The sequence below is a fragment of the Notolepis coatsorum genome, assembly GCF_963971535.1.
Source record: "Notolepis coatsorum genome assembly, chromosome: 18".
Taxonomy (NCBI): Eukaryota; Metazoa; Chordata; class Actinopteri; order Aulopiformes; family Paralepididae; genus Notolepis; species Notolepis coatsorum.
The window spans coordinates 93,418,625-93,480,837 of record NC_140182.1 but is presented as its reverse complement, the minus strand read 5'-3'; the positions used below and the strand labels follow the sequence as shown (position 1 = coordinate 93,480,837).

At 45.5% G+C, this 62,213-nt stretch overlaps 1 protein-coding gene and 1 pseudogene across 3 annotated transcripts in view; both read left to right on the top strand.

Annotated features, from left to right (window-relative positions):
• Positions 1-6,107: 6,107 nt before the first annotated feature.
• Positions 6,108-55,077, top strand: nt5dc3 (5'-nucleotidase domain containing 3). 2 transcript variants are annotated; one of them, XM_084335387.1, is made up of 14 exons: positions 6,108-6,462; positions 9,339-9,523; positions 10,308-10,382; positions 10,489-10,544; positions 19,979-20,069; positions 20,199-20,336; positions 28,298-28,358; positions 28,574-28,676; positions 39,203-39,304; positions 47,242-47,323; positions 47,449-47,535; positions 50,278-50,418; positions 53,297-53,361; positions 53,465-55,077. In XM_084335387.1, exons 1-14 carry the CDS (start codon positions 6,168-6,170, stop codon positions 53,724-53,726), a joined length of 1,743 nt encoding a protein of 580 aa, XP_084191513.1. In that variant the 5' UTR covers positions 6,108-6,167; the 3' UTR covers positions 53,727-55,077. The 2 variants fall into 2 exon arrangements, with proteins under 2 accessions (XP_084191513.1, XP_084191514.1); XM_084335388.1 differs by lacking the exons at positions 6,108-6,462; positions 10,489-10,544 and having other exon boundaries at positions 9,451-9,523.
• A 5,993-nt stretch (positions 55,078-61,070) lies between these two features.
• LOC311245449 (opsin-VA-like) overlaps positions 61,071-62,213 on the top strand; it is a 1,147-nt pseudogene continuing 4 nt past the window's right edge. The window contains exons 1-3 of the transcript in view: positions 61,071-61,159; positions 61,493-61,579; positions 62,055-62,213. The exon at positions 62,055-62,213 is cut by the window's right edge and continues 4 nt beyond it. The product of the transcript in view is annotated as an opsin-VA-like (transcript). The remainder of the gene's footprint in view (positions 61,160-61,492; positions 61,580-62,054) is intronic.

Sequence of the window (62,213 nt, the reverse complement as noted above, 5' to 3'; positions counted from 1 at the left end):
ACACTTATGGCCACAAAGGAAAGGTCACTTTAAAAATAGTATAGCAACAGTAACAGTGTATTGCACTACCAAAGGACCTAGCATGTCCTCCATGCTCTGTAAATAACTATGTACAAATACCGAGATGTCCCACTATGTTACCTGTTTATTGCACAATGTTGTTTTATTGGATTCTATTATATGTTGTACTGTATTGCACATCGTTGCGGGCAAGACCACCCGCATTTCATTGTATACTTGTATGCCGTGACAAATAAAACTCTTGACTTGACTTGACCTTTGAGGGCAACCATAATGCTGATGTGGCCCTCTGTGAAAATGAGTTTGACACCCCTGAGTGTAGGTAGTTTGAGTTTGATTGATTGATTGATTGATTGAAAAGTTTATTAACAGATTGCAGAATGGGTACAGTACAGTACAGCTCAATACATACAATTGTTAAGGGGATGCAGACCAGAGAAAGACTTTCGTCTTGTTTACATCAGGGTCCCCCATTTTCAATTCATCTTAACTGTCATGTAAATAACATCTTACAAGACCAGTACCACCCAGCACACCATCTTTTTCAACTGCTGCCCTCTGGTCGAAGGTATAGATCCATCCAGTCCGGAACTAGCAGACTGACCAACAGCCTCTATCCACGGGCTGTCAGGCTGCTCAACGATCAACATCAACTTAACCCTAACCCCCCCACACCCCCCATCCCCAACCCCTGGTGACATAACTCCCACTTCCACATTACAACAATAACTGTGAACCGGACTTGCATTGCTGCACTATACACTATTTCATCCATTGCAAGTCAACGCCCCCCCCCCCCCCCCCCCCCCCCCCTCCTTCCATTAATTCACTGGACTATCACTGAAATATTTATTTTTATTTGCACTAGCACTAAATGCACTTGGGACAATGATGGTATGTTATTATTATTGAGGACATTGGGACATTGGAGGGGGGGGGGGGGGGTTGGGTAGGGGGGGGGTGGGCGACACTGTACACTGTACATTGGAATACTGACAAAGCCATACTTGGTCATTTACTGTACAACTGGGTTAGGACATTTGTAGGGGCCAGTTTCGAATTGCAGTCTCCTGTAGGTGTTCTTTGAGAGTTTTTTTTTGAAAGTGGGTAGTGATTCACATTCCTTTACAGCTTTGAGTAGGGCGTTCCACATTGATGTGGCATAATTGCTAAACGTGTTTAGTCCCTTGTTTGAGCCAAATCTGGGTTTAACATGATTTGTGGAGCTCCCTCTGGTGTTGTGATCGTGGTATTCACTGACCTTTGGGAAGTATTTTGACATGTACATGGGTACCTTGGTCGTGTAGTGTATCTTGTAGACCAGGCCCATTGCAAGTTGCTGTACTCTGTTGTCTACTAAAGCCATCCTAGGTTGTCAAAGTGGGCAGGGGTGAGGTGGGTTCTATAAGTCAGGTCAAGCAGTAGTCTGACTAGTTTGTTTTGAGATGTTTGTAATTAGGTTTTTAGTGCCTTTGAGGTGCTTTGGTAGTAGGTACCATGAGGTGCAAGCATAGTTGTAGTACCCTTGAATGAGTGCTCCTGCCAGAGTCTTCAGGGTATTCTTGTTTACCAGAGAGGAGATCCGGTACAAGAATCGAGTTCGTTGGTTGACTTTTTTTTATTACATTGGATGCCATTTTGTCACAGGAAATATTAGCCTCTAGGATGGAACCCAGGTAGGAAATTTCATCTTTCCTTGTGACAATATTGTCACCCACTGTAACTGAGAACTGAGAGTCTGATGAATGGTGAATAGATATGTACTAATGTTCTTTGTCCACAAGGTGGTGGTGTGGATTACTACTCGTAAAATAGTGACTAGTACAAGAAGTAGGAAGTATTACTATAAAACGATAGAACGTTCTATGGGGATACCTGGCCAACTATTCATGCAGGCTATGAATTGAAAATGGGGGACCCTGATGTAAACAAGACAAACGTCTTTCTCTGGTCTGCATCCCCTTAACAATTGTATGTATTGTTGAGCCGTATCTGTATTGTACCCATTCTGCAATCTGTTAAATAAAGTTTTCATTCATTCATTCATTAATTCATTCATTCATTCATTCATTCTTCATGCTTGGTTCGGTATGAGCCCCCTGATAATGTGCTTCATACAGTAAAAAAGTAAAAAAGAATAATAGTACACAGATTAAATAAAAAGCAGAACAAAAAAGATGTACTTGTTATTTCTCTTGTGTTTGATTCTGTCGCTTGCAGCCTATATGGTGATCATATACCATATGGCCTCATGACATCTCCTTCATGGGCTACAAACCTAACGCAACTCCCAGAACTGTCACTCTCCTCCCTCGAATATCATGCAGTATCTGTCTCTAATCCTTTCAATCTCACCATTGTTACACTCTATCGCCCTCCAGGTCCCCTCGATCACTTCACAGATGAGCTGGACATGCTTCTAAGCTCCTTACCGGAAGATGGTACCCCGCTCCTTCTATTGGGCGACTTCAACCTGCCTGACTCATCTCAGTCGGTCCCAGTGGTCTCCCTCCTACAACAATTTGACCTGACTCCCACTGCCATGCCTCCCACCCACAAAGCAGGCAACTCCTTGGATCTCATATTTTCCCGTAACTCCAGCATCATTAACACCACGGTAACTCCCCTACATGTATCTGACCATTCCTTCATATCCTTCTCACTAACTCTCATGCTTAACCGAAAAGTCTTCACCCCAACTCAAACCGTCTCACTCAGACGCAACCTGCCCTCCCTATCCCCCTCCACCCTCTCCTCTGACATAATATCCGCTCTACCTTTGAGTGACACCTTCTCTGCTCTCCCCACAGAGATGGCAACCTCCACCCTCCTCTCAGCCCTTGCAACCTCCTTCGACAAGCTCTGTCCCCTCGTTGAGAAACCTGCCCGCCGTTCCCCACCCAGTCCATGGCTGACGGATGCAGTGAGAGAACAAAGACAGGTCCTGAGAGCGGCTGAGAGGAAGTATAGAAAGTCACGCCTCACTGCTGACATCGACACATATCACAACCTCTTGTTAACATTCTCCAAAACCATTACTAATGCCAAAGCTTCTTTCTTTCACCATAGGATCGAGGCCTCTGCCAAGAATCTTCGCAAACTGCATGCTACCATGTCCTCCCTCCTCACTCCCCCCCCCCACCTCCTCCTCCCTCATCTTTTTCTGCCGAAGACTTTGCGATCTTCTTTGAGGAAAAAGTGGAGAACATCCGCAGCTCCTTCTCCCAACCCCCACCCATTCCAAACGCTGAATCGAGAACCTCATCCTTCACTCTGTCATCTTTCTCTCCCATTACAGAAGCCGAGACCCTGACACTGGTAACGTTGAACCGTCCGACTACATGCCAGCTGGACCAGCTACCCTCCCCACTCCTCCAGACCATAGCACCGGACATCCTCCCATTCCTAACTGCAACCATCAACTCCTCACTCAACTCGGGGGTGGTCCCCACCTCCCTAAAACAAGCCAGAGTCACGCCCCTCATAAAAAAACCAACCCTGAACCCCACCGTCATAGCCAACTATCGCCCTGTCTCTCTTCTCTCCTTCCTTTCTAAAACACTTGAACGTGCTGTATCCAACCAACTTACTGCTTATCTCTTACAGAATGACCTCCTAGACCCCAATCAGTCTGGCTTCCGGACTGGCCACTCCACAGAAACGGCCCTCATTGCGGTCACAGAGGCACTTCACTTAGCAAAAGCGAAAGGCCTCTCCTCTGTCCTGATTCTCCTAGATCTATCTGCAGCCTTCGACACAGTCAACCATCAGATCCTCCTCGCGGCCCTCGCAGGAATGGGAGTGGCTGGATCTGCGCTGACATGGCTGACATCATACCTCAATGACCGCTCCTACCAAGTGTCATGGAGAGGGACTCTGTCGGCCACCCGCCCCCTCCGGACGGGTGTCCCCCAGGGCTCGGTCCTAGGACCCCTTCTCTTCTCCCTCTACACTAAATCACTGGGTAACATTATCACATCTCATGGCTTCTCATATCATTGTTATGCCGATGATACTCAACTCTTCCTCTCCTTCCCTCCCTCAGATATCCACGTCTCTGAGCGGATCTCGGCCTGTCTGTCCGACATCTCCGCCTGGATGACGACCAACCACCTCAAACTGAACCTAAGCAAAACAGAATTGCTCCACCTGCCGGCCAAATCCTCCCCCCTGACCGACCTCTCCATCACAGTCGAGAATGCAGCTGTGACCGCGTCGCCGACCGCCAAGAACCTTGGTGTTGTCCTCGACGACCAGTTGAACTTCTCTGCTCACATCGCAGCGACAACCAGAACCTGCAGATTCCTCCTGAGCAACGTCAGAAGGATACGCCCCTTCCTGACAAAAGAAGCCACCCAACTCCTCGTCCAATCAACAGTCATCTCCCGCCTCGACTACTGCAACGCACTGCTAGCTGGCCTCCCGGCCACTGCCACCAAGCCTCTTCAACTCATTCAAAATGCAGCGGCCCGCCTGATCTCAAACCTACCGAAGTCAGCCCATGTCACCCCACTTCTTAGGGACCTGCACTGGCTCCCCATTGCTGCACGTATCCGCTTCAAGGCCCTCGACCTAGCATACCGTGCGGCAAAGGGAACCGCTCCCGCCTACCTCCGGTCAATGGTCTCTAACTACACACCCTCAAGACCCCTACGCTCTGCGTCTTCTGGCCGCCTCAGATCTACTCCTATCCAAGCTCCCGGAGGGTCATCAAAGAGAAGCCGCCTATTCTCAGTCCTTGCCCCACAATGGTGGAATGAACTACCCATCCCAGTTAGGACAGCCGAATCCCGTCCAATCTTTCGCCGTCGACTAAAGACTCACTTCTTCAACCATTATCTGAAATGATAAAAAAAAAAAAAAAAAAAAAATCTAACCCCGACTAACCTTAATGTCATGCACTTGTCCTAATAAACTAACCTACACTGTAACACGCAACACTTTGATGAACATTGTTACTCAGCTGATAGAGTTATACCCTTCTTGCTGTCTTGTCGCACAGAACTTGTAAGTCGCTTTGGATAAAAGCGTCAGCTAAATGACTAAATGTAAATGTAAATGTATATACCACACCTAGTTATGTCATGTTAATTCTTACAAAATAATACAGCACAGCACGGTTATTATCACTGGATCAGTTCAGCGTCCGAACAGCACGAGACGCATCAGCCTCTGATTGGCTGATTGGTTGTGTTGTACAGCGTCAAACAGGGAAGTGACGTCACGCAGCTAGGGTGTGTGATTTCTTTCCGTATCCTATGTTTGCGAAGACGCTCTCTGATTGGCTAGCCGCGTACAGCGAAGACCCTCTCTGATTGGTTTAGCGCCGAAGGGTCTCTTCGGCATATTCAACAACAATTGATATGTTGTTCCCTAACCCTAACCTTAACCCTAACCTTAACCCAGTTTTGCTTGTACAGTGTCCCACCCCACCAACCCAACCACCTCCAATGTACAGTTCCCCCCCACCCACCTACCCTCCAATGTACAGTTTCTACGTCAAATGTATATACTCTCTTTTCTGGACTCTTTTGGTATCACAAACAGTACTGTATTTGCAAATCTGATATATCATAAATGTATAGATGTAGCAGTACTGTCTATCTGTATGTCGTGTATGTCATATATTATGTTATGATGAATTGAAAATGGGGGACCCTGATGTAAACAAGAAGAAAGTCTTTCTCTGGTCTGCATGCATCCCCTTAACAATTGTATGTATTGAGCTGTACTGTACTGTACCCATTCTGCAATCTGTTAATAAAGTTTTCAACCAATCAATCAATCAATCAATCAATCAATCAATCAATCAATCAATCAATCAATCAATCAATCAATCAATCAATCAATCAATCAAAACTCTAAGCATAACCCACTTCGAAAGAGGGCCAAAGCATAACCACTTTGAAGCAGAGAATATATATGTACAAGGCGGAAGAGACCCTTCGGCGCTAAACCAATCAGAGAGGATCTTCGCTGTACGCGGCTAGCCAATCAGAGAGCGTCTTCGCAAACATATGCTACGGGGAAAAAATCACGCCGGGGGTACCTCAGTTTCCACACAAGATCCAGAGAAGAGACCCGCATGCAATCCTTCAGCAGCCCACCGCGACCTACACGAGGGTTACAACCCGAAGAAGAGAGACATGACGTCCTTGTCATTGTCCCTTTCGACTCTTTTAAAGAATAAGCATGGTCTGCAGAATCTGTTTGTTTTCTGCAATGCTCTACATACGCAGGGCTCCGTCAGACGATCGATCGAGGCTCAGTTATGGAAACAGAATTGTTGTGCCATGTCCAGGAAAGTGTTGTTGGCACAACAACAAGCCCCTGGTGCCAGAAACGCCACTGCAACCATGTGCACCAGCTCCTCAAGTGGTCAAGATATGACTAATAACTGGCTGTGGTCGGTTTACAACGAGACGAAACAACAAACAGAAGGTATGAATATCAGTAACAGTCAGGTTTGGATGTAATTTCATTGGGTTGCCATTGCATTAACCAGTGGCGGACTCAGACTGTTTGAAGGTGAGCAAAAAGCTATGCTGCGTCATGTGTGGTGAAATAGTCTTCATCATTGATTAAGATTAACATTAGAATAACATAGACAATCCAGATTAATAGTATAACCATACCTCTATGATAAAAACACACGGGGAACAATACACATTTCAAATGTTTATTTCACCACTTTTCTTGTCATGGTGTTTGAAAAGTAGATTTATCATGGTGTTTGAAAAGTAGATTTATCATGGTGTTTGAAAAGTAGATTTATCATGGTGTTTGAAAAGTAGATTTATCATGGTGTTTGAAAAGTAGATTTATCATGGTGTTTGAAAAGTAGATTTATCATGGTGTTTGAAAAGTAGATTTATCATGGTGTTTGAAAAGTAAATTATCATGGTGTTCGAAAAGTAAATTATGGTGTTTGAAACTTAGATTTATCATGGTGTTTGAAAAGTAGATTATCATGGTGTTTGAAGGCCGCCCTAAACCATTGCTGCAGTGGTACATTTCTTGCTAAAGATATCAGTGAGGAATATAAATATTTGGGAAACAACATTTTAATATGGTCTGGATTGAAAAAGAGTGAACCTATTCTTTAAAAGCTATTTACAACATATATTTTACAGGATATAAAACAGTTTAACAGTTAAAGTTCATTCGAGTGCCGTTGAGCTTCTTCCTTTCTCTCTCCTAACTCTCCTTCTCTCCTCCCCTTCTCTCCTCCTGTCCTCTCCTTCTCTCCTCCTGTCCTCTCCTTCTCTCCTCCTGTCCTCTCCTTCTCTCCTCCTGTACTCCCCTTCTCTCCTCCTGTCCTCTCCTTCTCTCCTCCTGTACTCCCCTTCTCTCCTCATGTCCTCTCCTTCTCTCCTCCTGTCCTCTCCTTCTCTCCTCCTGTACTCCCCTTCTCTCCTCCTGTCCTCTCCTTCTCTCCTCCTGTCCTCTCCTTCTCTCCTCATGTCCTCTCCCCTCCTTCTCTCATCCTGTCCTCTCCTCCTCTCCTCTATCTCTCCCTCTCTCTCCCTCCCCCCTCTCTATCTTCCCCATTCTCTCCATTAAACTTAATATATTGTACCTGGATACTGGCTGGATCAGTGGGATATTTTTATGGCAACAGGAGTGGAGAGCATTCAAGTTATTTGTTGTTGTGTCGTTTGAATAATTTCTCTCCCTATCATCATTTTCATCCTCGCTTTCTTTAGCATCTCCATGACTGTCTTCATCATCATTTCTCCATAGCATCATCTGCATTCTCTCTTTCTTCAACTTCTTCATCATTTCTCTCCATAGAATCATCTGCATTTTCTCTTTCCTCCACTTCTTCATCATTTCTCTCCATCATAGAATCATCTGCATTTTCTCTTTCCTCCACTTCTTCACCATCTCTCTTCCTGATATCATCATTTCCCTCTTGAATATCTCCATCTTCATTGTCTGTATTGTCTTTATCTAAGGTGGAACAAATAATATTTGTTTTATAATAGTAATATAATTGTACTGTACTGTATATAATATTCATACTGTAGCCTACAATGTTATAATTGTATTATAAAACAATATGTCATATAGCACTACCACCACTAGCCCTCTTGCCTTGATTGGAATAAAAATAGTCTATGGTTGGTCAATTTAAATGTTAAGACACATTTTTCTGTCCAAAATAAGCATTATTGACCATGTTACCACCAGATTCTCAGTTATAATCCAAACTATGGCTCTGTGAGACAAGCTTGTACACGTAGCTAGTAGTGAGGACTTACAAATACATACCTGTATCCTTATCTCCTCCCTTACTATTGTTGCTTTGGACCAATTATTTCAAAGAGAAGCTGCTTTTTAATATTCTTCCGATTTCTTTCTCTCTTTGGCATTCTGTAATCATAGAATATAGGCCAATTCTAAACCCACTTTTAAGTTTACTACCACTCTTAAGTTAGCTTTAAAAAGCAATTCACACTGAACTTTAAAGTGCTATGGGTATATTTTGTGCAAATTATCCTAACATAATTGTTACACTTTATTTCTAAATTAAGAACACAGTTTAGCATAGAATCAGCTAAGCAAGGAAGGTACCCATTTAGTTAGCTAGCTACAGTAGTAATACAGCTAGCCTACAGTAGCCTAGGCTAAAACATACTGCCATCAATAAAAGCACTTGCAGTGTACATTAGTATTTAGTAATGCATAATTGGTAAAACAAACTCAATCTTTGCAACTTCAAAGAAAGCTTGCTGTATAACCTACCTCACACACAGCAGTAAGATGCAGGGTTACAGCTCAGACTGCATTAAGCCCTCTGGCATCTGAACATTCAAGAGGGGATGTGTCTAAAACTGGATGGAATATTGTAGTGACGGGGCTGCTCAGTTGTGCCTCAAGTTATGGGTTAAAGGACATACAATTTTTTTGTATCCTAGAAAATAATTTAAACAAGAAGATACTCAAACTGGATAGAAACAAGATTCTGTACCCCCGCGTGTAAATATATTTGAATATGAAGCAATATAGCAGTATAGTCTGATGTAGGCTAATACCATAAAACAACATTATTCTCTCTACCAGAGAGAGCGCTTCCATTTCATTATCTGACAATACAATGACATCACTAAGTGTTGCTACATGAATCAGCAACCCCTCTGCAGGAGTCTCCTATTATCACATAACATTTGTGTTATAAGCCGCCATGTATTTCTTTTATTGTAACAGATTGTATTCTCAACTAGCTTATAATAAGAATAACCAATACAACATTGTGATCTAGCAAAGTAACCACAAGTAATCTTTCTCTCTCCTCTCCTCTCCTCTCCTCTCAGACTTGATCCCAGAAATATGCAAGGACTCTGTCAACCCTGACACCATCTTCGCCAACAATGAGACAAGCCTCCAGGATATTGAGATCTATGGTTTTGACTATGACTACACCCTGGCCTTCTACTCCAGCCACCTCCACACCCTCATCTTCAACAAGGCGCGAGACATCCTCGTCTCAGAGCACAGGGTGTGTGTGTGTGTGTGTGTGTGTTGGCTCTGTCTGTCTGTCTGTCTGTCTGTCTGTCTGTGTCTGTCTGTCTGTCTGTCTGTCTGTCTGTCTCTGTCTGTCTGTCTGTCTGTCTGCCTGTCTGTCTGTCTGCCTGTGTGTGTGTGTGTTATTTCAACTCTATTTTGTTAATGTTTAAGATCCAGATATCACACAATATGACCAGTCTATTCACAGTGGCACTGTGCTGTTCTGGTAATTATTGTAATTGGACAAAGCACAGAACAGGATAGTGTCCAACCAAACAGATTCTGTGCTTGCCATTACATAATGTTAGTAGTATAAATTAATTACATGCACATCAAACACTGTTACTTAAAGGGGCACTTCACCAAAAAAAACATGCTGATTTATTTTGCACATAATCTCACACATATCTAAAAACCCTAACTAGTTTTGCATGCATTCATTTATTTGGACAGTTATTGGGAGTAAGTTTGAATATGGCCACCAGAGATGTCATCGGGAACATTGAATCCTTGTGTTGTGTTAATAACAGCTCCATGAAATGACAGCAACACCCTGTGTCTTATACGGTAGGGACTAACCCTACCTTATCATTTCATTGAGCTGTAATTAACACAACACATGAATAAAGTGTCCCCAATGACATCACCGGTGACCATGTGTGCAAAACGGTTGCACTGAGTTGTTGGATGTGTGTGACCGTGACGTATGGAGTTGTATAGTACGTCTTCTTCCCTGTAATCCTAACATTTATTCACCTGACTTCTTCTTGGCTTAGTACCCAGAGGACCTGCTAGAGTACGAGTATATCCCCAATTTTGCGATCAGAGGACTACACTACGATGTTCAGAAGGTGAGAATGGCTTCACATAATTGTTTTATTTTATTTTTAAAATCAAACAAGTAATGCCTTGCTGGTTGTTTTCCTCAGCGTGAATCATGAATGTCATTTGTCCTAGGCGTTGTTGATGAAGATAGATGCTTTTCACTACATCCAGTTGGGAACCGTGTACAGGTATCTATGCACGTTGCTACTCCATACACCTCAGGCACCCTGAGTTATTTCTCGCTAATTGTTACGACCCCTGTGTGTCTAAGGGTAAAGGGCTGTAACATAACATTTGGTTGACAGAAAAGATGGACCACGTTTGTAAACAACAATGATATTTATTGGTAAATGCAAAGGAAGCACATGTAGCTCAGGGGTGAGCCCAGGCCAAAACAACAAACAAACACCACTATACTCCAAATAAACACAATCTAATCTATGGTAAAAGAGATTACATTACCTAAACTACTCTTACCTAACCAAAACAGGAGAAAACAATGTCCAAAGGAAATGGCAGCTCACCCCATCTGTGCTTCCTGAGAAAGAGAGAAAAACACATTAATTATACAGAAACAAAAGCAGAATATATACAAAAACAAACTATAACTTAACAATGCTCTCTCTGTGGCCATACACACACAAGGAAATTACTACCACGCCAAAAGGCCAATAAACAAGATGCAATACTGTCAAAGTTACAGGTTTACCAAAATCACAACATGCCTAGCCTCATGCCAGAGAGAGAGAGACTGAAGGGAGAAAACCATGTTTTAACAGGTGTGGGGTGATCCATGATTGGGGGGTGTGGATTGAGTGTTGGAGTCTGGAAAGCCAACCACCAATCACTGCTGTGTTGCAATAATGGAAGGATTGGCCTGGCAGGGACCAATGGGGAAGGGAACAATGGCTGGAGGGAGGAAACAAAATGGAGAACACACACACATGGAGACACACACTGGGGAATATATACATTGGGATGTAACACCCCCATACATAAGACAAAAAACATGCCTACATAAACTACCAACTAAACATGTTTTTTTTTCTTCTTTAACAACGAGATAACATCCCCGAGATAACATGCACTCCAAAACAAAGAGCTATGAAAAAAACTAGCAGCAACATAAAACGAGTCCACAGCAACATAGACCGAGTAGACAGAAAAAATAGATCAAGTCGACAGCAATATACAGTAGAACGAGTCGACAGCAACAGAGATTTCAACTACGAGACAGAGCATCCGCCAACACATTATCAGACCCCTTCTTATGCTTTATGCTGAGGTTATAATTTTGCACTATGAGCGCCCAACGCATGAGGCGCTGATTGTGGTTGTACATCCGCGACAGAAAAACCAATGGGTTGTGGTCGGTGTATACTACCACTGGTAATACGCTCGAACCGACATACACCTCAAAATGTTGCAACGCATACAACATTGCCAAAGTCTCCTTTTCAATAGTGGAATAGTTTAGTTGATGTTTGTTAAATTTCCGGGAGAAATAACAAACCGGGTGACTGACACCATCGTGATCTTCCTGTAATAACACCCCTCCAGCTCCCACCCCGCTGGCATCCACCTCCAGCTGGAACGGCAGGGAGAAATCTGGAGCAGAGAGAACAGGGGAACTGCATAAGAGAGCTTTAACACTATCAAATGCATTTTGACAATCAGCTGTCCAAATGAATGGTTTGGACGGGCTACACAGGCTAGTGAGAGAAGTGACGACAGAAGAAAAGTTCCGGCAAAAACCACGGTAATACCCAGCCATCCCAAGGAATCTACGCAATTCCCGCCTAGTAGTAGGCACTGGAAAAGTTGTGATTGCAGATATTTTTGCATCCACCGGACGCACTTGGCCTTGTCCTACCTGCTTACCAAGATAGGTAACCGTAGCCTTGCCGAACTCACACTTGGCAAGGTTAAGGGTCAGGGAGGCTCCAGCTAAGCGGTCAAAGACAGTTTGCAAGGTTGTCATGTGGTCACGCCAGTTGGTCGAATAGACAACCAGGTCATCGAGATAGGCATTACAATTTGGAACACCAGCCAGGACTAGGGTCACCAGTCGCTGGAAAGTGGCCGGGGCATTACGCATTCCAAAAGGCATTACAGTATATTGCAAAAAATTGTCAGGAGTAACAAACGCAGAGATTTCCGAGGCACGGGGGGTCAAAGGGACCTGCCAGTAACCCTTTAACAAATCTAGTTTGCTAACATAGGTGGCAGATCCAAGGTTGTCAATACAATCTTCCATGCGGGGCAGTGGGAAGGAATCAGGCACGGTGACAGCATTTACCTTTCGGAAATCAGTACAAAATCTAGGAGTTCCATCCGATTTGGGAGCTAACAAGCAAGGTGAACTCCAGGGACTGCAACTTGGCTTGGCTAAACCATGTTTTAACAAATAGTCAACCTCCTGTTGCATCATGGCCCTCTTGGTGATGTTAACACGGTATGCATGTTGCTTGATAGGCACAGCATTGTTAACTTTAATATCATGGGCCAATACAGAAGTACAGGAGGGAACATCACCAAACAGAGCCATGTAGGCCTGAATCAAATTTGTGATGTCCTCTCGCTGCTCCTCAGGTAAGTGTGCTAAGTGAGTGGGCAGGTTCAATAACATCTCAGTGTTGGACAATCTAGCACCCTGATGGGCTGCATTGCGCAACTCCAAGCCATCTACGTCCTCACCACTAACGTCAGGAGAGTCCGGAACTATTGGAGTTGAGGCAACAGCAGAGACGGCCAGTCCGGCTGTCTGGTCTGAGGTCTTCACCTGCACACTATCTCTGGAAAAATATGGTTTAAGCATATTGATGTGGCAAACACGAGAGTGACGTTTACGATCAGGGGTGCGAACCACATAGTCTGTATCACTTATCTTCTTGTCTATTGCATACGGTCCGGAAAAACGAGCGGAAAGAGCAGAACCAAGGATAGGTAACAGGACTAGAACCTTATCACCTGGCTGGAAAGATCGAGAAACAGCTTTCTCGTCATAGTGCCGTTTCATAGTTCTCTGGGAAGAAGAGAGCGCTTCTTTTGTGAGAGAGCACGCCTGATGCAGTCGCTCTTGAAACTGGCTAACAAAATTTAGCACATTAGTGGGTGTGCTGGCACCCTTTGACATGAACCGTTCTTTAAGAACTTTCAGAGGCCCTCTAACAGTGTGCCCAAAAACGAGCTCAGCAGGACTGAAACCAAGAGACTCCTGTATGGTCTCTCGCGCAGCAAATAGAACAAGGGGGACACCCTCATCCCAATCTTTCTCTGTGTCTAAGCAATATTTACGCAGCATGGACTTTAAGGTCTGATGCCAACGTTCTAGAGCCCCCTGAGTTTCAGGGTGGTAGGCACTGGACACTATATGTCGGATACCCAGGGACTGTAACACTTGCTCAAATAACCTAGACAGGAAGTTGGTGCCTTGGTCCGTTTGTACTACCTTAGGCAGTCCAAACGTGGAGAAGAACTTCGTCAAAGCCTTAATTATTACAGGCGCCGTAATTCTGCGAAGAGGGATAGCCTCAGGGAAACGGGTGGCGGTACACATTATTGTCAACAAAAACTGATTGCCGGCTTTGGTCCTTGGCAACGGACCAACACAGTCAACTATGACATGTTCAAATGGTTCACCGACCGCTGGTATAGGACAGAGGGGAGCAGGTGGAATTACCTGGTTTGGCTTTCCGGTGATCTGACAAGTACTACAGGTACGACAGTACTGTGCTACATCGGACTTCAAACCGGGCCAAAAGAAATGTTGAAGTATTCTGTTGTATGTTTTAGTGACTCCCAAGTGTCCAGACCAAGGGTGGTCATGGGCCAAGAACAGTACATGCTGACGATAAACTGCAGGGACAACAATCTGATAAACAGTGCTCCAGTCTGGTACCTGATCTGGTAGCCCTATCTCCGATTGTGCATGCTCTGCCAGTCTAGTACCATGGGACCTCCATGTACGCATCAAAACTCCTTCCTCCACAAAATAAGAATGCAACTCTCTCCTCTGTTCTATTTCAAGAGAAGAGAAACATTTTGCAAGAGAAGGGTCAGCCTTCTGGGCAGTAATTAGCATTTCACGAGTAACGGGTAACTTCAAAGCGTCGGAACTAGTTACAGTTGTCTGTGGGGGTACCTTACTATGAGTCGGTGGTTTGTCAGCGGTATCAGAAGTTGGAGCCAGCAACTCCTCCCTGACAAAAGCTGAAGCAAAAACAGAGTCAGACAAATAAATTTCATCACCTCTCTTTTTCAATTGAGCACGAGTGACAACACTTGCAGAAAAAACTTCAGGGAAGTTCTGTGACAAGTCATCAGGCAGAGAATCTGTGTCTGGGTGATCCAACACTTCCAGCACAGCGTTCACCTGTCCTCCAGCTAAATCATTTCCCATGATAAAGGAAATGCCTTTAACTGGCAAGGAAGGTCTCACCCCTATTTTAAAGAAACCAGTGACCAAATCAGATTGTACATGAAGACAGTGTAACGGGGCTGGCACGAAACCCATCTCAATACCTTGAACTAGGACACTAGAACCACAGGAAGATTTCTCAGACAGAGGTAGTACATCAGAGAGGATAAAGGATTGTGAGGCTCCAGTATCTCGTAAGATCTGAACTGTACACTGATCTTTTGGATCCCCTGTCAAGGAAACTAAACCCTTGGAAGTAAATGGCCTGAAACAAGGATCGAGAACATCCTGATCATTGTGCATCTGTTGATCGGAATCAGGTGCCATTTTAATCAGACCAACCCCTTTGGGTTGCCTAAAGTTCTGAGAGGACGGTTGCTGCTTACGTTTCAATGTTAAACAGTCAGAAATAACATGACCAGATTTATGACAGTAGTAACATGTCCGCTCCTCTTTTGAGCGTGGAGGTGACATTCTTGGTCGGGGGTGTGTGAATTCTGAATGGTTGGGGACAGAAGGTCTCTGAGAGAAATCATGGGGGGGAAACGAGTCACGCCTATCAACAAACACAGTTTTATGGGTTAGCGCAAACTCATCAGCTAATACAGCAGCTTGCTGCAGAGTGGACACTTTCTGCTCACTCAGGTAAATTACAATACGCTCTGGCAAACGATTCTTAAACTCTTCTAATAGAATGAGTTCTCTGAGAGAGTTAAGATCTGAGGCCTTGCTTGCTGCACACCATTTATCAAAGAGAGTTCCCTTCTCTCTAGCAAACTCTACAAAGGTCTGGTTGACAGCTCTCTTGTGACTGCGAAACCTCTGCCTATAAGCTTCGGGCACAAGCTCATATGCACGAAGGATGGCAGCCTTCACAGTATCATACAATAGACTATCTTCTAGGGAAAGTGTTGAACAAACCTCTTGGGCTTTACCAGTCAATTTGCATTGAAGCAACAAAGGCCAGACCTCTCTTGGCCAGCGCAATGAAGCAGCAATACGCTCAAACACATTAAAATAAGTATCAACTTCTGTCTCTCGGAACGGAGGCACCAAAGCAATGTGTTTACTTATATCAAAAGTGTGTGATGAATAAGCTGTGGAGGAGGACATACCCGGGCCTTGTAGAGGAGTCGGTGTAGCAGAGTTGGATCCACTCTTTAGGACTTCCAGCTCCAACCTCCGCAGTCTGAGCTCTTTTTCCACTTCATGCTCAAGCTCCAACCTACGAATGTTAACAGCCCTTTCATTTTCTGCCTCAAGCTCCATTCTACGAAGCCGATACTCCGCCTCACGTGCTTGTGCCTTCTCCTGAGCCTCCATCTGGAGACGGGCTATTCTAACCTTGACCTGGGCCCCTTCTCGAGACCCAGTTGACACAGGAGAGGTCAAGTGAAAATGTGGCAATGTGACGTTCACACCTGCCTTTTCAGCACCCTGGGCTTGCTCCTCAGAAGGCGGGGCTTCTGTAGGTTCACCAGGAGGACTTGCATGTTCATCAGAGACCGCAGGTAAAACAAGCGTCCCCTGCTCCAACAGCTTATCTACCACAAGACACCTGATATCCTGTTTAAGATGCTTTTGTTGAACCGAGAGTTGAAAATGTGTGGCAATCTCCACTAAGTCTGCTTTGCGGCAGCTATCTAGCGCTTCCCAAGTAGGATTGCTCAAGAATTTCCCCAGATCAAAAGTACTAACTGCCATTATTTTTTTCTTACACAAATGCCATTTTTACACAAAGTAATTAATAACTATACAAGTGTAAACAAACACAGTTCACCAAATCCATCAACCAACAATTGAACACGGGTTACAAGATCCAGGCAGAGCCCCCATTTATGTTACGACCCCTGTGTGTCTAAGGGTAAAGGGCTGTAACATAACATTTGGTTGACAGAAAAGATGGACCACGTTTGTAAACAACAATGATATTTATTGGTAAATGCAAAGGAAGCACATGTAGCTCAGGGGTGAGCCCAGGCCAAAACAACAAACAAACACCACTATACTCCAAATAAACACAATCTAATCTATGGTAAAAGAGATTACATTACCTAAACTACTCTTACCTAACCAAAACAGGAGAAAACAATGTCCAAAGGAAATGGCAGCTCACCCCATCTGTGCTTCCTGAGAAAGAGAGAAAAACACATTAATTATACAGAAACAAAAGCAGAATATATACAAAAACAAACTATAACTTAACAATGCTCTCTCTGTGGCCATACACACAAAAGGAAATTACTACCACGCCAAAAGGCCAATAAACAAGATGCAATACTGTCAAAGTTACAGGTTTACCAAAATCACAACATGCCTAGCCTCATGCCAGAGAGAGAGAAAGACTGAAGGGAGAAAACCATGTTTTAACAGGTGTGGGGTGATCCATGATTGGGGGGTGTGGATTGAGTGTTGGAGTCTGGAAAGCCAACCACCAATCACTGCTGTGTTGCAATAATGGAAGGATTGGCCTGGCAGGGACCAATGGGGAAGGGAACAATGGCTGGAGGGAGGAAACAAAATGGAGAACACACACACATGGAGACACACACTGGGGAATATATACATTGGGATGTAACACTAATAAACAATAACAACGGATGCACTGACACACTGGTGTGGGATATCATGCCGATATCAGGCAGATATCAGGCTAAAACAGACAGTGTTGTGGGATACCAGCCTGATACCGGCTAAAAGAGACACTGGTGTGGGATATCATGCCGATATCAGGCAGATATCAGGCTAAAACAGACAGTGTTGTGGGATACCAGGCTGATACCAGGCTAAAAGAGACACTGGTGTGGGATATCATGCCGATATCAGGCAGATATCAGGCTAAAACAGACAGTGTTGTGGGATACCAGGCTGATACCAGGCTAAAAGAGACACTGGTGTGGGATATCATGCCGATATCAGGCAGATATCAGGCTAAAACAGACAGTGTTGTGGGATACCAGGTAGGGCTGAACGATTAATAGATTTTAAATCGAAATCGCGATTTGCAATTAGCAAATAGCTAAATTATTATAATTTTTTTTTAACATTTAAAATAAATTTAACCAGGAAGTCCCATTGAGATACAATATCTCCTTTGCAAGTTGTTGTTATTGTTGTAGGAACGGTTTGGGAGAGGGAGGTAAGGGGTTTTAGATTGTGTGTTTTGTGAAGTTTAGACTTCAGAGAGGGAGAGTAAAGTACAGAAAAAAAGGTACCGTTGGGTACCGGTATCGATTCCCAGGTAAAAAGGAACATTTTCAGGCTCGGTGTCCCGAACAGACCCACCGCATAGGCCAGATGCAAGCCGCATTTTACAATAAACATTCTCACTGATTCCTGCAACTGTTTCTCAACCCAGTAACATCCCCAACCCCCTGTCTGTCATGGTGCCCCTCTCACTGCTATATTGCTTGTTTAGCCCCTTTCGTGACTGTGATGCACGTCAACAGGGGTGCCAACAATCCGCGTTTTGAGCAGTGTTGACCAGTTTATACAAATTATTTAAAATGTTTATTAGCAACGTCAAGCTTTCAAACCATTGCGTTTCTCTGTCCGAAACCCTCGTGCAACGGTGAGTACCCTTTGAAATTTCTTGTATTGATACGATTCCATTATCGATTCTGCTTATCGATACGATTCTTTATCGATTCCCTTATCGATTCCTGCTACATTTATAATTTAAATAAATGTAATTGATAATGCAACAGAACTAAGCTGGTTAGAATAACAACATGCAACTTGACATTTCTGATGGTCATTTATCATTTATTGTTGAGCCCCCATGTCAGAAAAATACAAAAACTGTAAAAAATGTATTAACTATACACTTAAATAAAATAATGTATTGGAGAACTAATTTAATCTATTGAACTGTAGTTGCATTCAACAGGTCGTTATTGCTAAAGAGAATTTGTTAGCAATAACCTACCTGTATAAATAAAGGCCAGCTCAGTGTTCTCTCTCTGTCTCTCTCTGCAATGAGCATGGCTATTTAGCTAGCTAGCGGCTAACATTACTTTACCATGTAAATGAATGACTAGGATGCAAAGCACTTTCAGTTTTCACTGCACACACAAAACCGTCGCAATATCGAGCCCTTTAGGTTTTCCTAGTCAAGGAATCAAATAGTCTGCTATGGCTGCATGCGTGGCGTTAACGTTATTGTTTTTAAATGCGCAACTGTCGGAAAAACATGGCATCGATAAGAGGAATCGATAGTCACAGAGGCATGCGATTCCAGGAATTGGACAATTAGGAACCGGTTCCCAATCGATTCCGATTCTCGATTCCCATCCCTACTCGGTACCACGCCGTCCTAGCAGTTCGCTGAGCAGAAGTGCGCGCACGAATGTGCACACGCGCGCACACAAAAATGCGTTCACAACTTTCACTCTACTGTCGCGCCGTGCGCCAAGTACCCGGCACTTATCACCTAGTCTTTGCATAGCATAACAAAGAAAGAGAAGTGCAAGACCAAAATACAAGCCCTGTGGGGGGTTTGCTTGAGCTGGTCTGTGCACACGCGAGGGAACATGTATGCGCGTGCACGTGGCGTCCAGGCAGTTCTGATATTACGACTGCACCCCTGGGAATAAGGGACTGGATTCACTCGTCCTAACCTTGTTGGCGTGCATCACAGTCACGAAAGGGGCTATTGCTTGTTGTATGTATATTTATATTGTAATAACATATATATATATTGTATGTCTGAAATGTTTAATCCTGAATTCCTTTTCAGCCCCCCCCCCCCTCCCTTCAAGAGGTGGTGTCTCTTGCCAGGCCATCATTGTAAATAAGAATTTGTTCTTAATTGATTTGCCTGGTTAAATAAAGGTAAATTCTTTTTATAACTGGTGTGAGATATCAGGCTGATATCAGGCTAAAACAGACACTGGTGTGAGATATATATTGGGCGGATATCAGGCTAAAACAGACACTGGTGTGAGATATCAAAAAGATACAATGAATGGAAGCGGACATGACCGGTTAGCCTAGGCATTGTCCAACTAACACCACTCCCGAAGGCTAACCGGTCATGTCCGCTTCCATTCATTGTGCTAAGCTAGGCTAACATGCAGCCAGATACTGTAGCTTTCTACTGAACGCACAGAGAGGAAACTGGTATCTATCTTCTTGTCTCTCTCTGGAGAAGACGATAAGCTAATTTCCCCAAATTGGCGTGTTCTTTTAAATCTCTTGCAGGGGTCTTCACCCAGTGCCTGACGAGGAAGTAATTGCCATGTATGATGGCTCCCACGTCCCCCTGGAGCACATGAGTGACTTCTATGGCAAGGTGCAGATCACCGGCACACTCATCTCTAACCTATGACAATACACACACATTGGCGATGGAACCACAGTGTACTGCATGTTCTAACATGATGTCGATCCTCTGAATGCGCTCCGTTCGTTTGTCCCGCAGAGTTCCCACGGACACACCATGAAACAGTTCATGGACATCTTCTCCTTGCCTGAAATGACTCTCCTGTCCTGCGTCAATGATTTCTTCATGAAGAATAACATAGACTATGAGCCAGCGCACCTCTACAAAGATGTGAAGGTAAAATTATCCAAAAGAAATAATTCTCCCTTTCCTGAGTCATTGCTGTGGGGGGGGGGGGGGAACTAGTGGTCTGAAAGGGCCTTGAAATAAAGCCCGAGCCCTGCCCGAGCCCGTGAACTTCAGGCCCTGCCCGAAAATAAGCCTGACTGTAAATAATATTTTAAGCCCTAGCCTGCGTGAAAACCAGAAAAAAAAGTATTATTATTATTATTAAAATATATATTTTTTTGTATTTATTTTTAATATTCTAAACACTTTATATATTAACTTAATAAATAAACAAAAACGAAAATGTCCAATAGGTCTGCCTAAATAACGCATATCACGCTGAAAACTAAGAAGCATTTATGCCTCCCTCCCAGTGCTCGCTTATAGAGCAGCCTCGTAAAACGTATTGAAGGCTATAGAATCTTCTTTGACACACACACACACGACACACAATAGCCTACTCAGTCACTATACAAACAAACAGAAATCAGATTTCGAGCAGAGCAACATAATGAAAAGCACAACAAAACAGGTAGCGACCCAGCAAATAATAAACATCACTCACCACGACGTCAGCAACGCGTTGAACAACTTTAACAAAACTTCGCCAACCGGCTACCGCTACATACATCCAAGTACAAATAAAACGTTCGCCAACTGGCTATATTCCAACACAACCAATCGAGTTGTCCCCGGCCTGAGTTCTCCCTGCGCGCTGCGGTAATTACATCCAAATGTTTCTCTGATGACAGCTTGGCGCAAAAGAGAAAACGAATCTTAAAACGAAGGTTATCCTATAACCCTAGTTATATGAGAGAGAGAAAAAAATAAAAAAAATAAACGCAATAAAAAAAATAAAAAAAAATAAAAAACGGCGGTGCCTGGGCAAGGTTGCAGTGCACTAGGGGGAACCTCATGTTCACCTGCTGGTTAGTCAAGGTGGTGCATGGGATTCAGGCACTGGTTCCCCCGATGAAGGCCAATACATGGGTATCATGTTCTTATCATTTTCCTTGCCATTCTAGAGCAATTCTAGACCATTCTAGAATTCTATATCTACACCAGCCTGCCTTCTCTCCACCCTCCTGTCCAATGGACCTCCACAACCTCCACAGCCTCGGAACAGAACGTTCTCCGGCGCAGCCTCCCAGGCTCTGGAACTCACAAACCCAAGACATTAGTCGAAAGTCATGGAGAAAATAGTCTACGAACAGGTCGAAAAGTACCTGGCGGAAAAAAACCTAATCTACGAATTCCAATCTGGCTTCAGAACGTCCCACTCCACTGACACATGCCTCCTCTATTTGAACGACCACATCAAACAAGAGGTGGACGCTGGCAAATACTGCGGCATGGTCATGCTGGACCTACAAAAGGCCTTCGACACTGTCAATCACTCCATTCTAATGGACAAGCTAAAAGCAATTGGTTTTGATAGCCTATCAGTGAGCTGGATGCAATCCTACCTGGAGGGGAGAGAACAGATGGTAGAGGTAAACGGTACTCTATCCCCCCCCCTCACAGTGAGCTGTGGTGTTCCACAAGGAAGCATACTAGGACCGCTACTCTTCCTAATTTATGCAAATGACATGTCGTCAGCCTGTGACTGCAACTTGTTCCTGTTTGCGGACGACTCAGCCCTGCTGGTCTCTGACAAGAACAAATTGCAGGTTGAAAAAACCCTCAGCACGGAACTAGGCAAAATCTGCATATGGCTCGCTGATAACAAACTATCATTACACATGGGCAAAACAGAGTCCATTCTCTTCGGTTCAAATAACAAACTCAGCAAGACCGACGGCTTCTCAGTTACAGTGGGTGACAATATTGTCACAAGGAAAGACGAAATTACCTACCTGGGTTCCATCCTAGAGGCAAATCTTTCCTGTGACAAAATGGCATCCAATGTAATAAAAAAAGTCAACCAACGAACTAGATTCTTGTACCGGATCTCCTCTCTGGTAAACAAGAATACCCTGAAGACTCTGGCAGGAGCACTCATTCAAGGGTACTATGACTATGCGTGCACCTCATGGTACCAAAGCACCTCAAAGGCGCTTAAAACAAAATTACAAACATCACAAAACAAACTGGTCAGACTACTACTTGACCTGAACCCCAGAACCCACCTCACCCCTGCCCACTTTGCCAACCTAGGATGGCTTAGAGTAGACGACAGAGTACAGCAACTTGCAATGGGCCTGGTCTACAAGATACACTATACGACCGGGGTGCCCATGTACATGTCAAAATACTTCCCAAAGGTCAGTGAATACCACAACCACTACACCAGAGGAAGCTCAACAAATCATGTTAAACCCAGATTCGGCTCAAACAAGGGACTAAACACGTTTCGCAATTATGCCACAACAATGTGGAACGCCCTACCCAAAGCTGTAAAGGAATGTGAATCCCTGCCCACATTCAAAACCGCCCTTAAAGAGCACCTACGGGAGGCTGCAATTCGAAACTGGCCACCGTAAATGCCCAAAACCCCCACCACCTCCTAATAGACAGTCTCCTCCCCACCGCATTTATATATTCCCTCCCCGCCGTATGTATATTTCCCTCCCTCCCACCCACCCACCCCCTCCTAATGTACAGTCCCCTCCCCATCATATGTATATACTCTGTCAGGATCTAGGGGTAACAGTACTGTATATTTGAATACCGCCTATGTCACAAATGTATCAGTACTAAATACCTATATGTCCCTATGCCATAAATGTCATGTATGTTGTGTATGTCATAAATGTCTATATGAATTGAAAATGGGGGACCCTGATGGAAACAAGACAAACGTCTTTCTCAGGTCTGCATCCCCTTAACAATTGTATGTATTGAGCCGTACTGTATTGTACCCATTCTGCAATCTGTTAAATAAAGTTTTCATTCATTCATTCATTTAGGGACTCGGAGTCTGTCTCCATTTTTCAATCCCGTCTCAAGAACCATCTCTTCACCGTTGCCTTCTCCTAGACCCCCCCCATCTCTATCCTTGTGTATCCATTTACATTTACATTTAGTCGTTTAGCTGACACTTTTATCCAAAGCGACTTACAAATTGTGTACAACAAGTCAGCAGGAGGGGTAAGTGGTGTTGTTCGTCTAGCAGTGCCGAACTTAAGTGCTTCACTCTTAACTCAATGGCTGCCAACAACGAGTATACTCGTTATAGGCCGCCAATCGTTGGACGCCAACAACAAGTATACTCGTTATTGAATCGTTATTACTTTTATTCGCTATTTCCATTCATAAATCATCCAGGTAGGCTGTGGTACTGTGTGGCAATGTGTCTGAGACAGCAACGGTCCAATACCGCCGCCCGTTGGCAGGGACCGAAACTAAAGCCCGCCGCCCGCCAGGGGCGCTCAGTTTTTACCTTTGGCGCTTGACACTTAGAGGGCTGCCCGCCGTGTGGCGTGTAATCGATCAAGTTCATAACGATACTCTTATTTTGAAAATCTGTGCGGGTCTCATTTCCGCCCCAAGCGCATCTCCAGTCATAATATCGATGGCTCCGGCAGTTAGCAACATTAAGCTCGTATGATACTCTTATTTTGAAAGAAACCGTGGCAACGAGTCATATCCGCCCAGCCCTGCAGCGGGATACTATTGGCTAAGGGCTTCTGCTCGCAGTGCTCGTGTCAACACAGGCAGTCTGCTCTAGTCTAGAAGAGCGGACCTCCATGAGCTACCGTTACTGTTTAAACAATGACCCAGTCAACTATTCACTTTTAGTTTAATACATGACGAGGCATTGTCTAACGGTATATAGCTGGCTAGCTACTGATAGCTGCTGATATCAACAAATGCTCCAGCAATAGTCGACTCGAGTGCATAATACCTCCGTTCCCTCGTTAGCTAGCTCACGTTAGCTAGCTCACGTTAGCTAGCTCACGTTAGATCTATCTGTCCCAGTAAACTAAATTGTCTTAACGTTATCTACCGGGCTAGCAGTAGCTACAGATAGCTCCTGATATCAATGTCTTATAACATTGATTGAATGCGTATTCTAGCTGAGGGCATGTTGAATGTGATTTGACAAAAGAACTGTAACGTTATACCAATAGGGTCCAGCTGCATCGCCGGAGAATCCTTGCATGCTGAATGTAGGGTCTAGCTCAGACCTGGGCATTGTACGGCCCGCGGGCCGGATACGGCCCGCGGGATGATTCTGACCGGCCCGCGAAAGATTACATGATAATAAAAAAAATAAAAAAAAAATAAAAAACATATATTTTTTTAATATATAATATATAATATAATAATATAATAATATATTAACTTTTTTTTTTCATGTCAACGTTCACACGCACAATATACGCTTACCTAGGATTTGACTTGATTCAACAACAAAGCAGTCGGGGCAAGCCAAAAACGGTCAAAAGTGTGGTTATTTGAAGTTTGGATTTCTTTTTTCACAACTGAGGTAGGTAGATTACATTTTTGGAGACTAAAGTACAGAAAAAGGGTACCGTTGGGTACCGGTATCGATTCACAGGTACCGGTACCGTATCGGTTCAAATGTGAACGGTACCCATCCCTACTGAACACACAACTGCAGGGCAAGGGCATTTTTGCTCATGAAATGCATAGCCATGTGAAAACCTTCATAACAAAGTTGCAATTAATTTCAAGGCAACTAGGCAGCAACAATCTCAAACACATGAAAATCCTGAAAGAAGTCAAACCATCAGCTGATCACCGGCACAGGTACTCATCCATGTTGGGAGCACTGCATGATGAATTTTCAAGGCGTTTTCAAGATTTCAAAAAGGTTGAGGATGAAATGCAGCTGGTTTCCTCTCCCTTTACCTGCAGTGTTGATAGTGCACCCACTGATGTTCAGCTTGAACTCATTGACCTGCAGTCTGATTCACTACTGAAAGAGCACTTTAAGTCAGCATCACTGCTAGAGTTCTACTCTGCTCTCAAGGAGGAGAACTTTCCAAACATGAGAAGACATGCTCAGAAGATGTTGGTTCTCTTTGGATCCACCTATATGTGAACAGACATTCTCAGTCATGACGTTTACCAAGTCCAGGTACAGATCCTCTCTCACTGATGAACATCTGGCAGCTGTGCTTCGCATCTCCACCTCAGACATGCAACCTGACTTTGATGGACTTGTTAAAGCTCAACAGAGACTGGATTTATCACACTGAATGAAAAAAAAAAAGAGCTGAAGAACACTAAAATGTGGAAATATAACAAGTGAAATGGGACACTTTTTTTTGCACAGTTCTGAAAACATTAAATGTTTAATATAGGCATGTAAAGTAAAAAAGGCTACTGGGACACTTTTCTTTACACAGTTCAGTGACATGTCTTGTTTATTTTGGCTATAAGATGATGTGATGTCTTTAGAAAGCTAAGAAAATCCTTGTTTCAATAGTATATGAAACTCAAAATAATAACTTTATTTGTATAGCACTTTTTCATACATGCCCTTTGTTATTAATGTTTCACATTTTGTTTATCATTTTGGAAATAAATTCTATTTGAATAAATGATATTTTTGAAAGCTAACCTCACCTTTTAATTGCCAAATAATAACATACACTATTACCAGGGGTCAAAACAATGCCATTTACTGCTTTTGATATAGAAATAAAATGTATATTATGCATAATTGAGTTTGGAATTTTGGCCCGGCCCTCCAACATATTTTCAGTTGCTCATTCGGCCCCCCGGGAAAAATAATTGCCCACCCCTGGTCTAGCTGAATATAGGGTCTAGCTGCAGGGCCGGAGAATCCTTGCTGGAGCTGGAGGCTACTCAAGTATACACACAGACAGTGGAGCTGTTTGCAGATAGCGAGCATTTTGACTTATTGCGTGGTGGCGATGTCTCGCAGATAATACAACTACAAGTATGATTATATAATATATATTTTATTTAAATTTTTTTTTTATATAAAATATATATATATTTTTTTTTAATCAAAAAAGAATTGGCAGGTAAGAAATATGCTTGGCGGGTAGATTCTTCCCATCTACCCGCCACTGGCCGGTGAGTCAAAAAGTTAATTTCGCTCCCTGCCTGTTGGTATGTGGGCTGTGGCCGATGTCGCACTTCCTTTCTGACTCTGTGTATCATTGAAATTCCTCCGGGCGCAGTTTTTGAGTAACGTGGACCGAGGGGTATATCCGATCGCATTGAATCGCGTTCGGGATGCCAGATTCATTATGCTGTTGGGGGTTATGGCGTGGGCCAAATGGACATACGATCTAGCAGATGGCAATCAAATAATTGGAATATTCTTTTTGGAGTCTCATCGGCCACAGGTAAGAGCAATTTACCGTCAATTTCAGCTTGGTTGCCCATTGTTTTCATAGCCATCGCCCTGATCAGCGTATGCTGTTGTACTAACGAATGCCGTTATTGACAATCAATTAATCAGAAACGACCCCCCCCCCCCCCTTTCATGCATGCATGATGGAACATAATATACCGATCATATGCATTTGAATTTTTTATTGTAGCGTGTATACGGACGAAATGCCAATGGATTAAGTATAATATGGCTTGCAGGCTATTACTAGCCTCCCAGGAATTACCCTAGACCACTCTAAAACCATACTTATATTCACCACGGTATAAAACGAGAATGTATGGATGGAAAAAATATTCCTTTTTCACATCTTGAACGATAGATACTCTATGTCAAATGGGCCATAGTATTGCATATATAGCTATAATATTTAAATAGTTATAGCCCTGCAAACAAGGTGAGCGACTCCCACTGTTTACAGCACTGGCGGTAGCTACTACAGGATGAGGCTAATGCGTGGCGTCCAATGAGTTAAGTGCTTCACTCTGAGTGCATAGTAGTCCGTATGTTGTTTGTATCACTACCACCACCCCTTATTCTAAAGTGACCTTGAGTTCTAGAAAAGCTATATAAATCAAATGTTATTATTATTTGTATTATTAGAATAATAATCTTAACGAGACAGAATGCATTGGACCATTTTTCTCTGGATCTTCCCTTTTTTCGACAGATTATGTGTTTACACTCGGGGTGTAAATGTATTTAAATGTTTTGGCCTTTGAGTATGTGATACCGGCATACAAAGAGCACCTGTCTATAATATACTGAGGACCCACTGCATCGCCTTGTTCTCATTATGTGATTAATCATATGAATCCGTTCACATTAGATGTAAAGTGTTAATATATTAGTATGTTTGTGCCATGTTGTGCCTCTGGTTATTTCGAGATGGCGAGAGGAGAGCAGTCATAATTTTAGCTGTGAAAACTGGCATCTAATTTTAGCGCATTGAGTTGTCTGCCTGCCACCATCTGTGTCCGCTCTCTGGTGGCGTTCTGCTACCTCAGAGGGAGAGGCAATCAGTGCTGCGTTCTCCCTCCGAGGGCAGCTGTCAAGCAGGTCCTGTCTGCTCAGTGTGACCCCGAACTGCTTCTGACAGAACGCTGTCATGAAATGAAAAGTCCCCAGGACTCACTCCTCCACAAGAGGCCCTCATATATCTACTGAACTACACTTTTTCAAAGATGCTTGCCTCCCAACCCTCCACACTCATCCCTTCCACCCACCCCACCCCCCCTCTCTTACCCCTGTCCTGATCTACCACGGAGTGACTGACCCTTTCATTCTTGACCTTCCACGAGTCATACATTGGAGAGAGTCTTTCGGCTCGCTAGGCTTTACTTGGGACCGTGCCGTTTTTGTCAGGGAGCGAGAGCTCTGACACAGGCACACGTTTGAACTATCGAGAAAGAACCCGTCCAAAACTTTGTAACTAAACCTCAAGGACTTCTTCTCTCATTTGTATTCAGCGATGTACTCATTGTCACACAAGCAATTTGTCCTCTGTGTTTTCAAACCCTTCCGTTGTTATACAGAACAAAGTGGCGTTACTCAGGCTGCATGCTAACATGGTGTTCCTGTGCAGTCTCGACTCGCCCCGGCTGAGACACCATGTGCTCCTCTCTCTCCACAGGAGGCCATCAGAGATGTTCACGTGAAGGGCTTCCTGTACCGAGCTGTGGAGGCGGACATCGGTAATAATTGCAGCGTAGCATTGAATGCTATTTTATTTCTATTACTTTGTGTGAGGCATTGGGATGAATAGATGAATGGGACCAAGTCATTGCTAAGTTCTTATCTTATTTCTTAGAGATAACTTCTGGAATTAATTGTTAATGGAGATAATACAGAGTTGATAATACAAATCTCTCTCTCTTTCTGTGTGTCTCACTCTCTCTCTTCTCCCCAGAAAAGTTTATTTGCTATGGTGAGCACAGCCAAGCAGTTCTGAATAAGTTAGCCGAACATGGAAAAAGGATGTTCCTCATTACCAACAGTCCACTGGAATTTGTGTGAGTTTGTCTTAGATCTTCATATTGTATATACTGCTGTGGCTCGAATACATCCCACATTGTATGACTATAGATGAGGTTAAAGTAGGGGTGTAACGGTACGTGTATTCGTCCCGCGAATTTACGGTACAGGCTTCACAGTGCGGTACACGCAGCCATATGAAGAATATGTCTCATACCACTAGGTGAAACTAGGGTTGCACATTTGACAAATCTATGCTCAATATCGTACGGTTATGTATATAACCATAGTTATATGAGTATAGTGACGCTCAGCGTCATAGTGCAATACTCTTCATATCCAGTATTGAACTGAAATAAATTCTCACATGTACCTTTACCTACCATCATCTGTCTGGCCACACCCCCATCCGCTACCTACATAAGCAGGGGTGTGGCCATACCATCTCAATCTTTCACCACAAGGCAAGATCAAGGGGTCCTCAGTGAGTCCTGACGCTGAGCGTCACTATACTCATATAACTATGGTTATATACATAACCGTACGTTATATATCGTATAGCTCTGCTCAGCGTGATAGTGCAACACATGAGCTGAGCAGAGCTGAGCTCGACAAATGTACCCGCTGAGGCCCCCCACAACCATCAGAACCGGGGAGGACCCGAGCCCCCCGAACCCCCCTAGCGGAGGACGGGGGCGTCGGGTCCGACTGCGCGAAGAGGAGACTTCAGCAACTCAACGCACAGGGTGAGCAGACCGTGGGGCGTACCCACGACTACACAAACGCACAACCCGCATGCCACTAGGGAACGAACGGAAAGGAACAAACCCCCGTTACCACCCGTAATATCACGGGGTCAAGAGAAAGCCCAACCCCGTGGCAAGGCCGTAGCAGCGGAGCGCGAAGGAGGACCCAGACCCAGAAGGGACTGGATCCCCCCGGAAAAAGGGGGCCTGGAGAGGCCAATGACGCCACAGCATCGAGACCTCACCAGGCGGTCACTAGTGACACCGCCCCCCACATCGCCAGCGTATTCGGACAGGGCCCATCCAAGAGCAGGTGTAGCACTTGTGTCACCTACTTGTAACAGCTGTTTGCCACGGGCACAGTTCTAGGTACGAAACGAGGAGAGGAGTAAATATGCACAATATAAGAACAATGACCAGAGACAGAGTTATAATAATAACCGGAATTTATTAAATGCGCGCTAGCTAGACATACAGACATATAGTAGTTCAAGGTAATAGTTGTTTGAAGTATCCCTTTTAAGTTCTTTCTATAACCTCTCCTTTAAGGAGGGTTAGTTCAATATCAAGTCCTAGATTGATTAAATCAACACATTAGGTTTGGTTCAGACGTCTCTGAGGTTATCTCTAGCTAAGCTAGATTCAAGGTTGGATATTAAACGTATCCTTTTATCATCAGTAAACTCTATTTAAGTTTATCATTTCACCAGGTAAGTGTTTAAACATATTAATTTAAACCTTTAAATGTGCAGGAACGCAAGTACCTTAACAGGTGAAATGCTCCTTTAAACTCTTCCTTGGAAGGTGTAACACAACAAAAGTACCATTTGGAATATTCTAGGTTAGGGGAATGCAATTACCTTTTTAGGTGAAATTACCCTTTAAACCTTCTTTCTTTACAGGAAAATCATCAGTGATTCAACCATAATCAATGTCATCAATACTCTAGGGTTATGGGAATGCAAATACCATTTTAGGTGAAGTTACCCTTTAACCTTCTTTCCTTACATGAGAACCATCAGTGGTTAGAGTAGCAAATTAAATCAAATACAAAAATACAATATCAAAGTAACAAAAGGTGAACTGGGCCGAAGCCTTGGAATGTCCTTGTGCTCTTGTTCAATCAGTTCAAGTTCTTATGGTTCAAGTTCTTATGGTTCAAGTTCTTTCAGTTCAAGTTCTTATAGTTCAAGTTCTTATGGTTCAAGTTCTTTCAGTTCAAGTTCTTTCAGTTCAATCCTACCAGACTGTTGAAGCAACGGGGACTGTGCAACAGGGGTATTCGAATCAGGCTTGGGTTAGCCTTGAGCTATATCAGAGGTTCAATGGGTTGGCTCGCCATCTTGTGTCATCTAGCACACCGCCTCCTTCCCTCATGGGCACACGTGGAGATGGATGGACTCCTGGGACTGCTCCCAGAGTAGATTGGAGTGCTGGGGTATCCTATAAAACCTGGCCTGCGTGTTCGCAGGCATTCGGAAAATAAAAGCTTATTTACCATTTTTATCAAATCACCATCTTTTCATCTAATTTCAGAATGAATAATCAACCAGGCTACCGTTAGCTATGCTAAGCTACAGCAGGCCGTCTCATCACTGCACGTGGGAATGTACACCTGTCCTATGCTAAGTTAGGCTAAAGTGCGTTAGCATTTGGGACATTCTCCACGTTCATATTAAACTCTCAAAACATTCAAAACGTATATAAATCTTGTTCCTATCATAACAGCATATCAATACAATTATAAGTGCTTCTGAAATGGTTCCTTCCCAGTTTCCATTTAACCATATTGAGCTTGGGGCAATTCGTGTATGACTCAGACTGAAGCTAAACTAACGTTATTAGCATTGTAGCATGAAGCTAACACTCGACAATTGAATAGCACACAATATTGATTTACTGCAACGCTTCTTCGGTTTTGCAACTGGGGGAATCTTCTATAACTGTTTGATAACTGGTTTTATCATACTATTATCTATTTCGGCAGCAGCAACCTAGATGCTGTCTCTCTTTCTCCGTGGGTCTGAGTGTCTGCTCTGCGCAGCGTGAGACTGTAATGTGAGACGCTGCATCACGTCATGACGCGGATTAAAGGGCCATGTTGTAATTTAAAGGGCTGGTACCCAATAATATCAACTATGTTCTTACATAATAGCCTTAACTATTCAGGTCCTTATAACTTAAATAGGTACGTATCTGAAACCTGGGTTACATCGGCCCTTCCCCCCTATAGCATGCCGCCTAGCTCACTGATCCTGGTATACTCAGGCAGTCACCCATCCAAGCACAACCCAGGCCTGAACCTATACCGCTTCCGAAATCGAACGAGATCGGGCGTGTTCAGGTTGGCATGGCTGTAAGCTCGAAGCACTCAAGAGGCTACACCCACAGCGGGAGCAGGCAGCGCACCGGGGAGACGACCCCCAGAAGAGGTCGATCCCTCAATCCAGGCAACAGGCACTTCACCTGAGCCTGGAGCACTGCGGACTAGACAGGCGCCAAAGGGGTCTGCTGAAACAGCACCCCGGCGGAAGGGGCGTATGCTGGTATTGTTGTGCACCATGTCACAGCCTCCACAAAACCCCCCCGACTCTCTAGAGGGGTCGAGGCAGAGAAGGCTGACACGATTGGCAGACGTCATGAAACGTGCGGGGGCACACTCAACCGGCCTAACCCGAGAGTTGACTCCGCTACCAACACACCAGGGAACCAACCACCCCCTTGGTTCAAACATGAGGTGGTTGTTCCTATAACCCCTCAAGAAAAAACTCCAAAACACAACTGCGGGTATACACTGGCTATACCGCAGTACAAGTGTTTCAGTTTTCTAAACGGGGTTACCCCAGGCCTACGGGTCGACGAAACAATTTCGGACCGGTCCCGGCGGACCAGGACGTACACAGGGATGCCAGAGGAGTTCCATAAGAATCACCTCAATAGCCCTCTCCCAGCCATGCTTAATCAGGAGAAGAGAGGGGCGAGAATAATGGAGAAGGACCAGGCCCCCTTAGCGCAGCGCAAGGTACAACACAACATGGACCAAGCAACAGTGAGGGGTAATACGTAGTAACACAACCACGAACATCTCCATAACGTCAAACCCTGCAACACCCGGGCCGACCCGCCATTTTCCCCCCCGAAAAAAGCACAAGTCCCTCAGGGTACCAGAACAGCAGATCTGCGTCCCCGGCGGACAACGGGTTAACTGACCTGGACCGGCGCGACCAGAATCAGTCCTGTGCCCTATTCACGCCGACATCCCCAACCCTAGGAGGGGGGTAGGTACGAGTGTCGATCCAAAACATTATAGAGGGCGCCAGCCAGACGGTCCCTTTCGTACCGCGCTTGGTGGCCCACCCCAAGGGCGTGAGACCCCTCTACCTATGCTTTGATCTATTCCGTTAACATCCCCCAGATATGAACGAGAATTCGTCGAGACAACACTCCATCCCAGTTGCCCCATAAAAACGTTGTTTTAATGATGAGCAACCAAGGCGCGCAAGCCCAAGCATGATTCCTATCAGAAGCACCCAGGGCCAGCACTATGTACAGTACACGTCGAGACCCAAAACACATCAATGGATAGTCTAACAAGACACCAGATACCGTTCCTCCAAGCCGCCTGGGAGAACGACAAGAAGTTGCTTTTTTATTTTTATTTTCTTACAGAAAAGAAAAAATACGGACATGTGTCCCATGCGACGCGGCTGAGGGAAAAAACAACCCCCCGTCAACCACCATTCATAAGAGGGGACGGGGAGCGACGTACCCTATGACGGGGGGAAACCCATGACTCAACAGACCTTTAAAGGCCAACTTGCAGGTTAAACCCTACTCTGCAATTATAGGTAGTTTACATCATTGGTATCTAATTTAATAAGTAGAACCGAATGAGAGGGCCAAACCCCTCGACCAATCAGGAAGGAGGGGTTTATCCGATTACCCCCTCACAAACCCAGACCCCGTATACGATAATAATAAACAGCCATGATGATACCTTATGTAGCCAGCATGCTAATGAAACAGCGTATATCCTAACAGGATAAGCTAACCCAACGCACGCTAGCCACAGATGACAACACGTCTGCGAACAGGGTTTATAACAAGGCCAAAGTTTGTGTGAACACGACACCCGTGTTTTATGTTTCAAGAAACACAGAAGATCGAGAGAGAGAGAGAGAGGTCTATAAGACCGTGGCACAACTACACACGAGTACTTCTGTAGGCCAACACTACAGTGTTGTGGCTCAATGCCACTGTTTCAACGTAACAGAACACACAACTAAACCTCTACCCTTATAGGAAGAAACATAATTCTTCAGGACGAGGAAGAAAAAAGCCTTTCGACCGAGTGTTAGCTACAGGCCTTGCTAAGCACACATACATATGTAGCAACCAGCTAAAGACTAAAAGTCTAGCTCTCCTATCAACCCCACACTAGGCGAAGGATCTACACATCGTATCCCCAACATATGTAGTGAATAAACACACAGTTTGTAACAAAAAATACAGTCCCTCCTAGGAGGGACTTTTTATTGTTTTTACAAAATCATAGTTGGGCCGGGGAAGGGAGCAGGGGTAAACAGGAGGGGAAAGTCACATCAGCGGCGCCTGCCACGAGCCGCTTGTTGCTTGCCACCCCGGGGAGCTTTCGTCCCGGAGGGACGGTACTGAGGTGCCTGGTCTCGACGATCCCTACCGTCACCTCCGGGCGTGGGTTGGCTGGCTGCAGTGGTCGAGGCACCCTCTCTCCTCTTGGCCGAAGGACCAGCAGTGGCGGCAGGAGTGGCGGTGGCAACGGTCGCAGGTCCCCGACGACGTGGCCTCCGTCGAACTCCACCGGCGACATCGGGTGGGGGGAAATGGGGCTGGAGCACCGCACGCTCCTCCATATCCCTGCAGGCTGCCGTCATGAGCTGCATCGCCGACCCGAAGAGCCCAGCATCGGAGAGGGGTGCCGCAAGCTGGGGAAGCCTCTTCCTGTCCGGTACTCGCGCCTGCTCCAGCCATAGATGGCGCTGTGACAGTGGCCAGGGCGCGTATCTTCCCGGCGGCTATGGCCTGCAGCTGGATCAGATTCAGGATGGCTCCAGCCGCCTGGGCGTGCAGGACTTGTTGTTGTTCGTCCAGCACCATACCGCCCGTCATCATCCCGGACATAAACCGCGCTAGCTGCGCGATGTTGGATGTTGCAGCTAGGGTTTGAGTCCCGGCGATAAACGACTGGTCACTCCAGTTGGCCAACTGCCTAGCCGATTTCCCTTGGGGAACCGGCTTCCGCAACGGCTCCCACACCACCTCAGGACAAAGGAGAGACGCCATCGGTCTATCAAGCTCGACCAAATCCGCCACCCGCGTGACTTGCACGTAGGCGGGGGTAAGCCCAGTGATGTGGGAGACCACCTGTCCCTGACGCACGTAGGCCTCCATTGGGGGGAAGAATGGGCAGACAACGCCCGTCTCCCTCACAGGACGACGTTGCCATAGATGACCTATCAAGTCATCGGGGACAGGGGCAGGCAGTGGCTGCGGCAGTGGCACGCCATTAACGACGGCTGCTGCCGCTATGAGCTCCAGGAACAAGGCACGTAATTCCCCATGCGAACCTTCCTCCACTAAGCTCGTGTCCCTCACATACGAGAGGCTACCGCTCACTGCAGTGCCACCATCCAATGTGGCTGATAGCAGGGCATCTCGTCGCTGAGTCAGAGGTTCTAAACCAACATCAGAATACGAGGGACCCCAAGGAGACATACCACCCCCTGCCACACCCTGAGGGGGAGAGTGATGCGTCCCCACCGGGGCGTCAAATAAGAGCGCCTCTGCTCCCACCATGAAATCCTCCGTTTCCATCGGCCACGGAGAAGCAGAAGCACCCTCATCTGGCTCCAGCAGCTCACCAAAACCAGGCCGTTCGCCCCTGCAAGCCACCCTCCTACGACGGGAGCGAGCAGAGGCGAAAGGTTTGCGTCTCAGATCCTCTGCCACCAGAGGAGCCGGCCGACGGCCCCCCGGCGGCGGAGGAACCAGAGCAGGAACCAGGCCATCTCACAGGAGATGCCCCTGGTACACCAGCTCTTCGGAGAGGCAAGCTATCCACCGGACGCCGATCGGGCGCGACTGCCTGCCACGACCGCGGAGTCAATCCCGCCCCAAGACGCACAGCGGAGGCGGCAATGGAGAACCGCTGGTGAAGGGTGACGTTGCTAGCGCGACCCCCCGAAGAAAACATTATAACTTAGCTTTTTTCTACTTAAAATTGTGAGAGAGAGAAAAAAACGAGATAATGTTAACGCAGCTCCAACTTTCTTCAGAAAATGTTTCAGCAAACTTAAAGTGGTGTAAACAGGCACTCAATGTGGTGAAAATTGAAGAAGGAGCTGATGGTATGGCCACACCCCTGCTTATGTAGGTAGCGGATGGGGGTGTCGCCAGACAGATGATGGTAGGTAAAGGTACATGTGAGAATTTATTTCAGTTCAATACTGGATATGAAGAGTATTGCACTATGACGCTGAGCAGAGCTATACGATATATAACTTTACTTTACTTTACACTGGCTTACATTGATCTTTAACGTTGAATATTAAGCTTGTATTTCCAAATGTAGATAATGAATAAAACGTTGAAGCTTGCTTAGGCACACTGACAGCGGACAGAAAAAATTAACAATGCGCACTGACACTCTGCACTCGGCTCTTCCCTCCTCCTCTACCGTTTACTACTACGCCTAGGTGTCCCTAAAACAAAACCATTAATTAACATAGCAGGGTCATTAAAGTTTTCTTTAGTTTTCTTGTTCGCCCAATAATGATAACCAATGGAAAGACACACACACACACACACTCGCTCGCGTCACGAACACACACGCCTACTTTCTCCGTGGACTTTCTCAGTCACAGCTGATCGAAAAAAAGAAGAAAAAGCACTACATACTTTTGGACTGATCATCTGAGCTCCTCTCCAGTTGCTGCTACTGTGTTTAAATCCAAAATATTGATAAATCCTCTGCCATTGTTGTGTAACATGTCATCTGTTCTCTAGTCTTCTTCAGTCTCGGCTTCACATGAAGTTAAATCCTCTCTACAAGTGAAACTGAAACTAAGTTGTTGCATAAGTTGTTAACCCTTTCTCTGCCACGCTTATATCCATCCTTATACCATCCTCTGCCAGCTCTATTTGTCTATGGAGATGTTCCCCTTCTTTGATACCGATTGACGTCATATTAAAACTTTCAATTGTACAAGGTCCTAAACGTCCTGCCTCATCATCTGCTGGTGACCGGAGGGGGGGGGGGGGGGGTTTATAAGTCTGTGGCCGACGTTAAATCATTTATTTAGTATGGGCGATACATAGATCACAGCAGTTTATACGTTTAATAATAATCAAACACGCTGAAACTTAGCGCATCTTCCTCTGACCGTTGGGTGGTCCGCGTGGAGCAGAAAGTTCTCGATTATGGGATGTTGATATATGCGATCCATTTCCAGGTTGTATAATAGTATATACGTCCAAATCATGTTGTTTATCGAGTTATTGGCAACTGATCGCTGTCCAGTGTGTCGAGCTAGAGTCCCGCTAACGATAGCGAGTGTCCGGACCGAATATGGATGAGCACCACTTCCGGCGCGTCACTTCCTGTTTGGGCGATCCGCCGATCGGCCACCAGATGGCGCTCTTGAACCGTTGGAGAGTTGAGAGGAGATCAACAGGAGATCCCAAGTCTCCGTGGGTAAAATATGATTGCCATCACAGATTTTTGAAATATTGATCTCAAAGACTTGGATTGGACTCCAATCTTACATTTAAAAAACAAATTAAATCGGTAGTAAACAATGCAAAGTTTCACTTATCAAACTTCCGTCACATCAGAAACTCTCTGTCAACAAAAGCAGCAGCACTGTATTTTAATGCCATTATTATGTCACACTTAACATACTGTCTGACTAGCTGGACACACGCCTCCTGTACAACATTACGATCTGTACAGGTAGTTTACTGTGAAAGTTCTGGACAGGAAAACAAACAGCCACCACCATTGTCATAGCATAACAAACCAGAACCTACTGAGCTGGGACAATCTTGTCAAATTCAAAGATGCCTGCCTTACCTATAAAATCCTACATGGCTTGGCTCCTCCCCCCCTCTGTACTTTCATAAAACAGAAAGCATCTGCTGATAGATATACCAGGTCTGTAGTCAGAGGGGACTGTGTAGTCCCAAACAGGAGGTCTGCTTTTAGTCAGACAGCCTTTTCCGTGAGAGCAGCCCACACCTGGAACATTCTGCCAACACGGCTCAGGGAGTATCAAAGTTACATCTCATTTAAAACTAACTTAAAATCATGGTTGAGAGATGGTCAAGTGTGCGACCATTTTAACTGAGGGGTTGTATTTTAATGTATTTATTTGTATGTATTTTAGTGTATTGTAACCTATGCTGATTCCTACTGTGTTTTAATTATTGTACTATGTTTTTTAACTGAGGGGTTGTATTTTAATGTATTTATTTGTATGTATTTTAGTGTATTGCAACCTATATTGATTCCTACTGTGTTTTAATTATTGTACTATGTTTTAATTATTGTTGTGCTCATGTCACCTGCCCCAGAGACTACAGTTGAAAATTAGCCAACTTGGCTAAACTGGCATATTTACAGTCAAATGTTTCTTAATATGCACTGTCTCTGTATTTTAAACCAATAAATACAAATACAAAATACAAGACGCCTTACGGCGTCATTGGCAGATTACGCATGGCGGAGAATGACGTGGAAACTCGTCCTTGGCGAATAAAGGGTTATGGGGGCAGTAGGCAATTAATTTACTCATTGGATGCCTGAACACAGAATGACACCAGTATCACTGACTACCACGGCAAGCCTATAGAATATCATTTTATTTAATAATAATAATTATAATAATAATTATAAATATATAATAAGAATTATAAATATTTTTTTCCTGTTGTACTGAAATCGTACCGAACCGTGACACCAATACCGAGGTACGTACCGAACCGAGGCTTCTGTGTACCGTTACACCCCTAGGTTAAAGACAAAGAGGACTTGGAATCAGTGAAATACATGAATATGGAGCTGTTCAGCATCCAGGCTTGACAGCACAAAAAGCCAGACGCGCGGAGTCCATGCCAAAAGCTGCTCAGATTCCAGAGGCGTCCAATGTTGTGTCCTTGGTTACATTGTTGGTTCCAATCTGTCCTTCCAGTGACAAACTGGCAAAGTGTTAAAAGACCATTGGCAACTTGGCTGCAACAAAGCCACTAGTAGTACGACTTCATATTATAGGAGTTGAGTTAAATATCCTCTTTCTTTTAACATTTGCCTACCATCGCAGAGACCCGGGTTCAATTCACGGTAGCAGTACTTCCGGCTTGGTCCAACGAACACAATTGGCAGTGTTCGCAGCTGGGGTAAGAGTCCTTGTCGTTGCAACAGCGACTCCTAATGGTCAGTCCGGGGGCCTGTTCAGCACGGAGGGGATCTGGGGGAGATGGCGTGAACCTCTGCACGCATTGCGCTCTTCCAGTGGCTGGAAACTCCATATGTATTGGAGGAGACATGTGGTAGATCCGACAGAAGATCGCATCGACCAGGGCCGTGACACGCATGGGGAATTGGCATAACGACATAATACAATATCCTTCTCCTTTGAAACATAGTTGGCACAAGTTGTTTAGTTTGTTGGAACTAGTTAGGAGTACCCACATGATGAACTTGCAGATATTCCTGATATGAGTCTCTCTATGGTCAGAAATGCTGATGTGTTGATGATGTGCTGATGTGTTGTTTTTCTCAGCGACCGAGGCATGAATTTCATCGTTGGGAAGAACTGGAGGGACCTGTTTGATATTATCATTGTTCAGGCTGACAAACCTGCATTCTTCAACGACAGGAGAAAGTAAGTTTGTGTCAGTGTGTATATGTGTGTGTGCAGTGCAGTGCTTGAAGTGGGCCGGTACTTGGCTTATTCTGACTTTTTCTTGAGTACCGGCACTTCTCACAAGCTGCCGTTACTCTCTGCCTGGCCGTAAATAAACTGCATTACCCAGAGGGCACTGTGTGACGCGCCTCACGCCATGACGCTCACCTGGTCCCGTTCTCGCATGCCTGCTTTTCTCTGTCGGCAGCTAGTCTTAAGTTAGTAACGTTAACCTGGTGTAGTGGCTAAACTGAACTGAGAGCTATCGAGTTTCATGTTGTGTTTTTAAGCCTCTCTGGAAGGTTGTCTAATTTTGTATGATAAGACATTTGAAGAGAGAAAAGTGCAGCTCTATAAAGTGTGTGTGTGTGTGTGTGTGTTCATGCCAATTGGATGAAAGGGGGCATGGCAATGGGAGTGGCTTATCGGGAAAATGTTGCAGCTGTTCTTTTTGTTGTCTTGGACTAAAGTGGATTGTGGATTGACTAAAGGAATGGCTAATGGGTTCTGCAAAACCTACAGAAAACGTTAGGTTATGACTATAACCAAGTTCTGTTAGTTGGGGGCGATGCTTGGCTTCGCCTTCTGCACTATCTCGCGTACGTGCACGCGTACTGAATAAACCACAAATGTACCTCTAATACCAGTATTAGTCTGACCACACCCCTCATCAGCTTACCTTCATAAGCAGGTGTGTGGTCACCTGCTCTCCTCCTTCCCAAGCTTTCACCACAAGGTGAGGTCAAGGGCTGCAGCGGCCGTCCGAAGCCAAGCATCGCCCCTAACTAACAGAACTTGGTTATAGTCATAACCTAACGTTCTGTATCGTTAGTGGCTTAGCTTGGCTTCGCCTTCTGCACAAGGGAGGCCAAGCGGAGCCACTTGGCTGACAAATACACCCCGCTGACAGCCCCCCAAAACCATCAGAACAGGGAGGGCCGAGCCCCCCCGACCCCCCCTAATGGAGGGTAGCCCCCCTATTAGGGACGTCACGGGAGGGCGACGGACCCGACCGTGCGAAGAGGCACTCAAGCAACTCAACGCACAGGGTGAGCAGACCGTGGCTTGACCCACGACTACACCCACGCACAACCCGCATGCCACCCGGGAACGAACGGAGGAACAACCTCGTTACTGCCCCCAGAATCACGGGGTCAAGGGCAAACCCAACCCCGTGGCAAGGCCGTAGCAGCGGAGCACGAAGGAAGACCCAGACCCACCAAAAGGACTGGACTCCCTGGAATGGGGGCCCGGAGAAGTCCATGATGCCAGCATCAAGACCCCACCAGGTGGGCACGTAGTGCCCCGCCCCCCACATCGCCAGCGTATTCGGACAAAGGCCCCTCAGTTACTGCACCTGGTATTCCCAGGCGGAACCAACCAGGCCAGTAAGCCGAGCGGGCCCCGTCCCCCCAATAGTACACCGCCTGGCACACTGACCCTGCAGAATAGGCAGTCAGCATGGCCGTAAGCACACAAAAAAGGTTAACCAACGGAAGCAGGCAGCGCACCGGGGAAAAACCAGGCAACAGGCTGTTAACCCTAGCCTGGAGACTGCGGACGAGACAGGCGCCAGAGGGGACAGCTGAACACAGCCGCCCCGGCGGAAGGAGCGTAAGCTGGCGGTGTTGCATGACCAAGCCTCCATTTAACAACCCCCACCCTCAACCGGTGAACCCGGGAGTTGACACTGCTCCAACACACCAGGGAACCAACCACCTCGGTGTTACCCAATGCGGTGGTTGTTCCTATAACCCCTCAAGAAAAAACTCCAAAACACACCTGCGGGTATACACCGGCTATACCGCAGTACAAGTGTTTCAGTTTCCAAAAAGGGTTAACCCAGGCCTACGGGTCGCAAACATCACTTCGGACCGGGCCTGGCGGTACGGGAAGCACAGGGTCACCAGAGGAGGTCAAAAAACCACCCCCACAGGCCCCTCTTCGCCATGCGTGAGAGAGGAGCGAAAAACAATGGAGAACCAGCCCCTAAGCACACCGTACCTGGTATTCCCCGGCGGTCTCCCAACCAAGTACTAACCAGGACCAACCTGTGTAGCGGCCGAGATCCGACGAGATCGAGCGCGTACAGAATGGCATGGCTGTAAGCCATGACGACAGTGCTGAGTAAAAAACATACCCAACCAGGGTCTCCATAGCGCTTAACCCTGTGACACCCAGACCGACCTGGCATTTTTCCCCCTGAAAAAAGCCCAAGTCCCTCAGGGTACCAGAACAGCAGATCTGCATCCCCGGCGGACAACGGGTTCAACTGATCTGGACCAGCGTGACCAGAACCAGTCCCGTGCCCTAACCACGCCGACATGCCCCAGGAAAAGGGCAGATATGCGTGTTGATCTTAACATGAAAAGAAGGCGCCACCCAGACGTCGGGACGAACCGCGCCTGGTGGCCCACCCCAAGGGCGTGAGACCCCACTACATATGTTCAGATCCATCCCGTCATCATCCCCCAGACATGAACGAGGATCCGTCGACAACCCACCCAGGTCATGGGATGTGGTCGCCGGAAGAGGAAAAACCCCCATCTCAGTTGCTTTATAAAAACGCTGTTTCAACCACAAGCAACTAAGGCGTGCCAGTCAATCGCCTGTTTACAGCGAGCTAGCACTATACGTGCGTCGGGACACACCCCCATCAATGAACAGGCTATTTAGACCTGCCATTGAATCCCCAAGGCGCCCAGGGGAACGACAAGAGGGGTGTGACACTCCCTAACTCCAACACTTCTGGAATAGAAAGAAGGAAGCATCAACAGTATGTATCCCAGTCTACACAGCCGGGGTAAAACATTTTCACATTTTTACATCCCACCACCCTCCCATAGGAAAGAGACGGGGATCCCCAGAGAGACTTCCCACGCGAGCTGTACAGATTGAAAAGAATATATTGCACCTTGAGCCATGTAAAAAACTGGTTTTAGGGCCTCCGGGGAAGAGGCACCGAACCCATACACACTCAATAAACGAATTGAATCGAATATACATACAATAGAAAAGGACCCTTCTAGAGGGTCCACTCACTTTGACAATCTGAGGAGGAAGGCTCTGTACTCTGATGGAGGCTTCCTCACATGGATCACATGGAAGAAGGAGTCCGAACTCACAGAAGGCCTGAGTAGGCGCTTGGTGAGGAGGAGCCCTGACCACCCCCCCTGAAAACAGATCCATCACATGGACCTGAACAGCACACGGAAGTCCTACCAACAGAGACGCGCACGGTGACGTACTCTATGGCGGGGGAATTCCTGCGGTGCACACGCCCAATATACCAGGCCGTGGGACCAGGAACTCCCTCCCCCCCCCCCCCCCCCCCCCCCCGTAACGTGCCGAACCGCCACGTGACGGGAACCTTGAAGGACAGGGGGTGTACCCCTGACCGACAGAACAATGGGGAGAGGAAAGGTTACCAGTTCACCCCTTTACGACCCCACACCCATGATACGACGTAACGACAAAAAGAGAATATGACACAGTCATAGTCAGCTCTATGAAGCGTTTCACAGCTCCACACAGCGCACGAGCTAACCTGCTATCTGATTTTTACTAAGGAAAAACACAGAATAGAGAGGGCTCTAAGAACCCCGGTCCAACATACACATGTGCTTCTGTGGCCAGTACAACCCAGTTGTAAGTCACATGACACACACAACCCATCATCATCACAATGAGAGAATACATCATTCTTGATTAGTATCGACCACAGGCCTTGCTAAGCACACGACAGCAACCAAACCAATTTCCCTTTAGGAAATAAGTTTCTCCAGCAGATTTAGCACAACCTCAGCAATCAAGCTGAGAGTTACATCGTATCCCTACCACACAAAAGACACAATTAATGCACAACATGTCTGATAGGAGGTGATAAAGTCCCCAGGGAACCGGGGGGGGAAAAACACAATCCTCCTATTTTACCCTCAACACGGCCAGTTAAAACAGGAAAACCTGTTAATGTGTGAACTCACTGTCCATTGTCATTACAGTCTGAGAAAGAACATTCTTTTACTCACTCGTCACCAAGCATAGCTTCATAGGTTAGTTGCCTTAGTAGTGAGTACACGGTACACATAAACACCATGATGTTTCTCACACAACAACCAGATCAATACATCACGACCTGCACGGAGAAGCTACTGCCAGTGACAAAAACAGCTCACACACAACCCGCAACGTATCTCAAATGCATTGCAACAACACACGTTTTGGGAAAAAACACCGTCATTCACAATACATTTAGCAAGGTAAAACCAGAAGACGTGTTATGAGGGTCTGGCCAACCCCGTACCTGCCCGGAACGCAGATCAGCGAAGTGCAGTCATAAGCCACCGTAGAACACAGCCCTCTTTGTTGACGCAATCCCCGTCTAGGCTCAGGCAGGGTTGACGAACATCCCCTGTCAAAGATGACGTCGTGGTCAAGAGTGTAAAACATGTTAAAAATCAAAGCACGTTCAACAGAATAGCATCAAGCTAACGGCTGCTCCAACCGTTCTGGTGCTATCGCTTCCGCTCGCGAGACGCCGATCTACGACGCACGCGATCAGGAGCGAGCTCCCGGCGGCGCGCGAGAAGCCTAAGCTACCCCGCGCCAGGCCACCGACCGGCTAACCGTAAGCTATGAACATGTAAACAATGACATAACACTCACCCAGACAGGCCGCCGTTCTGAACCCTCCTCACTTTTTAAGAGAAAAGAGAAAACAAGACGTCAACACCGCTTCACAACGGTGACATTAACACGTCCGGCGGAATCAGCACAGTACCAACTGGCCTGTATAGCTGACTTTGAACATGAATCTGCCGCTATCGCACATTACATGCACATATCCCCTCGTGAAGGAATACTCTCATTTGGATATGAAAGATGGGGTCTTAACACGGTGACAGAGAGAATCCACTCGTCCAGAACACACAGGGATCACCAGTGTCAATGGTCGCGGCCCACTAGTTAAAACTATAATGGTCGCCAGACCAAGGCCTTCTGTCGCCTAGACGGCTAAACAAAGGACCCTAGCCTGGGGCCGGTTTCCATAAACTTTGTCTAGTAGCCCCCATAGCACTAACAGACAAGTGGAGCCCGCCAGCAAACACTACTCACCCAACCTGGAACGCACCGCTCCTCACAACAGCGGCATGTCCGACAGTTCAGCTGTGGCCTGACAGGTTTCACCCCAACAAACACAGCAAGGAACTGCAGTTGAGAAGCATGCAGCGGCGTGCTCCCAATACGAAAACCGGTGGAGGGTTTGTAGAATGATCATCATCTTCTAGACACTCCAGTACGAAGACAATATCGCCGTATTTTCTCGAAAATAGTGAGAGAGAAAATAAAGATATGATGTCAACGTATCCTTGTTTCCCAAGCTGTTCCTAATCCAATTTCTTCCATCATGGTGTCAAGTGTGGGGATCTACCGAGGCACCTCTTCCTTGTGGTGAAAGCGAGAAGGAGGAGAGCAGGTGACCACACACCTGCTTATGAAGGTAAGCTGATGAGGGGTGTGGTCAGACTAATACTGGTATTAGAGGTACATTTGTGGTTTATTCAGTACGCGTGCACGTACGCGAGATAGTGCAGAAGGCGAAGCCAAGCTAAGCCACTAACGATACAGAACCTTTTTCCTGGCCACGTGTCTGAAAATACTGGATGAGTAAAATAATCCTTTCCCACCTGTAAGCTTTGTAATAGGACTCACTCAGGTTGTGTGTATTTGCTGGTTAGAAGGTGTAGCAGCTGCTTTCTGTTTCTGTGTGTGTGCATGTGTGCACAAGTGTTGTCTCCACTCTCCAGCTGTAAACAATGAAGGCATTGATCTTATGGCATGCTTTTGCCATCATTTAGACATAATTTCAACACAGCAAGACAAGTTGCAAAGGAGAGTAAAGGAGAGAGAGAGGATGAATAAGCGGTAAAGTGCCAGATAGCACAACAAAACACACCCAAAAGAAATGTCTGCGCCTTATTGTCCCCTCAACACTGAAATGAGAGTATCGGCACTTGCTTTTTCCCACTTCAAGTAGTGTGTGTGTGTGTGTGTGTGTGTGTGTGTGTGTGTGTGTGCGCGCTCATTGGCAAACATGTTTGTGTGCATGGGTGTGTGCATGTGAGTAAGAGACAGAAAGCGGTAGCGTCTGTACTCTGTGTGTGTATATATATATATGTGTGTATGCGCATTTGCATAAGAACTACGGCTGTACCGAATGCTTCGAAGTTTCATAATGTTGACATTCGAATTCTAAATCAACATTCGAATTTTAAATGTTTTATAAATAATTTTTTTTATATATATATCTTTTTTTATATCTTTTTTTTTATGTGTCTATTCATTCTGTTTAAACCAATGGGGTTTTCTTCACAGTTGCAGATAAAGATTAGGCTACACTAATATTTGAGTATTATACTATTATAGTATATGACTCATCATAAACATTTAAATAAAACATTTATCAGGGGCGGCTGGGTGGCGCAGCGGACATTGCGCTCGTCACCAACGCAAGAGCCACCGGTATCGAATCCGGCTGTCAGCGTTGCCTCCGGCTTGGGCCGGCCGTCATACTGACTCAATTGGCAGATTCAGCGGGAGGGAAGTCGATGGGTGGTAGTCTGGTCGTTGTAAACAGCGACTCCTACAGGTCGGTCAGGGCGCCTGCACAGCAAAGACAGGAAAATGGCGGGGGCAGTGTGAGCCTCCTACACGTTACTCCTCGCCAATGAGAGTCCGCGCTGGCAGGTGAAAAGATGTGACTGGCTGCCTCCACATGTATCTATCCTCCATACGACCGGCCAGTGGGGGGCACATGCGAGCAACGATCAAGACAGGGGAGGGGAGAATTGGCACGGCTAAATTGGGATGGGAGAAAAATAGAAAAAGGAGGAGAAAAAGTGGATAAAAAAAAAAACATTTATCATAAATGATGTAGCCCAGGGGTTCCCAAACTTTTCAGGCCGGGGCCCAGAAAATAAGGCGTCAGAGAGCCGCGGCCCAATGCACATCGTCTGGCTTTTTTTTTTTTTTTTTTTGTCAGGCGCCCGATTTTTTAAGCCAAATATCACTTCAATCCTATTAAGTTAGTTCAAGTTAGTTATTCATTTATATGTGCTATTTATGAGAGGGCTAACTTGTTGCAAAATAATAATGATAATAATAATAGCCTCATTAAAATACTATTGTTGCTTCGGTTGTTTTCAGTGTTTTATGTGCATAATCTGTTATTTAGTTTGAAATGTTCGTTGAAATAAGTAGATTTTTCGTTTTTGTTTATTTATTAAGTTAATATAAAACCATATAGTCACATTTTAGAATACAATAGAATAGAATTTTAGAATACAACTAGAAACACTGTCCTGGCCTGCTTCTAAGTTCAGTGGCCTGACAAAAAAAAAAAAAAATTATAATAATAATAATTTAAAATCATCTCGCGGCCCATCCGTGGCTGCTCGCGGCCCACCTTTGGGTCGCGACCCCGACTTTGGGAACCACTGATGTAGCCTATCTGCATCCTCTTGGCACTCGGCGCTCCATCAAGACGTCACCATCACTTTCGTGCCAACCATGCCCTTTTTAATCCGATTAATCACAGATTAATCACTTTATTCAAATTGAGGATTTAGTTTGAGGATAAAAAAAAGAAGAGAAAAATATTGGATTTTGTCATAAAATATGACGACAGATATTCGAAGCCTCGTTCGAATACTTCAATAGAAGCTTCGAATGTTACAAAATTACATTCGGTACAGCCCTAATATTATAAGAACTATCAATAACTTTACTATAACCTCATGAGCTGCAAAACGATCACACTGGTTAAACTTAACTTGGTTACACTTCCTGCACTAGCAGTATTCAGTCGTATATATTAATTAAGGTCTGTCTCTGTGTCCATTACTTGCTGACTGTAGACCTTTCAGACGGGTGACCGATAAAGGGGTGTTACTGTGGGACAGAATCCACAAGCTGGAGAAAGGACAGATCTACAAACAGGTTTGTTGTGCCGGGCCGTCACCGTGTTGTTGTTGTACCCGATCATAAAACAGTCCAAAGAAATTATGTTAGCATACACCTCATGGCATTAATGACTTCCTTTTAACTGTTTTTGGTTCATTCAGGGAAACCTGTATGAGTTCCTGAGACTCACGGGGTGGAGAGGGTCCAAGGTGCTCTACTTTGGAGATCATATCTACAGTGACCTGGCTGTAAGCTTGCAATAACCCTGCATCTACACCATAGTATCATATCTACAGTGACCTGGCTGTAAGCTAGCAATAACCCTGCATTTTTTGCACCATAGTATCATATCTACACTCTACAGTGACCAAACTGTAGGCTAGCAATAATAACTAGCTTACAGCCTATACAATCTATAATCAGAGCTCTTTAGTATGAATACATTTTATTGCATGAAGAAACAAATATTGAATCTGAACATGTTAGATTAGTGGGTAATAGATAATGGTGCTTAGGATGCTACTGTGTGTTGTCAGTTTCCTTCAGAAAACCTTGTATCCTCAATTGTGCCTTTTTTGTTTTGTTTGTTTTGGGGGGGTTGTTGGACTGCTGATGTTTTTCACAGAACATTTCCTGAGCCTGGGCCCAAGCCAACCCATTGATTAATTGAACCTTGGAGACGAAGAGCCTTATCACTCTGTTTTGAAATGTTTTGGACAGCCTGTGTATTTGTAATGGATAGGTGGGCCAAGGTCATTTAAACTCGACCTGAATTCATTATCCCGCTTTGGCTTTTCAATGGAAAACGTAATTCTGAAAACAAAATACATCTATTGCACATATTATCTTTGAAAAGATGATAATTTATGGTGAGTTATAACCGTTTCCATAGCACCCGTTCCTATGCATTGAAAATGGTCTGAACGCTGCTCTATAATCACTTGTCAGATCAAATTAATATGCTGGCCCTACTACTGCATTTGATTTACTAACACCATGATATTGGAATGGAAAGGCATGGGTACCAAGAGGGTAAAAGCATAAGTCATAACCAGCAATCAGAAAATGTATCAAAAAATCCTCCCCATGCATCCCTGATGAGGATGATGATCATAAGCATGCTGGAAGCTGTCTAACGTGTCTTAATGCTATTTCAATGGCGTTTCAAATGTAACAAAATCACTATAGAAAAATCAGTCAAGCCGTTTGGTGCTTTTATATCTACATCAGATATGGAGCCAGTTAATTTGTGCGAATCGCCATACAGCAGCAGAGACGGCTAGCTTGTTGCTTCATACCTCACAGCTAAGCTAGGAAGGTCCAACTTGTCGGCCAAAGGTGATTTGAATGCCAATCTATAAACGAGACTTCACAAAACATTATGCTGTCCACAGCCTACTATCCTTTGATTCTGTTGAAATGGAGCAATCCTTTCCATTTCCAAAACGCGCCGCCCTTCATCCACATTGTAACTAGCTAACGCCTAGCAAGAAATTAGGTCACACAGTCACACTGTGACCCCTAGCCAGGTCACTGAACATTTGGCTTCCCTCTAGAGGAATTGCAAGGAAACAGCAGTAATGTATTGGACAGGAAATGTATGTCACCAAAGATGTTTAGTACAGACGTGTAAATCTTCATTTGAGCATTGATTTAAAAGAACGTGAGTTGTCAGGCAGATATACCGGGCGTTGTGCAAATATAATGCCCACCTCTCAGCCAATCACAATCGATTATTCACAAATCATGTTGGATTGTGAATGGAATGCATCACTTGAAAGTACTCAACCTCTACTGTGTAACTATGAATGTGCATAACATTCCTATTTACCATCTTTAGATTGTTCATAAAACAGACTTGTAGTGTATAGTTCTTTGTCTGAAGAATTGTAAAATGAGAAATATTCAAACAGGCTAAAACAACCCTTATTTCTTAACACATTGGGTGCCACGCCCCCTTCCGGGAAGTGCATAGGCCTTGCCGACCATTAACCCCATGTAAACGCTCACTTTGTTTGTAGAGCTAAACCTATATTTAAAATTATAGCTATGGATCTAATAACGCCGTTGATTGTCAGTGGGTTTCTTCCGGTCAACGTGCAAAAAACAGATACTTTTTTCATCTATACATTTCCGTTTTATACCGTGGTGAATATGAGTATAGTGGTAGAGTGTTCCTGTGTAATTCCAGGGAACTCCATCAAAACAGCCCTTTAGTCAAATCCACTTATCACGTTGCCATTTTTCGCCTGATTATCTAATCATCCTGAAATCAACGCTAGATTATTGGTATTATGTCTCCTCGTGCATACATGAAAGGGGGGTTGGAGCGGGCGCACCTCCGTGCTGTGATCACTGCCAATGGGACACAGCACATACCAAATATCAGATCAACGCAAGATCGGTAATATAGAGTCCTTACCTTGTCTCTGATGTAATGCAAAAAAAAGAATCCAATTATCTGATCGCCATTCCAGATATTCACAGCGATCCTCTCTCCGACGTTATCGGGCATTGCACATGAATGGGCAGGCCCGGTCAGTTGTCCAAGCCATCCCTACAAGCGCTTGTTTTGCCGGAGTGTTTAGGACCCGCCCCCACGCCGCAGCTCGGTAGAGAAAAGAAACTACATCGTTTCAAATGGAGTGCAATAGCGGCCGCAAGGCGGTAGCTGGCGGTATTGACCGTCTGCAATTTCAGACACATTCAGTACAGCATGCACACGCTGCCCGATGAATTATGAATGGCAATAGCGAATAAAAGAAATACCGAAACAGAAACGTAGATCTACGTTTCTGTGACGTGTCCGGCACTCAAGCGCTGGGCCACAGAAACGTAGATCTACGTTTTCGGCAACCAAAGGGTTGATAATTAAACATTTAGTAAATTATTTATGAATGGAAAATGTACTTCTGGTACTAGTTCTCTATATGACATTCTGTCCGTGGTGCTGAAACTGAAGTTCAACAGGTGTTTTGTGGTCTTCTCAGGACCTGACGCTGAGGCACGGCTGGCGAACAGGAGCCATAATACCTGAGCTGAGGAAGGAGATAAAGATCATGAACACACGGCAGTGCGTCCACACGATGACCTGGCTACAGGCCCTGACCGGACTCATCGAACACATGCAGGTCAGAATGCCACTGTGTGTGTGTGTGTGTGTGTGTGTGTGTGTGTGTGTGTGTGTGTGTGTGTGTGTGTGTGTGTGTGTGTGTGTGTGTGTGTGTGTGTGTGTGTGTGTGTGTGTGTGTGTGTGTGTGTGTGTGTGTGTGTGTGTGTGTGTGTGTGTGTGTGTGTGTGTGTGTGTGTGTGTGTGTGTGTGTGTGTGTGTGTGTGTGTGTGTGTGTGTGTGTGTGTGTGTGTGTGTGTGTGTGTGTGTGTGTGTGTGTGTGTGTGTGTGTGTGTGTGTGTGTGTGTGTGTGTGTGTGTGTGTGTGTGTGTGTGTGTGTGTGTGTGTGTGTGTGTGTGTGTGTGTGTGTGTGTGAAAACTTTATTTAACAGATTGCAGAATGGGTACAATACAGTACGGCTCAATACATACAATTGTTAAGGGGATGCAGACCTGAGAAAGACGTTTGTCTTGTTTCCATCAGGGTCCCCCATTTTCAATTCATATAGACATATATGACATACATGACATACAGATAGTCAGTACTGCTACATCTATACATTTATGACATACCAGATTTGCAAATACAGTACTGTTTGTGATACAGAAGGAGTCAAGAAAGGGGAGTATATACATTTGACGTAGAAACTGTACATTGGAGGAGGTTGGGTGGGGGGGGTTGGGTACATTGGGATATTGACAACCATACTGGGTAATTTACATTGGAGGTGGTTGGGGGGGGGGGGGGGGGGGGGGGGCGGGGGGCACACTGTATAAACAAGTAACACTGTACATTGAGGGGGGGGGGGAGGAGACACTGTACAAACAAACACAATTGTACATTGAACTATTGACAAAACCATACTAGGTAAATGACTGTACATTGGAGGGGGTTGGGTTAGGATATTTACAGGGGCCAGTGTTGAATTGCAGTCTCCCGTAGGTGTCCCTTGAGAGAGGTTTTGAAAGTGGGTAGTGATCCACATTCCTTTACAGCTTTGGGTAGGGCGTTCCACATTGATGTGGCATAATTGCGAAACGTGTTTAGTCCCTTATTTGAGCCGAATCTGGGTTTAACATGATTTGTGGAGCTCCCTCTGGTGTTGTGATCGTGGTATTCACTGACCTTTGGGAAGTATTTTGACATGTACATGGGTACCTTGGTCGTGTAGTGTATCTTGTAGACCAGGCCCATTGCAAGTTGTTGTACTCTGTCGTCTACTCTAAGCCATCCTAGGTTGTCGAAGTGGGCAGGGGTGAGGTGGGTTCTAGGAGTAAGGTCAAGCAGTAGTCTGACCAGTTTGTTTTGAGATGTTTGTAATTTTGTTTTTAGCGCCTTTGAGGTGCTTTGGTACCATGAGGTGCAAGCATAGTCGTAGTACCCCTGAATGAGTGCTCCTGCCAGAGTCTTCAGGGTGTTCTTGTTTACCAGAGAGGAGATCCGGTACAAGAATCGAGTTCGTTGGTTGACTTTTTTTATTACATTGGATGCCATTTTGTCATAGGAGAGATTAGCCTCTAGGATGGAACCCAGGTAGGTAATTTCATCTTTCCTTGTGACAATATTGTCACCCACTGTAACTGAGAAGCCGTCGGTCTTGCTGAGTTTGTTATTTGAACCGAAGAGAATGGACTCTGTTTTGCCCATGTGTAATGATAGTTTGTTATCAGCGAGCCATATGCAGATTCTGCCTAGTTCCGAGCTGAGGGTTTTTTCAACCTGTAACTTGTTCTTGTCAGAGACCAGCAGGGCTGAGTCGTCCGCAAACAGGAACAAGTTGCAGTCACAAGCTGACGACATGTCATTTGCATAAATTAGGAACAGTAGCGGTCCTAGTATGCTTCCTTGTGGAACACCACAGCTCACTGTGAGGGGGGGGGGGATAGGGTACCGTTTACCTCCACCATCTGTTCCCTCCCCTCAAGGTAGGATTGCATCCAGCTCACTGATAGACTATCAAAACCAATTGCTTTTAGCTTGTCAATCAGAATGGAGTGATTGACCGTGTCAAAGGCCTTTTGTAGGTCCAGCATGACCATGCCGCAGTATTTGCCTGCGTCCACCTCTTGTTTGATGTGGTCATTCAAATAGAGAAGGCATGTGTCAGTGGAGTGGGATGTTCTGAAGCCAGATTGGAATTCGTAGATTAGATTTTTTTCCGCTAGGTATTTTTCGACCTGTTCGTAGACTATTTTTTCCATGACTTTCGAGATGGAGGTGAGAATAGAAACAGGGCGGTAGTTGCCTGGGTCTAATTTGCTGCCCTTTTTGTGCAGAGGGGTCACCCTCGCAATTTTGAAGTCCTTGGGGACGTGTCCCTGTTTTATGGAGAGGTTTATTATGTGTGTGATGATTGGGGTGATGGCGGCTGCTGAGTCTCTGAGGAATTTGGAGGGGATGTTGTCATGGCCAGTGGCCTTGTTAGGTTGGAGGGCGCTCAGTTTATTGAGTACCTCATCTGTTGTTACCATTTCCAGCTTGAAGTCGTCCTTGCGGACCCCTAGGTTTTTGTAGTAAGCTACTATGTGTTCTACCCCATAAAGCCCTGAGTGGGAGGGTAGTTTGTTTACCAGTGTTGTGGCTATGTTTGTGAAGAAAATGTTTAAGTAATTGGCTACATCCAGCTTGTCTGAGCTTGTCTGAGCTGTCCAGCTTGTGTGTGTGTGTGTGTGTGTGTGTGTGTGTGTGTGTGTGTGTGTGTGTGTGTGTGTGTGTGTGTGTGTGTGTGTGTGTGTGTGTGTGTGTGTGTGTGTGTGTGTGTGTGTGTGTGTGTGTGTGTGTGTGTGTGTGTGTGTGTGTGTGTGTGTGTGTGTGTGTGTGTGTGTGTGTGTGTGTGTGTGTGTGCGCTCATTGCCTCAAGTGGTCTCTGCTCAGCCTCTCCGTCTGTTCTCTTATACAGGTACACAGGGATCCAGCATCTCAAGCTGTTGTTCAAGAATGGATAAAAGAGAGAGAGTCTATGAGGTGAAAGAAATCATCAGTTGTACTTGTTATAGACTTGCCACACTTCAGTTCACAGATCTTCACCTAACGGCTCATTAAACACGTGTGTATCTCCTCACGGCAGGTCGCAAACCAAGGACATCTTCAACCCTCAGTTCGGGAGCCTCTTCCGGACGTACCACAACCCCACCTACTTCTCCCGCCGACTCTCGCGGTTCGCGGACATCTACATGCCCTCCATCAGCTGCCTGCTCAACTACGACTTCCAGCACACCTTCTTCCCCCGACGCACGCCCCTGCAGCACGAGTCCCCTTTCTGGCCGGAGCAGAGACCTGGCAGGGCCTACAGCATGCCCTCCCAGCCCCACAGGACCCAAACAGACTGAGATGTGTTCCTGACTCCACCCCCCACCAACTCCACCCCACACGCTTTTTAAGTAATGCGCAAATGTAATGTTCACCATAATAGTGTTTCCCCGCTGGTTTTTAGGTTATTTGTGGAGGCGGCAGGCTGGGGTGGGTAGGGTACACATAGTCTGTAGTGGAAAAGATAGTGCACGTGCTACATAAGAAGCACTGTTCACGTGTTATTGTGTTACTTTGGGAAATCTATTTGTGGTGGTTCTCTGATATTGTGGTGGGCCGTGGACATGCAATAATGTGTGTGACAGTGGGGAGTGTTTAATGTACACATCTCAAGTTATAATGTATTATTCTGACACATTCTGAGATAGTCTTTGATTTTCTTTATTACATTTCTTTTTGTAGAAATTGTAAGAGACTGTTGGTTAAACGGGAATGCAGAGGTGTGGAGATCAAGCTCTGGCCTTCAAACAACAATGCACTGTTTTGTGTTGAGCTTGAAATGAAATGATAAGATGTATATTATAACTATTTGCTGTACAAACTCCATTGCCTTAAGCTTGCACAAAAATGCACTGCTTTGTACATAATAGCTGTAATGCTTTAAAGGGGCATTCCACCTAGATTTACTTTTAGGTTGTAATTGTACAAAACTGAGATGGTTTGAAGAAGATTGTATGACCAGTCATTTTCAAGGACATTAAATCCCATATAATTCAAGATGTCTAGCATAGCTGGTGTCTAACATTTTCTCAGGCAGTGCACTTTGATGACGTCATATGATTGGATTGTCCTTACTTTGAGAGCTTATAACTCTTAAAATAACAGGAACATGTTTTCTTATGCAGAATTGCAACCTTAAACTCAGTTTCAGTGGAATACCCCTTTAAGAAGCTAATATTCCTGGTGGTACCTGAAATCCCCTAAATCCTATTTGTTAGACCATATGAAAGCCCATTTAATTACACGATACTGACCTTGATTATTTCAGAGTAGCTGAAATACAATGTTCCATGTTTACACTTAACAAATTACTGACCTGATTTAAGTACTGTTGAGAAATGTTGCTATTTATTTATATATATATAAAGTCATAGAAACATTGCTGTATTTGTTATTCACATGTTTTAGTTGTTTAAAGACGGCACTGATTTTGTGCGTAAAGGCTGAAAAAATACAAAAAGTGTTGATACAGATTAATAGATTCTAACAGAATAGCTGATATTGACACATGATTTTAGAGTTTTGAGCTATTTGAAAAAGAAAAGCTGACCACGTTTACCAAAAGCTCATGGTTTACTTGTGTTTCTGAAATGTTCAATTTGCGTTAACTTTTCTTTTGTGGAAGTGTATCTTTATTTCACTATTTATTAAAATGGCAGTGACCTAACTCAGATTAGTCATTATAAAAAGCAGTTTCTGTTGTGAATTAGTTACCACATAAATGGCAAAGAAAATTATTTTGAAGTAATGCTAATAGGTATACTTTCATCACAGACTCTAATTAGTTCTATTTCGTTATGGCTTCGCTCAGCACCAGTTGCATAATATCTCGCTTCAGTGGATATGCACTGAATACATTTCAAAATGTACCTTTACATACCAACATCCGTCTGACCACACCCCCATATGCTGCCTACATAAGCAGGGGTGGGTCACACACTCATCTCCTTCTCAAATTTCATCCACATGATAGTGCCTGTATACCAATCACTTGGCGAGGAAGAAAGTATTAGCTGGAGAAAGGAAAACAGAAGAACAAGGAGATACGTTGACATTATATCTTTATTTTCTCTCACTATTTTCGAGAAAATACGGCGATATTGTCTTCATCACTGGAGTGTCTGGAAGATGATGATCATTCTAAACCTCCACCGGTTTCTTCGTATTAGGGGCTTGCGTCGCTGATATACTTTCCAATCTGCAGTCCTCCTTTGCTGCGGCTGGATGGGTTTGGCCCTCCGAACATGCAGCTGGACTGTGGAAGTCTGTTGTGAGGGACTGGTTGGTTTTCGAGCCTGGGTGAGTAATGTTGCTTGCGAGCGCCAGTTGTCTGTTAGTGCTATGGGGGCTAGCTGACAATTTTTACGAAAGCCGGCCCCAGATTAGGGTCCTCTGTTCGGCCTCTTAGGCGACGGCGGAGGATCTTGGTCTGAAGCCCATTATGGTCAACTAGTGGGCCGCGACCAGGACCTGGTGATCCCAGGATTCTCTGGACAAGCGGATGCTTCTCTGTCCCGTGCAGGCCCCATCTTTCACATAAAAGTGAAAGTACACCCTAACGAGGAAATGTGGGCATGGATGTTCGTTATCGGAAGATCCATGTTCAAGTCGGCTGCAGCCCAGATGGGACTTGTGCCGGCCCCGCCGTATGTCTGGTAAAATCACCGTTGTAAACTGTGTTGACATCTCTTTTTCTCTTCTCTCTTAAAGGATGAGGAGGGTTTCAGACGGCGGCCTGTCTGAAGTGTGGCTTGTTATGTCGTTGTGTACAGTTCAGGTGATAGCTGCTTAGCTTGCGTGCTAGTTGTGGCCTACCTGTTAGCCAGTCAGCTGTTAGCTGCGGTGCTAGCCCGTTGTGTCACTAGGCTAGGAAACGTTAGCTTGTTGCTATCAGTCGAGAGCGGCTGTTAGCTTGATGCTACACTGTTGAACATTGCTATGACTATAACATGCCTTAAACACTCTGACTACGACGTCATCTTTGACAGAGGATGTTAGTCGAACCTACACCGGGAGCCCTGCCAGCGAGGACTGCGTCAACATGGAGAAACGTAGCGGCTGGGTGGCGCAGTGACGCTACCCTCATCGCCGACACAGGAGATGCTGTGTTCAATTTCGGTGTCCCGTTTGCCAGATTGCAGTTCTCTTGGCCTGCACTCAGGGTAGGAAGGTCCCGACCAGACTTTAAACACTTCTTCTTTCCTTCCCTTCTAAATGTTTTGTAATAACGATGTTTTCCAAAACGTGTGTTGCTGCAATACATTGAGGATACGACGCGTGTTGTGTGTGAATTGTCTTGTCACTGGTATAGCTTCTCTCCATAGAAATCGGGTTGTTGTTTACATGTGTAAAAATTATCTGGTTAGTTGTGATGAGAACATGTGTGTTCATGTAACGTTTGTGACGTGGGTGAACTCACAACTAAGGGGTTAATTAACCTATAAAGCTATGCTTAGTGACATGTGATTGAGGAATGAATTATTTTCTCAGCCTGTAATGACAATGAACAGTGTGTTCACATATTAACAGGGTTACCTGTTCAAACTTGGTCGTATCAAGGGTAAGGAAGGAGGGGTGATCCCCCCGATTTCCCTGGGGCTTCCCCACCGTCCTCTCAGACATGTTTACAATTTATTGTGTTTGTGGGGATACGATGTAACCCTCAGCTTAATTGCTGGGGTTGTGCTTTCCACTTGAGAAACTATATTTTCCTAAAGAAAAGATTGTTTGGTCACTTATCATGTGTGCTTAGCAAGGCCTGTGGCCAATACATAATCGAGGATTCTGTATTCTCTCGTTATGAAAAACGGCGTTCCTCTGTAGCAAGAGTGTACTTTTGCCATTTTTTGTTGTGATGAAGGGTTGTGTGTGTCTTGTGATCTACAACTGGGTTAGGTTTGGCCACAGAAGCACATGTGTAAGTCTGGTACCGGGGCTCTTTAAGGGGGCCCTCTCTATTCTGTGTTTTTTCCTTAGTAAAAATCAGATAGCAGGTTAGCACATGAGCTATGTGAAGCTATTAGATACTTCATGTAGCAGACTATGACTGTGTCATGCTCTATTTGTCATTACATCATATCATGGGTGTGGGGTCGTAAAGGGGTGAACTGGTAATCCTTTCCTCCCCTTTTCTGATTGGTCAGGGGTTAAAACCTCCTGTCCTTCAAGGTTCCTGTCACGTTGCTGTTCGGCACGTTACAGGGTAAGAGGGGGGGGGGGGGAGGGAGTTTCCTGGTCCCACGCCCTGGAAGATTGGGAGTGTGCACCGCAGAAATCCCCCCGCCATAGAGTACGTCACTGAGCGCGTCTCTGTTGGTAAGACTTCCGTGAGTTGTTCAGGTCCATGTTATGGATCTGTTTCAGGGAGTTGTCAGAGCTCCTCCTCACGAAGCTCCTACTCGGGCCTTCTGTGAGTTCGGACTCTCCTTCCCTGTGAGGGAGCCTCCTCAGAGTTCAGAGCCTCCTCCTCAGATTGTCAAGGTGAGTAGAACTTCAAAAAGGAGTTCTGCTCTATTGTGTGTGTATTCGATTCAATTCGATTATTGAGTGTGTATTGGTTCAGTGCCTCCTCCTCGGAGAGCCCTAACCCAAATATTACATAGCTCAATGTTGCAATATATTATTTTCAATCTATACAGCTCGCGTGGGAAGTCTCTCTGGGGATTTCCGTCTCCTCCCTATGGCGAGGGTGGTGGGATGTAAAAATGTAAAAAAAAAATTACCCTCAGCTGCGTCACGTGGGATTCATGTCAGTCTGTGTTTCTTTCTTTTTTAAATAAAAAGAGGAAGGAACATGAAGCACGACGGCTCCGTGTCGTTCTCCCAGGCGACTTGGAGGAACAATGTTTGGTGTCTTGCTAGACTATCCATTGATGTGTTTGGGTCTCGACGCATACATAGTGCTGGCTCGGTGTGTTTCTGTTAAGGAATCACGCAGGGGCTAAGTGCGCCTTGGTTGCTTGTTATTAAAACAGCGTTTTTATAGGGCAACTGGGATGGAGTTTTGTCTCTTCCGAGCGCCAGTTTACTAGGTTGTCTCGATGAATTCTTGTTCATATCTGGGGGATGTTAACGGAATAGATCAGAACATAGGTAGAGGGGTCTCACGCCTTTGGGGTGGGCCACTGAGCACGGTCCAAATGGGACCGTCTGGGTGGCGCCCTCTTTTCATGTTTTAGATCGACACGCATACCTACCCCCTCTTCTGGAGTGGGCATGTCAGCGTGGTTAGGACACAGGACTGGTCTGGTCACGCTGGTCCAGGTCAGTTGAACCTGTTGTCCGCCGGGGATGCAGATCTGCTGTTCTGGTACCCTGAGGGACTTGTGCTTCGGCCCGGGTGTCACAGGGTTAGGCGTTATGGAGATCCTTTGTTGGGTACACGTTGTACCTGGCACTATCCTAAGGGACTGGTTCTCATTATTTCGCTCCTCTCTCACGCATGGCGAAGAGGGGGCTGTTGGGGTGGTCTTCTGGACCTCCTCTGGTAACCCTGTGTGCTTCCCGAGCCGCCGGGCCCGGTCCGAAGTAAAGTTTCGTTGATACCGTAGGCCTGGGATAACCCTTTTTTGAAAACTGAAACACTTGTACTGCGGTATAGCCGGTGTATACCCGCAGGTGTGTTTTGGAGTTTTTTCTTGAGGGGTTATAGGAACAACCACCGTCTGTACCGAGAGGGTAGTTGATTCCCTGGTATGTTGGAGCAGAGTCAACTCCCGGGTTACCCGGTTGAGTGTGCCCCCTGCACGTTCATGACGTCTGCCAATCATGTCAGCCTTCTCTGCCTCGACCCCTCTGGGTGTTTTTTTTTTAATGGAGGCTTTGTCATTGTGATCAACAACGCGAGCATACGCCCCTTCCGCCGGGGGGGCTGTTTTCAGCTGACTCCTTTGGCGCCTGTCTCGTCCGCAGTGCTCCAGGCTCAGGTTACAGCCTGCTGCCTGGTTTCCCCGGTGCGCTGCCTGCTTCCGTTGGTTAACCTTTTTGAGTGCTTACGGCCATGCTGACTGCCTGTGTTTCAGAGTCAGTGTGCCAGGCGGTGTGCTATTGGGGGGAAAGGGCCCGCTCTTGGAGGGGCCTTATCCGAATACGCTGGCGATGTGGGGGGCGGTGTCACTAAGTGACCGCCTGGTGGGATCTTGATGCCTGGCGTCATTGACCTCTCCGGGCCCCCTTTTTCCAGGGGATCCAGTCCCTTCGGTGGGTCTGGGTCTTCCTTCGCGCTCCGCTGCTACAGCCTTGCCACGGGGTTGGGTTGCTCTTGACCCCGTGATTTTGGGGGCAGTAACGAGGTTTGTTCCTTCCGTTCGTTCCCGGGTGGCATGCGGGTTGTGCGTGTGTGTAGTCGTGGGGTCAAGCCACGGTCTGCTCACCCTGTGCGTTGAGTTGCTTGAGTTCCTCTTCGCACGTCGGATCCGTCTCCCTCCCGTAAGCCTCCAATAGGGGGGGTATCCTCCATTAGGGAGGGTCGGGGGGCTCGGTCCTCCCCGGTCTGATGGTTGTGGGGGGCCTCAGCGGGGTACATTTGTCGAGCTATGGCTCCCGCTCAGCTCCTGTTATGCAACTGGTGCTGAGCGAAGCCATAACGAAATAGAACGTAAGGTTATGTATATAACCAAGTTCTATGAGTTATGGTGCGCTCAGCACCAGGACGCCGCTGCGGCCCTTGATCTTGCATTGTGGTGAAATTTGTTGGGAAGGAGATGAGTGTGTGGCCCCACCCCTGCTTATGTAGGCAGCAGATGGGGGTGTGGTCAGACGGATGTTGGTATGTAAAGGTACATTTTGAAATGTATTCAGTGCATATCCACTGAAGCGAGATATTATGCAACTGGTGCTGAGTGCACCATAACTCATAGAACTTGGTTATATACATAACCTTACGTTTAAAATATAGGACTACCACGTTTCATCTCCTGCCTTTGCCATTGCAATTATGCTCGTGGATTTTTTTGGATTAATCCTGGAAATCTTATTGGGGGGGGGGGGGGGGTCCACATTGCTTTTTAGGTAATCTTTCTCAACTATAGGCAAGTGCACAATCGTGGAGACCAGGGGTGAGCTGGGAGTCTGACAGACGAGTGATGGGTTCAGAGTTGGTCCGTTATGGACAGTGTGTGCTTTCATTATCGATGGACAATAACACCACACCTTGGAGCGCCCACAGTCTTTCTGCGGTTCGGTTATAGTATACTTTATTTTCATGTTCATTAACATCATTTTGTCTGTTTTTAACAATTGTCTCGCTCCGCCTCCACCCAATGAATACTTATAATGCTTAGCCTTGCAGTGTCTGGGGCAGGCACGTGCACACATAGAGCCCAAAGGGTGCTCGAGCACCTGCCCTTTTGTGCCTCATAAATAAGTGCCCTTTTTATGCCAAGTTTTTTAGTTCAATATTCAATATTTGATCATCAGAACCCCCAAAAAAGCTTAAAAAGGGCCCCCAAAAATCGGTCTTGCGTGCTTCGCACACGCAAAGGCCCAGTGCCATTTTCAGCCTTTGAGCACCTGCCCCTCTAAAGTCCTGTGCACGTCCCTGGTCTGGGGGACCCTGATGTAAACAAGACGAAAGTCTTTCTCTGGTCTGCATCCCCTTAACAATTGTGTGTATTGAGCCGTACTGTATTGTACCCAATCAATCAATGATTGCTCTGTGTGGCTCTCACATCACCACCTATCACGGTTCCTTCTTTCTTGGCGACGTAGTCTGTATTTTCTGTCAACTATTTTGGTAAATCGAGGTGTGATCCAAATTAAGATAAATCTGAAAGTCTTTTGTTATCTTGGATATTTTATTTTCTGTAACATCTGAACTTGTGTGTTTGTAGACTTTTCTGTCTGTGCCTGGACTTTTTCCATTGTTAACTATGTTAAACAAAACATTACACCTTAGATCGAGTGTTAAACTGAGAAGGGCCTATGTTACGTCTTTAGTTCATACAGTATTATATTTAGGTACAAACAATCACCCAGGCCCATGGTAAATAGTTAATCTTGATTAGACATGGAGAGTTCAGATCTTCCAAGTCTTCCTCCTAGGGTGACTTGCTTTTTTTCCTGCCAGGTCTAGTGTCTGTGCACCATCACTCTGCTTGCCTATGAGCGATATAATGTGGTGTGCAGGCCAATGGCTGGTTTCAACTTGAACATTGTACCCATTCTGCAATCTGTTAATAAAATGTTCAATCAATGCAGAGAGCCTCAAGTTTCTTTATTAGTTGTCATACAGAAATACAGAATACTTTGTATGAAATGCTTCTTTCTGTTTTGCTCCTGAGAGTGCTAGATAAAACAAAAAGATAGTATAAAATAAGTATAATATAAGTATAAAATAGAAAGTCAAGTACGTAAACAAGTGTAAACCGTGCGGTCTTTGTGGTGGATGAAGAAGTGATAGGCCGGTTGAATGGCGTGGTTTGGGACGTCTCGGTGAAGCAGAGAACATTACAGTCCCTACTGTCTCTTTGGAATTGAATCCTTGCTCTGATGTCGTCCAGTTTATTTTCGAGTTGATTGCACATTGGCCAACAATATGCTGGGCAATGGCATTTTGTGCCTCCTGGATCTCAGTGTGTTTCGGACGCCTGCTCTCCTTCCTCGCCGTCTCCCCCCTTCCTTGCCTCCAGGGGCTGCTGTTCGTCTGGATCTACTGCTTGTTTTGGGCTGTGCTGCCGCTATTTGGCTGGAGCTCCTACGGACCAGGCAGAGGGGTCCCAGACCTCCTGCTCTCTGGCCTGCAAAGAGAGGTCCTGGAGTAACTACAGCTACCTCGTCGTCAGCACACC

Excerpts from the sequence above, each read along its gene's own strand:
- nt5dc3 (XM_084335387.1), top strand. The coding sequence starts at position 6,168 with ATGACGTCCTTGTCATTGTCCCTTTCGACTCTTTTAAAGAATAAGCAT. Across the intron at positions 10,545-19,978 it reads CAGTTGGGAACCGTGTACAG|GGGTCTTCACCCAGTGCCTG; the intron begins GTATCTATGCAC and ends AATCTCTTGCAG. Across the intron at positions 50,419-53,296 it reads GACTCATCGAACACATGCAG|GTACACAGGGATCCAGCATC; the intron begins GTCAGAATGCCA and ends TCTCTTATACAG.